At 44.8% G+C, this 72,089-nt stretch overlaps 1 protein-coding gene across 1 annotated transcript; it reads left to right on the plus strand.

Moving 5' to 3' along the window:
• Positions 1-11,765: 11,765 nt before the first annotated feature.
• LOC125458914 (CD40 ligand-like) lies at positions 11,766-26,450 on the plus strand. The gene is made up of 5 exons (XM_048544750.2): positions 11,766-11,999; positions 12,696-12,830; positions 14,057-14,117; positions 17,997-18,089; positions 24,140-26,450. The coding sequence occupies exons 1-5, from the start codon at positions 11,769-11,771 to the stop codon at positions 24,550-24,552; spliced, it is 933 nt and encodes a 310-aa protein (XP_048400707.1). The 5' UTR covers positions 11,766-11,768; the 3' UTR covers positions 24,553-26,450.
• Positions 26,451-72,089: the final 45,639 nt, after the last annotated feature.

A 72,089-nucleotide genomic window follows, 5' to 3' on the forward strand; every position in this document is an offset into this window, starting at 1 on the left:
AGATCCTTGAAAGTTGCCACCCAGGTTGACAGGGCTGTTAAGAAGGCATGCAGTGTTTTAGCTTTTATTAATAGAGGGATCAAGATCTGGAACCAAGAGGTTATGGTGAAGCTGTACAAAACTCTGGTGCGGCCGCACTTGGAGTATTGCGTACAGTTCTGGTCACCACATTATAAGAAGGATGTGGAAGCTTTGGAAAGGGTGCAGAGGAGATTTACTAGGATGTTGCCTGGTATGGAGGAAAGGTCTTACGAGGAAAGGCTGAGGGACTTGAGGCTGTTTTCATGAGAGAGAAGAAGGTTGAGAGGTGACTTAATTGAGACATATAAGATAATCAGAGGGTTAGATAGGGTGGATAGGGAGAGCCTTTTTCCTAGGATGGTGACGGCGAGCACGAGGGGGCATAGCTTTAAATTGAGGGGTGAAAGATATCGGACAGATGTCAGAGGTGGTTTCTTTACTCAGAGAGTAAGGGAATGGAACGCTTTGCCTGCAACGGTAGTAGATTCGCCAACTTTAGGTACATTTAAGTCGTCATTGGATATGCATATGGACGTACATGGAATAGTGTAGGTTAGATGGACTTGAGATCGGTACGACAGGTCAGCACAAAATCGAGGGCCGAAGGGCCTGTACTGTGCTGTAATGTTCTATGTAAAACAAAAGCAGCCTCTAGTCCCTCAGCCTTTCCGCGTAAGACCTTCCCTCCATACCAGGCAACATCCTAGTAAATCTCCTCTGCACCCTTTCCAAAGCTTCCACATCTTTCTTATAATGCGGTGACCAGAACTGTACACAATACTCCAAGTGCGGCCGCACCAGAGTTTTGTACAGCTTCACCATAACCTCTTGGTTCCGGAACTCGATCCCTCTATTAATAAAAGCTAAAACACTGTATGCCTTCTTAACAGCCCTGTCAACCTGGGTGGCAACTTTCAGGGATCTATGCACATGGACGCCGTGATCGCTCTCCTCATCCATACTATCAAGGATCTTACCATTAGCCCAGTACTCTGTATTCCTGTTACTCTTTTCAAAGTGCATCACCCCTAAGCCTCTGACACTCCAGGGAAATAGCCCCTGTTTTATTCAGCCCCTCCCTATAGCTCAAGCTCTCCAACCTGGGCAATATCCTTGTAAATATTTTCTGAACCCTTTCAAGTTTAACAATATCCTTCCGGTAGCAGGGAGACCAGAATTGCACACAGTATTCCAAAAGAGGCTGAGCCAATGTCCTGGACAGCTGCAACATGACCCTCCCAACTCTGTGCTTAATGCGCTGATTAATGAAGGCTAGCATACCAAACGCCTTCTTCATTGCCCCATCTATCTCTGATTCCTCTTTCAAGGAACTGTGAACCTGCACTGATTGGTCCTTTTGTTCAGCAACACTCCCCAGGACCTTACCATTAGAGTATAAGTGCAGCCCTGATTTGCCTTTCCAAAATGCAGCATTTATCTAAATTCAACTCCATCTGCCACTCTTTGGCCCATCTGATCAAGATCCCGTTGTACTTTGATATAAACTTTTTCACTGTCCACTACACCTCCAAGTTCGGTGCCATCTGCAAACTTGCTAACTGTACCTCATACATTCACATCCAAATCATTTCTATAAATGGTGAAGACCAGTGAGGAGAATTAACTCTGGAATTACCCTTCTCTTTAAAAATTCCCTTACAACCTCATTCATTGATCCAGATGAGGTCATCCCTTCTATACCTTGGTGTCAATGATGTGTTTGTTTCTGTTCTTGTGGTGCTCCTTGTGAGGGATTTTGACGTTAGGCATGTGAGATTTCTCCATTACTGTGTGCTGGGAGGTAATTAACTACAATTGAAAGAAGCAGGAGTATGTCAAATTGCAAATTTTCAAACATTTGTTTGCAAAAGTAACCAAAACATCAAAATTCCTGGACAGCAGTTTGTGGGATCTCACTGTGTTTGTCACGGCTGGGCTGAATAATGGAGAATGTTCTTCAACAGTGACTTTGAGCTAATTCTCAGAGACAAGATCAGACAGTATGCAAATATAAATCTTTACAAAGTTCACACCTTTAGGGGATAAGCCTGTACTTTCATTGGGCCATAAATAGCAGCAAAACCCCAAATGTAAATCTCAACTTTGTATTCACTCTTCAACCAATTACCTCTTTTTGTTCATTCATTTTTCTTTAGCTCTTTCACAGGAAGTATGTGCTGCTGCTAAGGCCCAAAATCATTTGATCCAAAAATCATTTGTGAACTTGGTGGGTCTTTAGGGGCAATTAGTAATAGGAGAGCTGTTATTGCATTGATATAGCCACAGCACAGTGGGGGACAACTCATCTCCCTGGAGCATTAACAAACCCACGCCTGGGGGTTACCATTCTCTCCAGACAGTGGGTACTGGCATTCTGAAAGAACTAGCCATTTCATTTCGCTCCTTCAGCTATTTCCCCTTTGTAAATATTTCTCCAATTCTTCTTTCGAATATTCCTGTTAAATCAGCTCCTGCCCCCACCCTGCCCACCCCCCTATTTTCTTTCAGACAGTGTATTCCACGCTATGTCAAACAATTCACCTCAATTCCAGCAGAAACAAATTACTGCAGCTGCTGGAATCTGTGCTGGAGAACACAATGGGTCAGGCAGCATCCATTGAGAGAGGGCAAGCTAACGTTTCAAGTCTAGAAGAGTCAACCGGACTCAAAACATTAGTTTGCTTTTTCTCGATAGAATCTGAAAGGAACTGTGGATGCTGTAAATCAGAGCCAAAAACAAAGTTGTTAGAAAAGCTCAGCAGGTCTGGCAGCATCTGTGAAGAGAAATCAGAGTTAACGCTTCGGGACCGGTGACCCTTCCTCAGGATTTCCACATCAGTTCTAAGGAAGGGTCACTGGGCCTGAAACGTTAACTCTGTTAGTTTTCTTCACAAATGCTGCCAGACCTGCCGAGCTTTTCCAGCAACTTCTGTTTTGGCTTGTGTTCTCTCCACGGATGCTGCCTGACCTGTTGTGATCTCCAGCACTTTTTGTTTTCACCTGAATTCCTCTCACTGCATACACCCCCTACCCCGCTCCCCACCTCTCACCCCCACCGCCCCCCAACCTCCCCCGACCCTCCTGCCTTGCTGGCTTTTTACCTAGTGAACTCAGCTGCTGTAATTATTCACACATTCTCATGGCTTTGTTTAGGTCCTTAGTTGATCTTGTTTCTCTCATCCTGCCTGATATCACAATGTACCTGGAGGTTAACCCTGTGCTCTCTGCCTCTTCATCCTGAGCTCCTTCCTGTAAACCACTTGATCTGGGATATTTTGTGTCATGTGGAGAATGATCCTGCTGCACAAGCGCTTCAGAAGTAGCATGTACTTTGAGCCGAAAGGTGAGGTGTAAATGTGAGTCCCTTTTTCCTCATTCCTCTTGTCTATGCCTGGCTGAGGAGCTGCACAAAGCCTGGATTACTGAGTGTTCCCTGTGTTTGCCTTGAACAACAGCTCTCTGCCTTGTGCTGACTGAGGCTGAGCATGACCCCACTGCACAGCATCTTGTAACCACAACAGCCACATGAAAATCTGGTGCATCTACATGCTGACATACAGCTAACATTTATATTGTCTCCCTCCTGAGGTTGTCAGGCTTTCACAGAACCTTACAGATATTTGATTTATTCAATCATTACCTTGGTCTTGGGTTAGCAGAATTAAACAGAAAATATAACTAGAAATAAATTAAACGTTAAAAGTCAATTGGCCAATATTGACGTTACAAGTGGGACATATCCCAGCACAGAGCGAGAAAATCATTGCACATCGCTTTTTGGTTGCAGTATGTTTATCTGGAGAACACTGAGGTAAGGATAGGGACATGAAACTTGCTGTAGCCTTGCATCAAGTAATGGGCACCTAATGCTGCTATTAATAACAAAGATATTTACTGTCTTTACTAATATTAAATAACAGCTTGCATCTATAGAGCACCCTTAAAAATAAACAAGTGTATTTATGCAGCACTTTTAACCTTGTTACATGTTCCAAGGTCTCAAAGCAACATTACCAAACACAACTGGAAAATGCACTACAGAAAGTAATATTGGGACTAAAACCTTTCACTATCTCAATTCCTCCCTGAGCTCCGAATGTCACTGGCAATGCCAAAATGTGCTCTTCCTGAGCACTCTCCCTTCAGCAACAACATGGCCTTTGTCATAGACAGAGCAAGGAAGCAGGGTAGAAATCTACCCACTCTGGAACAGGGGTAGAACGCTCATGGTGCTGGCATGAATCTGATCCACACAGAACCAGCTTCTCTGGGAATTCAAGATATTTGGAAAACAGACGCTGCTCCACAGAGCAATGGCCAGGCACAGTGGGGTTCCAAACTGTTTCCACGACATGGCTGACCAGAAACATTTCTGTTTGTACCATGTGCTTTTTGGCACATGTTCGCATGAGTTACAAATGGATGTATAGAGCATATTAGGATAGTCCCTGTCTGTCACACTGGGAGCCCGAGGTTCAATTCACTGTGATTCATATCCCAGAACCCCCAGATCCCTCTGTATCCCAGTCAGCTACAATTTCTTTCCAAGGAAACAGTGGATTCCATTCTGCTTGCCAGTGTGAACAATTCACATTCTCCCATACTATACTCCATTTCACAATTATTTTGTCCACTCACTTAACCTGCCTATTTCACTTTACAGATTCTCTATCTCTTACCTTCCTCTCTGTCTTGGTGTCATCAGCAAATTTAGCTAGAGTACATTCAGTCCCCTTCTTCAAGCCATTGAGGTTGGTGATAAACAGCTGGGATCCCAGCACTGATCAATGTGGCACTCCGTTCCATCACTTCCATCTCTGCCCCCTTAAATAACTCGAGTGTCCATATTCTGTGCTTGCTGTTAGCTACCCTTCATCCATGTTGGTATGTTACCCTCTACACTGTGTGCAACATACTTCAATGCGGAACATTCTCAAATGTCTTCTTCAAAATCCAAGTGCATCATATCGACCAAATATTACTTTGTCAAAAAACTCCAACAAACCAATTAAACATGATTTGCCTTTTTACAAAGCTACATGCCCATTGTGATCTTCAAAGTGTCCTGCTATGACTCAGAGGCATCGAGTCATTAGCCCCACTTTGGTCTAATCAGTCCGAGTCAACATTAATCCCAAACTAAACTAGTCCCACCTGCCCGTGCTTGGCCCATATCCCTCCCCATCGTTCTTATTCATGCACTTATCCAAATGTCTTTTAAATGTTGCAACTGTGCACACATCTACCACTTCCTCAGGAAGTTTGTTCCACACACAAACTCTATTAAACAATTTACCCCTCATCCCTTTTTTTTAATCTTACTCCTCTCACTTTAAAATTATGCCCCCTGGTCTTGCCCTTCACTTTATCTGTGCCCCTCATGATTTTATAAAGCTCTACAGGGTCACCCCTCAGCCTGCTACGCTCCAGTGAAAACAGTGCCAGTCTTTTCTTACAGCTGAATCCCTCCATTCCTGGCAACATCCTGGTAAATGTTTTCTGAACCCTCACCAGCTCAATAATATACTTCTTACAATAGGGTGACCAGAACTGGTCACAGCATTCCAGCAGAGACCTCACCAATGCCATGTACAACCTTAACATAATGTTTCAACTCCTATACTGAAAGGACTGAGCAATGAAGGCAAGTGTGCTAAAAGCCTTTTTAACCACCCTGTCATCGTGTGACACAACTTTCAAAGGATTATTTACCTGAACCCCTAGGTCTCTCTGTTCTACACTACCCGAGGCCCTACTTTTAATTGTATTAGTCCTGCCCTTGTTTGTTTTGCCAAAGTGCAATACCTTGCATTTATCCAAATTAAACTCTATCTGCCACTCTTCAGCCCAGTGACCCAATTGCTCAAGATCTCTTTGTGATGTTAGATAATGAAACTTCTTTAATAATGGATCCCACCTGCTTCACTGTCACAGCTTCACACTTTATTATAACTGGCCTGAAGTTTCTTGTTCTCTGCCTCCCTCCTTTCTGGGGTTTAGAAGGTTATACCCAATGCATCCACTATCTGTGTCATCACTTCTTTTCAGAGTTTTGAATGTAGACCATCTGGCCCTGAGGAATTCTCAGCTTTAGTTCTGAATTGTCTTCTCTTTACCTTAGTGATGGTGTTTATTTTATGTCCATCCCTCCCTATCACCACTTCATTCTCAATTGTCTGTGACATTTTCAAAGTGTTCTTGAGAGGATTGCGCTGCCAATTCCCTAAGCTCACTCTCACAATGTGCATCATTAACTGCGGTTAACTTGTTTCAATTCATTTCAGGGGTCTCACTGGCTGGGTCCAGCATTTATTGCCCATCCCTAGCTGCCCCTTGAGAAGGTGGTGGTGAGCTGACTTCTTGAACCGCTGCAGTCCATGTGCTGTGGGTTGACCCACAATGCCCTTAGGGAGGGAATTCCAGGATTTTGACCCAGTGACAGTGAAGGAACGGTGATATATTTCCAAGTCAGGATGGTGAGTGGCTTGGAGGTGATCTTGCACGGGGTGGGGTTCCTATGTATCTGCTGCCCTTGTCCTTCTAGATGGAAGTGCCTGAGGATCTTTGGTGAATTTCTGCAGTGCATCTTGTAGACAGTACACACTGCTGCGACTGAGGGTCGGTGTTGGAGACAGTGATTATTTATGGACGTGATGCCAATTAAGCGATTGCTTTGTCCTAGATGGTGTCAAACTGCTTGAGTGTTGTTAGAGCTACCGCTAGCTAAGCATTGAATTTCAAGTGGCAATGGTTAAATTCTCTCTTGTTCAAGATTGCCGGGCATTTGTGAGGCGTGAATGTCACTTGGCACTTGTCAGCCCAAACCTGGATATTGTCCAGATCTTGCTGCATTTGCACATGGACTGTTTCAGTATCTGAGGAGCCGCGAATGGTGCTGAACATTGTGCAATCATTGGTGAGCATCTCTACCTCTGACGTTATGATCATGTCTAATTCAGATACATGTAGGTACTTGGACAACATGTTTTCACTTTATGAGCTAGCTTTCACTCAAACTCTGCTTTCTACCTTTTTAGATGATTTTTGCTGATTCATAAAGTCTTTCCAATCTTGACTTATCACTAATCTTTGCAGATTTGTGTAGTGTTTCTTTCAATCTGAGATAATCTTGAGCTTCTTTATTGAGCCACAGATGATGTATCAGATCTGGAAGAGACTCACTAAGATACATTTTTGCTTGAAGTTTTTAACTACCTCCTTAAGAGACTGCCACTACATTTCTACTGACCCACCTTTTAATGTCATTCACCATATCTGCCTTTGTATATTCATAGCTACCTTTATTTAATTTCAAATCACTAGTCATGGACCCACACTTCTTCCTTTCGAACTGATCATAAAAGTCTATGATGTTGTGGTTGTTATCATCTAAAGGTTCCTTCAGCATGAGTTTCTTCTTATTTATTCATGTGATGTTGCTGACCACATCAGTATTTCACAAAAACTCTGCGGCAGTATTCGCAAAGGAAAAGGGCATAGAGGATGAAAAGTCTCAGGATGGTTTGATATTCCAGGGCTTGTTTATATAAAAAAAGGAGCAGGTGTTAGGCATTTTGAAAAACATTAAGATAGACAGTCCTGAGGACCTGAGGGAGGTGGGGAAGGAAAATGTTGGGGCCTCACAGGAAATCTTTGTATCCTCTTTAAACACAGGAGAGGTCCCAGAGGGCTGGAGATTTTTTTTCTATTCATTCATGGGATGACGGCATTCCTGGCTAAACCAGCATTTAGTTGCCCATCCCTAAATCCCAAAAGGACAGTTTGGAGTCAACCACATTGCTGAGAGTCCGGAGTCAAATGTAGGCCAGACCAGATAAGGATAGCAGTTTCCTACCTTAAAGGCATTAGTGAACCCAGAATTGTTTTTCCAACAAATGACAATGGATTCACAGTCATGATTTGATTCTTAATCTCAGATTTTTATTGAATTCAAATTCCACCATCTGCCATGGCAGGATTCAGACCTGGGTCCCAAACACAAGGGGTACTGGATTACTCATTCAGTGGCATTACCAATGTTGATTAATCTTGCCTCATTTTCCATTACCAGGATTAAGGGCAGCTTGCTGCTTGGTTAGCTGTAAAATGTACTGAATACACTCTCTGACTATGTATTCACACTATCACGAGGGAATGAAAGATTACCGGGAACGTACACGAATGTAGAGTTGATGTTAAAATCAGATCAGCCATAATCTTACTGAATGGGGGAGTAGGTCTGAAAGGCTGAGTGGCCTGCTCCTGTTCCTTGTTCAGATGTTCGAACCTCCTGCAATCAGTCTCTCCCAATCTCCATTGAGATTGAAGTCAGCCACAATTATTGTGGCACATTCCTAACATGGCCCATTTACTTTTTCCTGTATACTTTGTCATACAGTGTCATGATTCTTAGGGAACCCTATAATCAGAGCCCACAGGTTACCACTTCAATGAGGTTTCTCTACCCAAACTGATTCCATATCAACAAGTTAAAGGCCACCTCTCGAACTGAACTAATTGCGTCTCAATTAGCAGACAGATCCCCACCATGGTCTCTGTGTGTTTTATCATTTTGACCCTCAAATATTCTTCAATATTCAGACAGAACTCTAATAACACCTCAAAGCCTATCACTGTCTGTGAAATTCCTTGCAAATATGTGAAAGGTGCTATCGAAATGCAGGTTATCTTTATTTTGACAGAGGCATTGTGCCTTCTAAAAATGAATGAGATGGGGTCCACATGAAAATAGCAAATCAAATGAAGCCAGGGGTTTGAAATCTTTTATTGTTAGCAATCTTTGCTCTTTGTTCATACTGTTAAGTATCATATTCCTCTCCTGGTTGCAACTCATAGTTTAAGGGCTCCCCACATCCTGTAGTAATTTCAGATGCCTTGCTTTGTTTGTGCTCTGCACATTTCTGTGGTAAACCCACAGCTGGGTGTATTAAGGCAGGACATTCACAGAAGGGAATTAATTTTTTTACAATGTCATTGCTGTACATTGACAGTGAATTGCTGTCATCTTAGTCAAAGGAAGTGTCATATTGGAATGTACGCACAGATCAGAATATCGCTAAGTGTTAACGGCCAGGCATCAGGTGAAACTCAGGGGGCACAAGGGAATTCACAGAAGTAACATTTATGAAGCATTTCTAAATTAGCAATTCCTCACAAATTACCTCTCAAGACCGTAGCTGACCAAATTTGTCATTTTGTTAAGAAGACGTCGCATTAGTACGAACAACCAAAGGTTGGTCAGTGATGGGATTTAGGGGGCACCAAGAGGTTTAAAGAGAGAATTCCACTACTTGGGCTCCAGAGCAGTTGTGATGCCAATGACGCCGAGAGTAAAATCTGGGCTGCTCAAGGGAAGGCGAGGACCCTTCTGAGTTCAGACAATGGTAGAGGACCTGGGTGATAGCTCGCAGAATAGACAGTAAGATCCTGGAAGGATTTGATGGGGGAATTAAAAATGTTAAAAGTAAGTCAAATCTCAGCTAAATATTCATTTTGTTTAAGTATCAGTATGCAATGCTGCATTTAGATACAAGGCAAAAGGGAGTACATCTTGAACAATAGGACCCAAGGAACAACCAAGGATCAGAGGGCCATTGGTATGTGTGTCCACAGGTCCCTAGAAGCAGCTACAGCTACAGATTAGGTGATCAAGAAGACATATTCTCATAAAAAGGTATAAAGTTCTAACAGGATTGACCAAGATGAACACAGGAAGGATGTTTCCAATGACCAGGGGAGTCCAGAACCAGGAGGCCAAGGTCTAAGGATTATGGGGTGGGCACCCAGAGAGTGGGGAGGAATTCTCTGCCACAGAATGTGGTTCAGAACATTCTGTGTTTTGTAGAGGGAGTTAGGTCGTTTTTAGTGTTAAAGGGATCAAAGGACATGGAGAGAAAGCAGGTACGGAGTTGGATGATCATGTTGAATGGTGGGACAGGCTCAAGGGCCAGAATGGCCTACCTTCTAGTTTCTGCGTTTCTAAAAATGGTCTGCACTCATACCCCGTCCTCCCTTCCACCACCCACTCCACCTCCCCTCCCCGTCCCCCTCCCTATCTCCCTCCCACCCCTTCCAACCCCACCACAACTCTCCCACACCCCCTCCCCTCCCCGTCCCCTTCCCACCCCCTCCACCCCCACCACAACTCTCCCACACCTCCTCCACCTCCGCTCCCCATCCCCTTCCCCAACCCCCTCCCACCCCCTCCACCCCCACTCAGAGCTTCCCAAAGGATGATGGATAAATACCTGTGGGAAAAATTTACAGGATTATAGGAATTAGATTGTTCTAAAAGGCATAGCTACAATTCAATGATATTACTCTACAATTCCCAGATCTACGATCCCCAGATTCCCTGATCACTGACCAAATGATCCTGTGTTATAAGTGGTGCTTGTTCAGCCTGGCATGTCAGTGCCAGCCTTTGGGATAAAGATTCACTGAGTGCCATTCCTCTGTCTTCTCACCATGGGCTTGGGGAAGCCTTCCTTTTCAGATAATGATTCAATTCCTTTTTGAGAGCATTGATTGAATGTGCCTCCAGCATACTCTCAGACAGCATGTTCCAGACCCTAATCCTAACTCTGGCTCCTAATCCCAATTCCAGATCCCATCCACTCCCTGTGAAACCCTTTCTTCCCATTCTCCTTGTCATTTTCCTTTGCCGATCAACCTAAAGCTGTATCCACTGGTTCTCAAAGTTTCCACAAAAAGGGAACACCTTCTCTGCCCAGACCCCTCATAATTTTGATCAAGTTTCCTCTCAATCTTCTCACAGGAGACCAGTCTCAGCGCACTCCAATCGATTCAGGCTATTTGTGTTTCCTGCACCCTATTTGATGCTGTCACACCTTTCCTAAAGTGCAGCTCCTACCCTCCAAAAACCAAGTTAAATGTTGCAGTGGAAGCTGAGCCAGGGTTTTGGTTTGGAAGCTAGTGGAGATCTCCTGTAGCAGAGACATTCTCTGCGGTGCCTGGGGGCGAACCTACCGTGACATTGACGAATTGTATTCAGTACTGGCCTTGTTGGAAGTGTAATTTCTCCATCAGTGTTTTAGAAGAAGCTGCGCAATGTTATTGGGCACATTGACACCGTTTGCTAAGGAGATATGAATTCAACTCTACAAGAGTGCACTGACAGTCAGCAAAGATTACTTTAGTAAGTGAGAATGTGGGTGTTCCAGCTGCAAGTTCTCTGGTTCAGAAAAGCTGTGTAAAGCAAACATGAAAATGGAATGAAGAAGCTGCGGGAGAAAGGTGATGCTGACACCGCTTTTAGGTTTTGAAATGTTGGACCTCTCACTGCAACTTCTCAGCTGTTCTGACATCACAAAGATTGAAAAGTAAAAACCTTGCTTGGAAATAAGTTAGGAAACAAATCATCCTGTAAATGGGAAAAAAGTAACTTTACAAACCAAAAAAGTTAGAAATAGACAAATAACTAATACAGGAAATACCAATTGATGAAGAGATTAACTTCGAGTATTGGTTTCAAACAACAGAACTGGATTAAAGAGGCGACTAAGACAAGATCCTGTTTCATGTGATCTAGTGAGAGGGGAAACTGAAGGTGAACATTGAAGAGGGCTTTGCTACCACTAGCTACTCTATAAACCTGACCACGCCGAAACATATTTTCCAGGCAGGAAGTGTGGGGTTGGAGAACGGTGCCGTGTGCGGTATAACTTGGTGAGTTTCCTGAAAGGTGTGAGATGACAAGAGATTGAATGCTGCGCGGAGGTCACTCCAGTCTGAGAGAGGGCACTGTTTTCACTGTCTCTGCAGCCGTTGAGAACATGAACGAAGCATCACGCAAGTCTCCGGAGGAGCAGAGAGCTGGCCAGCAGCAAGCCTCTATAGCAGTGCGAGCCTTCATCTACCTTCTGGCTGCGTTCCTGCTCGCTCATATGGTCTCAAGCGCTTTACTCTACGTCTACTTCTCAATCAAACTGCAGAAGGTGAGAGAAAACGGGCCAGAGCTTCTGCCCAGCTGTTAGATCTACTGCTGAGCTCTCTCGGGTCAACCCCACCGTCTGTCTTTAATATTGTGTCCCTGTCTGCAGTTGGATATTGTAAAATATTTTCTAAATTCAGGGAAATTACACCTAAACCCCCAATGGCGCTCTATGTAAAACCACTTTGGGAGTTTATCTTTAAACAAAAATCCAGGAAAATGCTGCTTACTGTCCGGGATAATGACTCTCAAAAGTAAAACGGTGATCATTTAAAACTTGCAAGCACCAGGAAAATTGAGCTTTTTTTTGAATAGTTCATGCTGGATTAACCCGAGACAAAACGTGCCCTCCTTGTGGAGGTTCATTGGACACATAGAACATAGAACATAACAGAACAGGCCCTTCGGCCCTTGATGTTATGCCGACCTGTCATACCGATCTCAAGCCCATCTAACCTACACTATTCCATGTACGTCCATATGTTTATCCAATGACGACTTAAATGTACCTAAAGTTGGCGAATCACACAGCAGACTAAAGGTGGTATCTGAGGGTATATTAGAGGAGACACTTAGGAAGGTAAGGGGTTGGGGGCGATGGGTTACACTGAGGGGCGGTCACTCTCGTTCTGTCCTTTCAACATTCCCCGCATCAATGGGCTGGTTTGTATGTTGTTCCTTTTTTCTCATTTCCCAAAAGGTTCAGGACATAATGAACACGGAACCAGAATCTATGTTCCTGCAGATTCTAAAAAAGTGTGAAAGTAAGGATCAGATCGAGAAGAACAAACATTTCTGTGAAGGAGAAAGATATCGGTTCCAGCACTTCTTAAAGGTAATGACATGACATTTCATCCAACATAGACCAACTTTCTAGTAACAGAAAATGACCTGTTTCTTGTACAAATGGTTCCATTAGTGTGATCACTATGTCAATCTTTAGATGTGTCTAAATTCGATGATTTAAAGTGGGTCAAACTGCACAAAAACAGAACTATTTGTTTCTGCTTTTGAAGATTGACAGCAAGATTAGGATCACCATTTTAAACATTGAATCGAATTCAGGGGCTTAGTTCTTCAGTGAGTCCACCAGGGAATTATGGAATTCTGCTAGTTCTGAAGATGTAGAATTAACAGCGAGCAGAATTCAGACCAGTCAATGTGTTAATAAGAACACCAGGGGCAACATTTCATTTCTGTCCAAGCTGTGTGCGTACAGAGGCTGGTCATAGAGTGTAAAAGAATGGCCTTTAAGATTGTGGAGCCAGGGACCTGTGGGCAGCAGGGTCTGGGAGAATGTCATTTGGAGATGGGGAGGGTGATGAGCTGTAGGAGATTTTAAATTATAGTCTCTTACCTTGTTATAATGTTGGAAGCATTTGATAAAACCTTGTTCCAGGAAAGAAATGGTTCATTGAGAGACTTGGTGAATTGTTTAGTATTGTGTGTGACTGCTGGTGCAGAGCTGAGGGAGTCACAGGGTGGGGGTGGTGCAGAAAGGTTGAAGATCATTCCTCCTTCAACTAACTTCACCAAAGCCACAAAGAGCTGGTACCGTGTCTAGCTCTTCCTGGAGCACTGCCTAACCTCTGTAAGCACACACTGTGCCCCTCCCCAGCTGTAAGTTTAGGATGTGCCTGAGGTACAGCAAGGTGCCATACAAAGTCATGGCTTCCCCATTTGGACTGGGACGTGTTTGATTCAACAACAAGCAGGGAACTTTAGGACAACAGAATATTAAAAGCACTGTTTGCTTTATCTAGGGGTGGATTGTAAAAAGGAATCTTGACTCTGAAGTTGGTGTAGTTATTTTTCAGCATCAAAGAAGGATCACACAGACTGAGAGTGCAATGGGATAAATAACCTCATTTCTGCCCTTTCTCAAATAAAAGCCAAATCCTGCCACTGCTGCAAATCTGAAAGAAGTACAGAGAGTGCTGGAGCTAGCCTGGCAGTGTGTGTGGATCTGAGAGATGCTGCAGGACCTGCTGAGCTTCTCCAGCATTCTCTGTCCCTGACTCCATGCTTCCTCATACTCACAGTGTTTTTCTCTTATTTCAGTACCTAGTGAACAACACTGAAGAACATCACCATGAAGGCCCAAGACAAGAAATGCAGATAGGTAACTCCCAGCTCATCCCACTCTCTTATTCCTGATAATCTAACATAAGCTTCACAAAGGAGTCTACAGAACGTAGATAAGGCCTTAATGACCATTTCTCCATCAATAAGATGGGTTGATGGCTTCAATTCTGGGCATGTCCGCTAGCTAATGGATATTAGGATGAATTTGGTGCTAAGCTGCCTCACTGTGGCCTAGTCTAATGATGTTGGCACTTTGTTAAAGCAATCAAAAAGACAACTGTAAACTGATGAAATTTCAGGTCAGCTACAAAGTAGAAATTTATGAGACATCATCTTTTTAATAACAGTGTAACTTATCAAACTAAACCTAAGGAGTGGTGTGTGTGTGTGTGTGTGTGTGTGTGTGTGTGTGTGTGTGTGTGTGTGTGTGTGTGTGTGTGTGAGTGAGACAGTGTGTGTGTGTGTGTGTGTGTGTGTTTGTGTGTGTGTGTGAAAGACAGAGAGTGTGTGTGTGTGTGTGGGTGTGAGTGTGCGTGAGTTAGCGAGTATTAGAGAGTGTATGTGTGTGTGTGGGGTGAGGTGTGTGTGTGGGTGTGAGTATTAGTGTGGGACAGTGAGTGTGTGTGTGAGTGTGTGTGGGTGTGTGTGTGAGTGTGTGTGTGTGTGTGTGCGAGTTAGTGAGTGTGAGAGAGAGTGTGTGTGTGGGGGGGGTGGGGTGTGTGTGGGTGTAAGTATTAGTGTGGGACAGAGAGTGTGGGTGTGTGTGTGTGTGGGTGGGTGGGTCGGTGTGTGGAAGTGGGAGGTATATATTAAACAGATCCCACCACTGTCCAAGCCTGTAGCCAGTGATCCAGCCTGGAATGGGTTGCCCGAGTGTGGTCTGTTGGTAATGTTGGTGCCTCGGAGCATCACTGTTTGACTGACTTCATAGAATGTTGTAGAGGGAGGTGGAAACTCTCCTCTTTCCAAGGCAGCCTTGGGTTTAATATGACTGACTAACTTATTCAGAGATAACAAGGTATAGAGCTGGATTAACACAGCAGGCCAAGCAGCATCTTAGGAGCAGGAAAGCTGACGTTTCGGGCCTAGACCCTTCTTCAGAAAAGATGTAAACCCTTTCTGAGGAAGGGTCTAGGCCCGAAACGTCAGCTTTCCTGCTCCTAAGATGTTGCTTGCCCTGCTGTGTTCATCCAGCTCTACACCTTGTTATCTCGGATTCTCCAGCATTGGCAGTTCCTACTATCCCTGAAACTGATTCCAGTGGGTATCAGTGTGAAGTCACATACAAGTCTGAACAGCTAAATGCAGCAAATATCCTTTAATTCATTCCAACACTTTGATGAAGGATTTGTATTTTACGACAGCCCTAGTTTGCAATTGCCTTATTTTAACTGAATTGAAAATCTCCAACAGCCAATGAGAGGAGCTGTACAGTATCATGATAAGAGCCAAGTCACAACTGTGCTCTCAGAAACATTAGAAACATTTTCAAAAACCTCACCAACTGATTTCAGGGGAGATTTGTTTCCTAAATTAATCACCAGTGAAATGTAAAAGCAGAGAGTGGCTGCTTCAGCTGGAGTTTAGAAACCAGCTTTGATCTCAGGGATAAATTAAACTCTCAGCCTCAGTTACAGTCAGAAGCCAAGTCGCTGCATGTTGCAGGTTATGGCTGTCAGCGTGCCACTTCACCCAGCAAGAAACAGGTTCAGAAACTATAAAGCCACTGTGAGAAAGCCATAAGGGTAATGTGTGATAGTCAGGGGCCTTTCAGATTCAGGGCAAAGACCAAATGTCTTTACTTCACTGATAGAGTCTACATCAAGTGTGTATTAACTTTTGATTTGTTCATGGGATATGGGCAGCACTGGAAAGGCAGTATTTAGTGCCTTTTCCCGGTTGCACTGTAGCGCAACAGTAACTTCCAAAAGGAAATTGGATAAATGTTAGTGAAAAGGAATTCTTTCCAGGGGCTAACAGGGAAGGTAAGGGTTGTGGAGCTAATCATACTCTAAACAGCCAGCACACTCACAATGGAATGAATGGCCTCTTTCCGTTATATATGATTCTGTGCCTTTGGTAAATTGAAATTAGACATTGGTCTGCTTTTCTATTTCCACTATTGCTTTTGACCGAACACTTTCATTCCTAAATGTTTGTTGCAGTTTTGTGTACGTTAGCTGCCTGTTTCAGAGCATTAGCTTTTCCAAAGCCACCTTTCTGAATGCCACCTTTCAGTCACGTTAAGAAAAGTAATGGTTGAGTGATCAGTCATTTCTCAACCCCTGCAATTTCACATATTACATAGTACTTCCCTAAAATGGCGATATATCACATTTAGAGCTGGCGATATAGCACATACAGAGCAGAAACTCATTGTAATGTTGGTAGATGCTAAGATCTGATCTCTTACCCTCTAGAACATTGATGCTTTTTGTTTGTGCACAAAATGTAGCTCAACATGTTGCTTCCTTCCAACTTCCTCTTTCATGTATATTGTGCAGCAGGAGTCTGCTGTTAATGGTGAGCGCTGGAGATAATATTTTGTCCACATTGATGACTGTAGCCTTTGCTCAATTTGTTAGCACAAACACATCTGAGCTGGAAGTGTGGGATCAGATCCTACTCTCTAGATTTAAGCAGAAGATCCGGATTGATACTCCAGTGAGGGGATATGTACTCTTCCTCCTTCTCAGCTAGAACCCCCTTAACAGGAGCAAGGGAGGTAATGCTGGTGTCCTGGACTATAGTAATCCCTAATGAACATTGCTAATACTCTAATCTGGTCACTTGCTGGTGGGAACTTGCTGTGTGTAAACTAGCTGCTATGCTTCCAGCATTATAGCAACGTCTACACTTCAAAAAACACTTACTTCATCCTTATTCCCTCATGGGATGTGGGTGTCGCTGGCTGGGCCAGTATTTGCTGCCCGTCTGTAGTTGCCCCCTTGAGAAGGAGCTGGTGAACTTCCTTCTTGAACCGTTGCAGTCCACATGCTGTAGGTTAACCCATGATGCCCTGAGGGAGGAAATTCCAGGATTTGGACCCAACAACACTGAATGAACGGCGATATATTTCCAAGTCAGGATGGAGAGTGGTTCGGAGGGGAACTTGCAGGGGGTGGTGTTCTCATGTATCTGCTGCCCTTGTCCTTCTAGACAGAAGTGATCATGGGTTTGAAAAATGCTGTCAGAGACTGTGTAAAAAGTCTTTGGCACATCATATACCACAGATATACAAACATTTTTCTATTTATGCACAAGAACAACAATGGCTTGTTGAAATGGCACAGACCAAAACAGAAACTATTCCGTGCTACACAATCAGTAATCAAAGAATTCTTTTGTTCTTTTAATACTGATGGTGTGTGTGTGTGTGTGTGTGTGTGTGTGTGTGTGTGTGTGTGTGTGTGTGTGTGTGTCTGCATCTGTGTGTCTGTGTGTGTGTGTGTGTGTGTGTGTGTGTGTGTCTGTGTGTTTATATGAGTGGATGGGGTGGTTGTACATTGAGGGCGAGGTGGGGGGGTGGGTGGTCAGAGAGAGCATGGTGGTGGGGGAGGAGGTGGGGTGGGTGTGAGAGAGGGGATGGGGAGTGGGGAGGAGGTGGGGTGGGTGTGAGAGAGGGGAGGGGGAGTGGGGAGGAGGTGGGGTGGGTGTGAGAGAGGGGAGGGGGAGTGGGGAGGAGGTGGGGTTGGTGTGAGAGAGGGGATGGGGAGTGGGGAGGAGGTGGGGTGGGTGTGAGAGAGGGGATGGGGAGTGGGGAGGAGGTGGGGTGGGTGTGAGAGAGGGGAGGGGGAGTGGGGAGGACGTGGGGTGGGTGTGAGAGAGGGGATGGGGAGGGGTTTTTGGAGCTGAAAGCCTGACTGTGTGTGGTTCTAATTAAGTTTCCTTCACTGTTGCTGATCTTGATTTTTAGGGAATCACCCTGCTCCAACAATAGGCAGCATCATCAAACTTCAAAGGACAGCAGCTCACCTCATCGCCACCAACCACCCCCACAACAGACCAGGTAAGAGATTGGCTTCACTCAAATTACTGTCCGACCGCTGCAACTGTGTGTGTGTGTGTGTGTGTGTCTGTGTGTTTATACGAGTGGATGGGGTGGTGGTACATTGAGGACGAGGTGGGGGCGTGGGTGATCAGACAGAGTATGTTGGTGGGGGAGGAGGTGGGGTGGGTGTGATAGAGGGGATGGGGCTGTAACAAATTCACAGTTACACTGGAAGTACTGAGCTAGGCATGTATCTATGAGAAGGCTGTTGGGAACTCCATGTCTGTGTAAGATCATTGCTCTTGTACTTGTGGCTGGCCCCTGGATCTTCTTTCTGCAGTTAGAGGTGAAGTGAGACAGTGTTAAAGCTGGTGTGTGTCACTCCCTACTTGGGCCTCAACATTCTGTTGATGTGTAGTTCATGCATTGATGGGTAGCTTTAATATTGGGAACCAATTGTGTTGACTGGAGACAGGGCAAGATGATTTGCACAAGGCTCAGTGCTATGGCCATGGCTTTATTAGCAAAGCAGAAATGATCTTGGAATATTGGGTAAAATAGGGACCTGGGTGATAGAAAGAGTTTTTGACAAAGTATGGAGGATCTTCAGTATCAGAAGTAGAGGTTTTGAAATAGCAGGGAAGTAACATTGAATCTTACAAAATTCTGGTTAGGCCACAAGTCAAGTATTGCAGTCAGTTCGGGTCAGTGAACTCTGGGAAGGTTAGGAATGGCCTCAAATGCAGAACTATTTGAAGAAGGGTGGAATGTAGTGACAAGGTGAGGAGGCAGGGTATTGGAAAAATTGGAGTTGTCCTCTTTGGAGCTAAGGAGATTTGATAGGGAAGGAGAGAGTGATAGGTTTGGAGAAGGTAGATAAGGAAACCTGTTCCCATCACTGATGGAGGAAGGACAATGGGGGAAGAGTTTCCAGTGCAATGTTTCTTGTCCTGGTCTGTGACTACCTCCCCAGGGCTTGATGGCCAAGGAGGGTGTGATCAGCGAGCTTTGAGAAGATTTGTAGTTCAACCTGGATAAATGCGAGGTGATGCATTTTGGAAGGTCGAATTTGAAAGCTGAGTACAGGATTAAGGATAGGATTCTTGGCAGCGTGGAGGAACAGAGGGATCTTGGTGTGCAGATACATAGATCCCTTAAAATGGCCACCCAAGTGGACAGGGTTGTTAAGAAAGCATATGGTGTTTTGGCTTTCATTAACAGGGGGATTGAGTTTAAGAGTCGTGAGATCTTGTTGCAGCTCTATAAAACTTTGGTTAGACCGCACTTGGAATACTGCGTCCAGCTCTGGGCGCCCTATTATAGGAAAGATGTGGATGCTTTGGAGAGGGTTCAGAGGAGGTTTACCAGGATGCTGCCTGGACTGGAGGGCTTATCTTATGAAGAGAGGTTGACTGAGCTCGGTCTCTTTTCATTGGAGAAAAGGAGGAGGAGAGGGGACCTAATTGAGGTATACAAGATAATGAGAGGCATAGATAGAGTTGATAGCCAGAGACTATTTCCCAGGGCAGAAATGGCTAGCACGAGGGGTCATAGTTTTAAGCTGGTTGGTGGAAAGTATAGAGGGGATGTCAGAGGCAGGTTCTTTACGCAGAGAGTTGTGAGAGCATGGAATGCGTTGCCAGCAGCAGTTGTGGAAGCAAGGTCATTGGGGTCATTTAAGAGACTGCTGGACATGTATATGGTCACAGAAATTTGAGGGTGCATACATGAGGATCAATGGTCGGCACAACATTGTGGGCTGAAGGGCCTGTTCTGTGCTGTACTGTTCTATGTTCTATGTTCTATGTTCTATGTTCAGGTTGAGGTTCTGGATGTGAGTTTGCTCGCTGAGCTGGAAGGTTCATTTTCAGACGTTTCATCACCATTCTAGGTAACATCAGTGGCCTCCAATGAAGCGCTGGTGTTATGTCCCGTTTTCTATTTATCTGGTTAGGTTTCCTTGGGTTGGTGATGTCATTTTCTGCGTTGGTGATGTCATTTCCTGTTCTTTTTCTCAGGGGATGGTAGATTGGCTCCATATCAATGTGTTTGTTGATGGAGTTCCGGTTGGAATGCCATGCTTCCAGGAATTCTCGTGCGTGCCTCTGTTTGGCTTGTCCGAGGATGGATGTGTTGTCCCAATCAAAGTGGTGTCCTTCCTCATCTGTATGTAAGGATACGAGTGATAGTGGGTCATGTCGTTTTGTGGCTAGTTGATGTTCATGTATCCTGGTGGCTAGCTTTCTGCCAGTTTGTCCAATGTAGTGTTTGTCACAGTTCTTGCAAGGTATTTTGTAGAGGACGTTCATTTTATTTGTTGTCTGTATAGGGTCTTTTAAGTTCATTAGCTGCTGTTTTAGTGTGTTGGTGGGTTTGTGGGCTACCCTGATGCCAAGAGGTCCGAGTAGTCTGGCAGTCATTTCGGAAATGTCTTTGATGTAGGGGAAAGTGGTTATGGTTTCTGAGCCCGTTTTGTCTGTTTGTTTGGGTTTGTTGCTGAGAAATCAGCGGACTGTGTTCATAGGGTACCCATTCTTTTTGAATACGCTGTATAGGTGATTTTCCTCTGCTCTGCGTAGTTCCTCTGAGCTGCAGTGTGTAGTGGCTCGCAGAGGAACTACGCAGAGCAGAGGAAAATCACCTGTACAGCGTATTCAAAAAGAATGGGTACCCTATGAACACAGTCCGCCCATTTCTCAGCAACAAACCCAAACAAACAGTCAAAACACACCCAGAGACCATAACCACTCTCCCCTACATCAAAGACATTTCCAAAATGACTGCCAGACTACTCAGACCTCTTGGCATCAGAGTAGCCCACAAACCCACCAACACACTAAAACAGCAGCAAATGAACTTAAAAGACAACAAATAAAATGAATGTCATCTACAAAATACCTTGCAAGAACTGTGACAAACACTACATTTGACAAACAGGCAGAAAGCTAGCCACCAGGATACATGAACATCAACTAGCCACAAAACAACATGACCCACTATCACTAGTATCCTTACCTACAGATAAGGAAGGACACCACTTTGATTGGGACAACACATCCATCCTAGGACAAGCCAAACAGAGACTTGCACGAGAATTCCTAGAAGCATGGCATTCCAACCGGAACTCCATCAACAAACACATTGATTTGGAGCCCATCTACCATCCTCTGAGAAAAAGAACAGGAAATGACATCACCAACGCAGGAAATGACATCACCAACCCAAGGAAACCTAACCAGATAAATAGAAAACGGGACATAACACCAGCGCTTCGTTGGAGGCCACTGATGTTACCTAGAATGGTGACGAAACGTCTGAAAACTAACCTTCCAGCTCAGTGAGCAAACTCACATCCAGGGTGTGATCAGAACACAGTGAAATGATTTGATCACCAACCTGCAAACATTTTCAGCACGTACCAATAGCAGGTAGTGATATTGCGAGAGATTCCCAATCAGCTGCATGATGAGAGAAGATTGTAAGGCCTATCTCAGAGTCTATAGTCCCCAACTATAAGGTACATGGTGTCAGTAACTCAGATGCCCTGGGTGATTTGTATGCATCACTCTGAAGAGGAAGGGGACAGACGTAAGATCTGGACAAGAGGAGAATTGCGAGAGAGAACGTTTTTACACCATGAGTAATATTGGCCACAAGGGGCTAGTAGTCGACCCAATCCATAACACCACCGCCTGCAAGTTCCCCTCCAAGCCCTACTCACCATCCAGACTTGGAAATATATCATAATTTCTTTAGTGTCGTTGGGTCAAAACCCTGAAATTCCCTCCATAAGGACATTGTGGGTCCACAGCACATGGACTGCAGCAGTTCAAAAGGCAGCTCACCCCCACCTTCTCAATGGGGGCAACTAGGGACGGGCAATAAATGCTGAGCCCTGTCAGAGATGCCCACATCCTTTGAAAATATTGAACAAGCATGGTTAGGAGAGGGAGTGGAGGTTGTTGCGAAATGACCCCAGGATGTGTAATGTCTCCCAGGTCCATCCCCCAGCCCCTACATAGTCAAATACCCATCCCACATCAATTCCTAAAGCATGGTCAGATCCCAATGCATAGTGGGTAGGTCATTTAAAAATTAATTTATAAAAAATTAAGAATAAAGTCCATACATGGGACACAATTTGCCCAAACTATAGAAAATGCGCAGGTTACAGCGTTATTGACCTGCCAGTTGTCAGTGTTATTTCTCTGTTGGGATAATGAGAGTAAGATCATTCTCTGGTTATTACACAATGTGTTTGAACCTGGGGTAGAAGCTGAGCAGAGATTTCTGTACAGGTGTGACCTTTTACATTAACCAGCTCAGCCCCCTTAAGGTTTCTGAGTCAGAACATCAACCTCATAATGACCAACAGTTTGGTTCCCAGGCCCGTGCCTATTTACAGCTTGACACTGAGCTAACCGCATTGTTTCTGCCCAGTATGACCGCGCACCATAGAGCCACAGAGATTGACAGCACAGAAAGTGGGCCTTCAGTACATCCCATCTACAGCAGTCATAACAGCTCACTATTTTCATCCCATTTTCCAGCACCTGGCCCATAACTAAAAGAATCTGTCCCCCCATAGAGTCTGGGAGGACTGCTTGAGGCCGGGGGCAGAGTTCAGTTCCATTGACTTTCTGCTCTTTTGATTCTAATCCGATGAGATCCCAATTGAAGTGAGAAACTAGTGTCCATCTCTCTACATTCCTCTAACTTCACCTTTTCCATTTGCCCGATGTCTGCCCTCACCCTCCCATTGGCTCACCTCAGCCCCTCGCCGCCATCCCTCCTCCATGTGGACCTGGTTAAAAAGGACAGAACTGATGGAATTACACTGCCTGTCAGTAATAGTGTCAATATGAGAAGAGGAGAATTGCGAGAGAGAACCAATATGACTGTTCATTTCAGACTGGAAAAGTTAGCTCTGCTTATTCTCTCCACAGACACTGCCACATCTGCTGAGATTTTTCCAGCACTTTGTCTTTATGTCAGGTTTCCGTCATTTTTGGTGTTTCACTTTTATTTGAAATTTGACAGTCATGCACCTGAATCCCTATAGTACAATGACGTTGCCAAGGTACACTCATGAGGGCAGCTCTCATCTCTCTGAGACACGAGAAAGTCTGTCACCAACACTTGGGTACTGTACCACCACATGGAATGTCAAAAATTTTGGGTCATTAGTTCAGAGCTTCAGAAAGGTGGGTGTTTCATTCCAGCCCCACTCTTGGACTTGAGCTCATATTATAGGCAGATACGGTGGTGTTGCATTGATGAAGCAGTGATGTCATATGATGTCACAGTGTTGCAGTGATGTCACAGCGATGTCACCATCCTGTTGCAGTGATATCACAGTAATGTTGCAGTGTTGCTGTAGTGATGTGTTAGTCCGAGATAAGGTGTTACACTTTGTTTGAAGCATTGAGCCTCCTCAAATGAACATAAAACATCCCAACACACTTTCAGAGCAGTAAATGAGTTTCCCTCATTTTCCAGCAATCATATTTCCTGGAATAAACACTATCTGATGTCTTAACTGATCATTACATCTGTTGTGGAATCTTGTTTTGCAATTACTTGCTCGTGTGATGCCACTTCAATAAAAATTCGCTGGCTAAGAAGTATTCTGTGATGCCTTGAGAAAAAATATGGGCATCATAGCAAATCCTTTCCAAATGAGATAGGTTCACAAGAATTCAAATAATGAGTTTTGATCACTATTGAGATGTCCTTTATGTGATTGGACACCATGCTAAAGAACTGGTTTAGAATTAAATAAAATTGTTCTGGCGACACTACACGGTCAATAGCTTGTTTTAGTTCACTTTTGGATCAGTCAACAGTGAACACTCAGGGGCTTGGGAAAGAGGCAGTCTGATTGGAACCAAGACAATTCTAAAATAATGCAAAGCTTTTAGATTCTAATGTTTGGGTTCCCATTATTGTGTTCCAACAACTAGCCTACATCAGTTAGACTTTGTTGCATGTTTTTTTTATGTTGAAATTGTGCAGTCCATTCAAGTATGATCCTTTCACTAATAAATTACTTCCTGTTCTTTTATTAGAGACCAACTTTCCCAATGACAAAGGCAAGCCAATAAAGCAATGGATGGCTGAAGGTTTCCCAGCTTTTACACACAATATAAACTATACCAGTGGTAAGCTTGTTATCACTGAGCCTGGCTTTTACTACGTTTACTGTCAGGTTAGTTTCCGACTGTCCAGCAACACGACTCTCCACTCATCCAACGCCCCATTTCTTCAGTACATCTATCTGCAAAGAATGAAGGAGCAAACCACGCTACTCATGAAGGCATCGAAAACACCAGTCGATAAAAAGCAAGCTGCTAGTTTCAACTCAATCAATCAAGGGGGTGTGTTTCAGCTGAAAACAGGAGATAAACTGTTTGTGACTGTGACAGATCCAGAGTTGCTCAGTTATGACAGTGCCACTTACTTTGGTATCTTTCAGCTTTAATTCCTTCTGTTAAAACGTGACGTTAAGTCTACGGTCAGGTAGAAAGGCTCAGGTGTTTTGCCACTGGCTCATTGTTTAGAACTGCAGAATATTTCACCGGGAATCGCCAATCCTATAATTAGCAACGAAGTACATTCCAGTAACAACAGCATTCCAATTTTTCAACATTCCCTAATCACTCCTTTTACTAGCAGTGATCCAAATTGCCAATGCCCCATCATATTCCTCTTAGGAGCATACAAAAAGTGCAGCATTCGAAAAACAGTGCAAGATCAAGAATAACGAAGCTCAGCCTCCTACTCAACTGCTCCAGTGAATTATCCCTTTCAGTAAAATGGTGCAAGAAACTGACATTAAAGTGACTGTTCCTTGCACCAATTGCCAAGTGATAATTTAGGCCTGATTGTTATCAGTTGACGCTAACCTACAGTCTGCCTTAGCAAAGCTCTGCAATAAGTGACCATTGGTCTGTGTACCTCAGGCTGTCATATCTGGTGTGGCGAACTGTGCACCCAGTTTCCGAGTCACCGGGAATTCTCTCGTAAATAATCATTACTGCTGTCTAAATCCCCACGGTAGTGGGGTGGGGACGGAATGTCAGATGTTGCTAATGAGCAGCTTGCTGGGTGGGGGGGGTGTATTTTGTTCCACTTATTAATTTGTGATTAAACTCGCACCCTTTAGCAAGGACTGCCTTCTGGCTGTAGATGCTTGTCAAGTACATCCTGTGTCTCGATGCAGCAGCCTACAGCTTGTAAACAGAAAACCACAGCCCCAGTGCACTGAGGCAACGTTAGTTACAAGTGAGCTTTGTCTGAATATGCCCTCGTGTTCTTGTACGAAACAGTGAGCAGGTTAAAAAGAGAAATGAATGTTAGTGAGCTAAAACTGAAGGAAAGCTGAGGAGGTCTTCATTGTAGTTGAAAAGTTCATTCCAAGTGTGGGAGTATCGTCATTCTAGTAAAACCGTACCACATTTGTAATTGTTCAAAAATGCATTTGATATCTTATTCTTATTGCACACATAAAGCATCAGATTTGAAAGGGCACATGAAACGCCTCAGTAACTTAGCAGATAAACAGTTTTAAATAGGCTTATTGTATTCCATTGTCCCTGTGAAGTGGTTTAGCATTCGAAGTGATGTATCTTTGATAAAGTGGAACTGAACCATAGACACTCAGGAAGTGAAGCTTTAAATCTTCTAAATAATGTGTTACCACTTCAGCATTTCTTGCTAAACAAAATTTTGTTATTGCAGACTAATTTTCCTCCCAGGTTTGCTACTGACTTTATTCTACATCAACAAAATTTGACCAAACTTGTGCCATAATAACAAGTTCCGACTGCAGTTTCAGGAGTTTTTGTTCAGCTATCTATCACAAACCAAACTCTGCAAGTTCTATGTCAGTGATCTTATACTCCTATCAAGGAGCACACTCATAGGATGCATTGGTCGGGTAATGCACTTGGAAATAGCTCGAGACCGTGCAGGGTTTTATTTTTGCACAAGCACTAATTATTCCCGTTCCCCCTTGTCCTGTGAAAAGTGTGTCACACGGTAATAGCTGGAAGTGTTACTGTGAGCTCCATTCTGTCATGAATGTTCACAAGAATGGCATTCAGTCTCCATGTGCATTTCAGTGAAAATGCTTTTTTTTGTATTTTATTTATATTCTGGAACAGGATAATTAAATTGCACTTGTCAAGTTTTTAATTACAAAAGCAGGTGAACACCTATTTCTGTCTGTGTCTGTGAGGCTAGTTGTGTTTTTTTTGAGTGTAACTAGCATTTTGTGCAGAACACAAATCTCAAGCTACTACACTCCAAAAAATAATCACTTTAGAAATGGTACGTTTTACCTGATGTTAATAATATTAAGCTATTTATTTGATTCAATTGTCCACAGTTTCTGATTGTTTTACTGTATTTCTTATTTTTGTGAATATTTATATAAGAAGTTTTTGAATAAATCAATTCAATAATTTAGATATTTTCATCTGAACTTGGAAACAAATAAAAGAGTTCTTTTTTCCTTATAGACAGATGTTGTAATGATTTTTCTAGTTTTCATGGATCAGAATTATAAAACTTAGTAGCAGTTTGTATTATATTTGTTGAGCTGGTTGGTAGATTGTTCACATCTTAATCAGGAAACTGCTGTAGGCGATTATCACAAACACACAGCAGAGAACGAGGCTATTCAGCCCAGCAAATCTGCATTGACTCTTTGGTAAAACTAATCTAAGTGACCTGACTCACTCCTTTTTCCTTTCCATAGCATTGGAAAGGTTTTGTTCTTGGTGTAGATTTCCAACTCCTTTTTTGTAAGTTTCTGTTGAAAATGCTTCCGTTACCCGTGTGTGTTACAGCTCACAGCACTCAGTGTGTCATGTGTTTTATCATCTCATTTTTTTGCGTTTTACTAAGTGCCTTGTAATATTGTACCTCTTTTTAACGATCCTGTCACTGAGAACAATTCCTCCCCTTTCTACTCAATCAAAAACCTCCATCGTTTTGAATTTCTCTTAATTTTTCTTGTACTTGCTCTGTTGAACAAAGAATAATCCCGAATGAAATGTTAACCAACATGTGACTCCAGCCCTGAAAATACAGAATGGGAGATTGTTTCCATCAATATGATACCCTATATCTGAGCTCCAGGGAACCCCAATGTTTGTTTATACTTGAAAACAATATTCCAATGCTGCTAATTATTAAGATTCTGATTGTCTTTTGTTGTCAGTCAGAAAGTTCTGAGTGGTTTGGCAGGTTTAATTGACAAATTTTGGGCCCCACACCTCAGGAAGGACATACTAGCCCTGGAGCGTGTCCAGCGGAGATTCACATGGATGATCCCTGGAATGGTAGGTTTAGCGTATGATGAACGGCTAAGGATCCTGATGTTGTACTCATTAGAGTTTAGAAGGTTGAGGGGAGATCTAATAGAAACTTACAAGATAATGTATGGTTAGAAGGGGTGAACACTGGGAAGTTGTTTCCGTTAGGCGGGGAGACTAGGACCCGTGGGCATAGCCTTAGAATCAGAGGGAGTAAATTTAAAATGGAAATGAGGGGACGATTCTTCAGCCAGAGAGTAATGGGCTTGTGGAATTCATTGCCATGGAGTGCAGTGGAGGCCGGGACGTTGGATGCCTTCAAGGCAGAGATCGACAAATTCTTGATCTCAAAAGGAATCAAGGGCTATGAGGAGAGTGCAGGGAAGTGGTGTTGAAATGCCCATCAGCCATGATTTAAATGGCGGAGTGGACTTGATGGGCCGAATGGCCTTACTTCCACTCCGATGTCTTATGGTCTTATGGTCTTAAAGTAGGTAAATCTCCAGACTGGATGAAATATATCCCAGGTTAATAAGTGAGGCGGGGAGGATATAGCAGGGGCATTGGCCGCAGGAGAGGTACCATCGGGCAGGTAACATTGTACTGTTGTTCGAGAAGGGAGCAAGAGATAAACCAGGAAACTACAGGCCAGCCAGTCTAACCTGTAAGGTAGGGAAATGGTTGGAAACAATTCTGAGCGACAGAATTACTCTGCATTTGGAGAGGCAGGGATTAATCATGAACTGTTAGAATGGTGTTGTTAAAGGGAGGCTGTGTCTGACCAACTTGATTTGAATTTTTTGAAGAGGTGACCAGGTGTATAGGTGACGGCAGTGTGTTTGATGTCACCTACTTCAGCACAGCTTTTGATAAGGTCCCTCATGGGAGACTGATAGTGAAGGTAAGAGCCTGTGGGGTCAAAGGAAATTTGACAGATTGGATCCAGAATTGGCTGAGGGACAGGGACCAGCGAGTGATGGTTGATGGTGTTTTTCTGACTTGAAGTCTCTGTCCAGTGGGGTCGTACCGGAGTCACTGTTGAGACCCTTGCTGTTTGTGGTTAATATAAATGATTTAAACTTGAATTGGGCTGATCACTGGAAAATAAAATTCAATCCAGTTAAGTGTGAGGTGATGCACTTGGGCCGGACAAACAAGGCGAGGGAGCACATGAACAGTAGGACCGTGGGAAGCACTGAGGATCAGGGGGACCTTGGTACCCTTGTACACCGGTCCCTTAAAGTGGACAAAGCAGGAAAGGCATATGGGATAGTTGCCTTAACGAGCCAAGGCCTTTGGTTTAAGAGCAGAGAGGTGATGCTGGAAGTGTATAAAATGTTGGTTAGGCCACCGCTGAGTATTGTGGACAGATCTGGAATTGTCATTGCAGGTGGGTAGTGAGAGCACTGGAGAAGGTGCAGAGGAGATTTACCAGGAAGTTGCCTGGGCTGGAGAGTTATGAAGTGAGATTGGACAGCCTGGGGTTGGAGCACAGGAGACTGTAAAGGGACATAATTGAGATGTATAAAATTATGAGGATCACAGACAGGAAGGAACCTGTCCCTTTAGTGGAGGGAGCAATGACCAGGGTGCATAGATCTAAGGTAATAGATAGGAGGTTTAGAGAGGAACGTTTTATACCAGAGGGCAGTGAAAATCTGGAACTGACTGCCTGGAAGGGTGGGAGAAGCAGAAAACCTCATCATATTAAAGAAGGATTTAGATTTGTTGTTCGATGCCATGGCATGCAAGGTTATGGGCCATGTACTAGATAATGTGATCAGAATAGTTATGCAGTGCTTTTTGACTTGATGGGTTGAAGGGCCTTTTTTCTGATGACAATCTCCTTGATTCTATGTCCAAGAAATCCTCATCCATCAGTGCTAGTGTGTCCAAATCCTGGTACTCCATCCCTGATTGGGTGTGGGGTTGGGGGTGTTATAGGTCTTTGAGACAGTTAACACCCTGAAAGGCATTCACTGACTGTGGAGTGATATTTTGTGGAATGTTGTGGGTTTAATCTCTCAGTAAGTCCCTGGATTTTGCACTTTGTCTTTGTTGAAAAATGATACCTGAGCCAGATTGCAATCTGTTCCAGGATCATTGCAGATCTCACACCATCGAGTATTCTGACCATCCCTTGGGGGTCTTTGTATGTGTGTGTGAGAGAGAAAGAGAGAGAGAGATGAGGGCGGGGGGTTGGGGGACAGTTGTGTAAATGGATGGAGAAATGCGAGGGGTCACAGGGGGTGATAGCAGTTTCGAAGTAGATATCCCATAAGCAGGATGAGGAAAAGGACGCTGGGCGATGGGGCAAGGGGGTGATACTATCAATGGGGGAACGAGACAAGGGAATTTCCAAATCAGAAACGGTTCACAAAATGTTAAGAAAGAAAAAAATTCCAACTGTAGCGAGGGATTAGAGGTTCCCATTCTAAAATGGAAACAGTATTGTGAGGAAGGTATGAAATCTTGTCAGTCACATTCAGTTCCCCCATGGCCAGAATCTCCCATACAGAGCTCAATGATTCACGTTCCTCCACTCAACATGTTCTTATCAATGACATTTCAATCAGAATTTTCTCATGGTCCCTACAACGGAAAATGCACAGAGCTGACACATTGTAGGGCACGACCATTAGAGAATGCAGTCTCATCTTCACTTTCCTGTTGCAAAATACAAGTAACAGGAAAAATGTACATCACAAGAAACCAAAGGGACCACTGAGCTAGAGAAGAAATATGACTGTTGAGTGCCTAATGAGGCCACACCTCTGCCTACATATCATCACTAACTCTGTAATAGAGCGAGTTCCAACATTCAAGTTTAACAAGAACGGGAGTTTTGCTATTTCTAAAAGAATTTTGCATTTACATCGAGTATTTCATGATTCCAGGATATTCCACAGTGCTTTATCATAAATGATGTATTTCTGCCTTAATCAGCATTCCCAAAATATTACTCCTAACTGGTCAAGAGCCTTGGGTTGGCTTATTGCTTTGAAAGTGTTATGTAGATGCAAAATGTTTTGTTGTCAAGCTGTTGAACAAATTATTTGTCTCATTGCTACTTGTGAGAGGCATTGTTTTGCACAAATGGCCTCCATCATTCCCTACTTTCCCACAGTAACTGCTCTTCAAAAAAGGCTCAATGGCTGTAAAACACTTTGAGACACCCTGAAAAGGGTGCTACATGAATGCAGGGTAACCTTTCAGTGATGAATGCAGGCAAACTCTACTCTGTAGCTGGGCAACAGGCTGATGTTTCAATTTAGGGCTGAGTGGCTGAGCCTACGAAGGCACTAAGGGAGGATTTGAAAACTGGAGGAATTAATTGCATAGTTAGCAATTTCTGTTGGTGAGGTTTAACATCTGTAGCCACTGAAGATAAACTTGAGCTATAAAAATATTACACACAACGAGCTGTGTTGGTGACTCAGTCAGGTAAGCATACTACACTCAGGCAAAAAAAAGTTCATGAAAGCGATAAAATTTACCAAATAGTGCAGGTCTTTAAAAATTATGAAAGCGCTTTTTGATCTTTTAGATGTAGGCTCTTCTCTTGCAAAACCAAACAATCCACAATTAATCCCCAATAAATCCTATCACGAATTCAGGAGAAATTTCCAAATCATTCAGAAAAATTGGGGTCTCGCACTCCCACAGGGAGTTGGGGGGGTGGTGGATGAGGGTCTCACTCCCACAGGGAGTTGGGGGGGTGGTGGATGAGGGACTCACTCCCACAGGGAGTTGGGGGGGTGGTGGATGGGGGACTCACTCCCACAGGGAGTTGGGGGGGTGGTGGATGAGGGACTCACTCCCACAGAGAGTGGGGGGTGGTGGTGGATGGGGGACTCACTCCCACAGAGAGTGGGGGGTGGTGGTGGATGAGGGACTCACTCCCACAGGGAGTTGGGGGGGTGGTGGATGAGGGACTCACTCCCACAGGGAGTGGGGGGTGGTGGTGGATGAGGGACTCACTCCCACAGGGAGTGGGGGGTGGTGGTGGATGGGGGACTCACTCCCACAGGGAGTTGGGGGGGTGGTGGATGGGGGACTCACTCCCACAGAGAGTGGGGGGTGGTGGATGGGGGACTCACTCCCACAGAGAGTGGGGGGTGGTGGATGGGGGACTCACTCCCACAGAGAGTGGGGGGTGGTGGTGGATGGGGGACTCACTCCCACAGAGAGTGGGGGGTGGTGGTGGATGAGGGACTCACTCCCACAGAGAGTGGGGGGTGGTGGTGGATGGGGGACTCACTCCCACAGGGAGTGGGGGGGTTGGATGGAGGACTCACTCCCACAGGGAGTGGGGGGCGGTGGTGGATGGGGGACTCACTCCCACAGGGAGTGGGGGGGTTGGATGGAGGACTCACTCCCACAGGGAGTGGGGGGCGGTGGATTGGGGACTCACTCCCATGGGAATTTGGGGGGTGGATGGGGGACTCACTCCCACAGGGAGTTGGGGGGTGGATGGAGGACTCACTCCCACAGGGAGTCGGGGAGTGGATGGGGAACTCATTCCCACTGGGATGGGGGGGGAGGGTGAATTGAAATGACCAAGGTGAACAGTGTTGGTAAAGAAAGAGATGCTGATGGTATTGTATGAATTACATTGGAGAGTTTTGGGTAACAAGGTGTGAAGCTGGATGAACACAGCAGGCCAAGCATCATCTCAGGAGCACAGATGTTTGAGTGCTGCAAAACCTGTGTTGTGTAAGTTCTGTATGGCTCATCTTGGATAGACAGCAAACTCCCGAGAGAGCAGGAGCACGACACCGTGGACACTGTCAATCTGCAATAAAACCCGAAAATGCTACCAACACTCAGCTTATCAGACAAGTTCAGCAGGAATCGGAACTACCGCATTAACGCGTAGTTTCTTGGTAACTGGGAAAATCTGGAATTGTAACAGGTTTCAAAACCTCCTGGGAGGAGGTGGGAAAGAAATGAAAGGTGTGGTCTGTAACTACTTAGATTTGAACAGGTGGAAATGGCAGAGAGATTTTAATTTCAAAAATATATTTTATGCATAAAATTATCTTTACATACGCATAGTCACTAAAGCAGTTTGACTCTGTCCAGGAACATGGGGGGAAGCAAACAAACAGTGGAGTTTGACTCTATCCAGCAAACAGAACACCAGGCATCTCCTACTTGTACTAGACTGCATTTGCACACACATGAGGGATTGGGAGGGCCCTGTAACAGGACACCCCCCCCATTTACCGTTAGCAGAGTGACCTTTGGACCATGGTCTTTCCCCACTGTGCCCTGGCAGCAGCTGCCCCCCAGCTTTAGTGTGTTCCTCAGCACGTAGTCCTGGACTTTGGAATGTGCCAGTCTGCAACACCCATTCAGGGTTAGCTCCTTGCTCTGGAAGACCAATACATTTTGGGCAGACCAAAGAGCATCTTTCATTAAGTAATCAACCCTATTCACTTTGAACATTCCTTGTGGGAATGAGTTCTGTATTCACCCCACTCTCTGAGTTTATTTTAATTATTTATTTATGGGGCATGGGTGTGACTGGCTAGACCAGCATTTATTGCCCATCCCTAATTACCCAGGGGGCAGTTAAGAGTCAACCACATTGTTGTGGGCCAGACCAGGTAAAGATGGCAGTTTCCTTCACTAAAGGGCTTTAGTGAACCAGATGGGGTTTTTCTGACAACCTAAGAATTGAACTGGGTCCCCAGTATATTACTGAGTCTCTGCATAACTAATCCACTGATAATAGCTTAACGCCACTACCTCTCTCTGGTGAAGGTGATAAAAGTGAGGCCTGGTTATGTATGCAAGTCCTTGATTACCTTTAATCCAAGGCTGTGTGGCTGACTGTGAGCATTTAGAACAGGCCGTAATAGAGACGGAACTGTATGGAGGCTTGCTTCCTGAGGTCACAGCAAAAGATGTGTAGGTTCAACCACCCACCCAACTCTAACGAGATTGTAAAGGTGGCCCGTGTTATTTATAGTTGAGCTTGTCGTGAAAATGTAGGCTTGCCTACTGTGATGGTGTGAAGTGGGGAAAGGGATGAAGTGACTCACATGTTGTAGGAATTATGGAACTAATTTTATACTTTGTTTTCTTGAACCACAAGATGTACCTTTTAAGGAAAATGATGTGAGGAGAGATTTAATTTGTCTATGATTGCAATTTTAGCAACTGTTTGGAAAATGAAACAAACTTAAAATGGAAAGTTGTCACATAAGCGAGAAGTTTGTTTTCATAGCAACAGAAATCGAGATGTAGGTGAATGTCATTCAGCTCTCAATCAGTGTCACGGGATAACTGTATGGAAGTGGCCTGAAAAGTTCTGTACACAGTGGTTAGCTCAGCCAGACATAGTGGGTGTCACCCCTTCCCATCAAACAGGGCCAGTCATTTTGCTGAATCTAACTTTGGAAGACTATAACCAATGCCTGTCCCACCCGTGCAATCACATTTTGTTTTATGATGCTAAGATGCAATCCATTAGATTCGGGGGACTTTTCCCAGAAGGAATATTCAGGACTGGATCAGAAAAAACAAAGCGTTTTAACAGGTACAAAGGAAGCAAACCAGCAGATGCCCTTGAGGATTATAGAAAGTGCAGGGGAGAGGGGACTTGAGGAAATAATTAGAAAAGCAAAGAGGGGGCATGAAAAAGCACTGGTGAGTAAAATTAGGCAAAATCCCAAATTATTGTACAAGGGGAAGAGGGTAACCTGGGAAAGAGTACGGTCCATTAGGGACTACGGTGCTGACCTGTGCATGGAGCTGGAGGGCAATGGTAGGTTGTTAAATGGTTACTTCACACCTGGACAACAAAGTGTGGGGCTGGATGAACACAGCAGGCCAAGCAGCATCTCAGGAGCACAGAAGCTGACGTTTTGGGCCTAGACCCTTCATCAGAGAGGCTTCACTTTGGAGAAGGAGGATGTGGGTACAGAGTGCAGGAAGAAGGAGCGTGAGGTTCTTGAACAGAGATAGTAGCAACTGCAGATGCTGGAGAATCTGAGGAAACAAGGTGTAGAGCTGGATGATAGGCTCGGGGACCGCTTTGCAGAACACCTCCACTCAGTTCGCAATAAACAACTGCACCTCCCAGTCACGAACCATTTCCACTCCCCCTCCCATTCCTCAGACAACATGTCCATCATGGGCCTCCTGCAGTGCCTCAATGATGCCACCCGAAGGTTGCAGGAACAGCAACTCATATTCCGCTTGGGAACCCTGCAGCCATATGGTATCAATGTGGACTTCACAAGCTTCAAAATCTCCCTCCCCCCACTGCATCCCAAAACCAGCCCAGCTCGTCCCCTCCCCCTACTGCATCCCAAAACCGTCCGCCTTCCTAACCTGTTCTTCCTCCCACCTATCCCCTCCTCCCACCTCAAGCCACACCCCCATTTCCTACCTACTAACCTCATCCCAACCCCTTGACCTGCCTGTCCTCCCTGGACTGACCTACCTCTTCCTTACCTCCCCACCTATACTCACCTCTACTGGCTCCATCTTTCCCTCTTTAACTTGTCTGCCTCCTCTCCACCTGTCTTCTCCTCTATCCATCTTTTATCCACCTCCCCCTCTCTCCCTGTTTATTTTAGAACCCCTTCCCCTCCCCTCCCTTTCTGAAGAAGGGTCCAGACCCAAAACGTCAACTTTCCTGCTCCTCTGATGCTGCTTGGCCTGCTGTGTTCCTCCAGCTCTACTCCTTCTTATCTGAGATTCTTGAACAGCCTGACATTGGGAGTGAGGACGTATTGGAGATTTTGGCAGGTTTAAAGTGGACAAAGATCATCGACATGGCCACTACCATCACACGTGGGAACACCATCCACCACGTACACGGCAGATAGTCATGTGACCCGGCCAACGTTGTCTATCTCATATGCTGCAGGCAAGCATGCCCCGGGGCATGTTATATTGGGGAGACTGTGCAGGCGCTATGGTAACAGATGAATGGACGCCACACAATGATCACCAGGAGGTTAAAATTGTATCAGTGACAATGGGAACTGCAGATGCTGGAGAATCCAAGATAACAAAGTGTGTGGCTGGATGATACCCCTCTCTGATGAAGGGTCTAGGCCCGAAACATCAGCTTTTGTGCTCCTGAGATGCTGCTGGGCCTGCTGTGTTCATCCAGCCTCACATTTTATTATCCTGGATTCTCCAGCATCTGCAGTTCCCATTATCTCTGATACTATTTTAACCTCACTGCGAAGCCTCTTCCAGGATGCCTAACCTGAAGAAGTTACCCTCCTCCCTCCAGACCAACCTCAGGGAATCTCTCTCCCACTGCAACTCTCTTGCAATCCTCTCCACCTATCTTCTTTTCTCTCCATCTTCGGTCCGCCTCCCCCTCTCTCCCTATTTATTCCAGTTCCCTCTCCCCCTCCCCCTCTCTGATGAAGGGTCTAGGCCCGAAACGTCAGCTTTTGTGCTCCTGAGATGCTGCTTGGCCTGCTGTGTTCATCCAGCTTCACACTTTGTTATCTTGGATCACCAGGGAGGGATGCTCCCTCCCAGTGGGGGAACACTTCAGTGGTTATTGAAATTCAGCCTTGGAGCTTCGGGTAAACACTCTCCAAGATATACAACAATGCAGAGTCACCGAGCAGAGGCTGATAGCCAGGTTTGGGTCCCATGAGAACGGCCTCTACCATGATCTTGGGTTCATGCCTCACTATATGTGACTCCATCCCACTGCTCTGTATCTGTAAAATCTTCCTTACTGTCCTGTTTTGTCAGCATCACCTTGATAACTTGTTGTGATCTCTCAACCTCAAATACTTATACAGTTTTGGATTGCTTGTTATTTTGGTCAGACCCCCAGCATGCAGCTCTTATATCCATCATGTTATTCCAGCCATTTAGTTTATCTCCAGCGCTATCTAATTTTAAATTTTTTATCATTATCTCTCTGCCTCATTTAATCGGATTAAAGTGCATCCCTTCACTTGTTATTGAGCTGTTGACGCTTTACTCAAACTGTCTAACACTCGGTCTCCTGCAAAGTCTTATTATTTGACACAGCACTCATGCCATTTGTGTATTTCTTTTTCTCTCTCTGACGATGAATTCAGTGCCTGTGTGCTTTTCTTCACTTCACCTGACAAAGGGGCTACACTCCGAAAGTTTGTGTTTTCAAATAAACCTGTCAGACCATGACCTGATATCGTGTGACTTCTGACCTTGTTCACCCCAGTCCAACACCTGCACCTCCACATCATCTTCAGACTAGGCAGTTTACAACTTCTGAGCTTAATGTTGTGTTCAACACCTTCAGATTGGGAACACATTCCTTCCCTTTCTTTTAATTTTATTTGTTACATTCTCTATCACCATGTCCACTATCGCCTCTCCCCAACACCATTGGGACTGCCTGTTCTTTATAGTCTGGTAGTTAGACACACCATTGATCTGCCATTCGCACATTCTGATCACTTAATCTGAGCTATCAACATATTTCCTCTCCCAGAACTCCGAACCCCTCTTCCTTCCCCTTCCCAACTGTAGCATAAATGCAGCCCCCTCCGCACTTCACTTCAGCTCTGATGAGGCCTCATCTGGACTCAAAACGTTAGCTTGCTCTCTCTGCATAGACGCTGCCTGACCCGCTGTGATCTCCAGCACTTTTTGTTTTCAATATGATTCCAGCTTCTGTAGTAATTTATTCCTAAATCTTTGCTGAGTAAGTCCTCTTCAAAGCTTTACTGCCTGATGAATTAACCTCATTTCCCAGTTCCGGCCAGTTCTGTCTTTACCATATTATAATTACTTTTAGTCAGGCTTAAAACACTGGTCTTGGACACAGACTTCTTCCCATCAAACAGAATATGATGTTATGATCACTGTCATTGAAAGGCTCATTGAACATGTGATCTTCATTTCATCCCATTATATTGTATACTATCAGGTCTGCTCCCTGGTTCATTCGAGAATGTTCTGCTCTGACCAGTTGTTCTAAATACATTGCAGGAAACTCACTTCATGGTGCATAAGATGATCTTTCTGAAAGAATTAACATTGGGGACAGCATGAGGTTCCACACAATTTATTAATGTTGGGCGGAGAGTTGAGGAATCAAGTCCTAGATCCTAGTGGGGCCTCATGTACCATCCCTGGCTCCTGACAGACATATTCATTACCTCCAAAGTAACTTATAGCACATATTGCTATAATTACAATAAATTGCATTTGATTTATACATGTACCGAGATACAATGAAAAGTATTGTTTTGTTGTTCAGACATTGTATTAAGTCAAATGCCTCTTGTTAAGTTTCATTCATTGTTTAACATTTTCCATGGTGAAATGAACATATCCTTTGAGCCAGTGAGAAAGCAGGTTGTGTGACAACATTCTGCTATATTCATTCATTGGCTCCACAAACAACATTTTCCATGTTACACTTGCTAATCCATACAGTCCTGTCTAAATGGAACAAAAGTCATTTCTGGTTATTGCAGTAACTTGTGTATAACTAGTGACTACTCTCACAGGCAACCTCACACCACCTATTTCTAAACTTTATCTGAACTAGCGAGTTTTGAGAAGATTTTTATCTGAACTGTTTCGCCATCTCACTCTTTCAAGCTAAGTCTGTCTCTTACTACTGTCTTAATGACCTCTTTAATTAGTACAGATACTCCAGCAACATTTCCTAGCTTCCTCTATGTCCATAATCTCAAAGATCTTTCAATATCCCAGTCCCAGCGGGTGGTCACCTTTCAGTCACACCCTGGTGGTATGTTTTCTATTCATTTGTGGGATGTGGGTGTCGCTGCCTGGGCCCAGCATTTCTTGCCCATTCCTGGTTGTCCCTTGAGAAGATGGGGGTGAGCTGCCTTTTTGAACCGCTGCAGTCCACCTGCTGTGTGTTGACCCGCAATGCCCTTAGGGAGGGAATTCCAGGATTTTGAATCAGCGACAGTGAAGGAATAGCGATATATTTCCAAGCCAGGACGGTGAGTGGCTCAGAGGGGAACTTGCAGGGGGTGCTGTTCCTATGTGTCTGGTGCCCTTGTTCTTCTAGACAGAAGCGGTCGTGGGTTTGGAAGGTGCTGCCTGAGGATCTTTGGTGAATTTATGCAGTGCATCTTGTAGATAGCAGACATTATTGTTACTGAGTGTCGGTGTTGGAGGGAGTGAATGTTTGTGAATGTGGTGCCAATCAAGCGGCTGCTTTGTCCTGGATGGTGTTAAGCTTCTTGAGTGTTGTTGGAGCTGCACCCATCCAGGCAAGTGGGGAGTATTCCATCACACTCCTGACTTGTGCCTTGTAGATGGACAGGCTTTGGGGGGTCAGGAGGTGAGTTACTCGCCACAATATTCCCAGCCTCTGACCAGCTCTTGTAGCCCGTGTTAATGTGGTAAGTCCAGTTGAGTTTCTGGTCAATGGTAACCCTCAGGGTGTTGATAGTGGAGGATTCAGTGATGGTAACACCATTGAATATCAAGGGGCAGTAGTTGGATTGTTTCTTACTGGAGATAATCAGAGCCTGGCATTTGTGTTGTGCAAATTTTATTTATCACTTGGGATGCATCCCAAAACCAGCCCAGTTCGTCCCCTCCCTCCACTGCACCACACAACCAGCCCAGCTCTTCCCCCCCACCCACTGCATCCCAAAACCAGTCCAACCTGTCTCTGCCTCCCTAACCGGTTCTTCCTCTCACCCATCCCTTCCTCCCACCCCAAGCCGCACCCCCCGCTACCTACTAACCTCATCCCACCTCCTTGACCTGTCCGTCTTCCCTGGACTGAACTATCCCCTCCCTACCTCCCCACCTATACTCTCTCCACCTATCTTCTTTACTCTCCATCTTCGGTCCGCCTCCCCCTCTCTCCCTATTTATTCCAGTTCCCTCTCCCCATCCCCCTCTCTGATGAAGGGTCTAGGCCCGAAACGTCAGCTTTTTTGCTCCTGAGATGCTGCTTGGCCTGCTGTGTTCATCCAGCCTCACATTTTATTGCCCAGATCTTGTTGCATTTGGGCACAGACTGCTTCAGTACCTGAGGAGTAGTGAATGGTGCTGAACACTGTGCAATCATCAGTGAACATCCCCACTTCTGACCTTATGATGGAGGGAAGGTCATTGATGAAGCAGCTGAAGATGGTTGGGCCTGACACACTACGCTGAGGAACTCCTGCAGAGATGTCCTGGAGCTGAGATGATTAGCCTCCCATAACTACAACCATCGTCCTATGTGTCAGGTGTGACTCCAAACACCGGAGCGTTTGCCCCCGATACCCATTGATTCCAGTTTTGCTAAGGTTTCTTGATGCCACACTCGGTCGAATGCAGCCTTGATATCAAGGGCTGTCACTCTCACCTCCCCTCTGGAATTTAGCTCTTTTCTCCATGTTTGAACCAAGGCTGTAATGAGATCAGGAGCTGAGTGGCCCTGGCAGAACCCAAACTGGGCGTCACTGAGCAGGTTATTGCTGAGCAGGTGCTGCTTGATAGCACTGTTACTGACACCTTCCATCACTTCACTGATTGAGAGGAGACTGGGGGGAGGTAATTGGTCGGGTTGGATTTGTCCTGCTTTTTATGTACAGGACTTACTTGGGCAATCTTCCATGTTGTCGGTAGATCCCAGTGTTGTAACCGTACTGGAACAGCTTGGCCGGGGGAGTGACAGGTTCCAAAGATTTGTACTTGATCTACTGCTGGAATGTGATAGAGGGAAAGAGAGAGAGCCAGACAGACAGAGACAGAGAGACTGAGAGAGAAAGAACATACAGTGAGGGTTTAACCCGTGGTGTCTTGTGCCCAGATTCCCTGCTGGTTCTAAGCTCTCGGCTCTGGTATCCTTCAAGCAAATACCTTTTACCCCTTCTCCAGAGTCTCCAAATCCTGACATTTCACATAGTTCCAGGCTGATTCAGAGAGGGAGAGACTATTATTTTTGTAGTGGGAGGAGGGAGGAAGGGTATAACCATAAAACTCAAGCCAGGCCCCGTCTCACACAAAGAGGAGCAGGAATCTGGAACTCAGACCACTTTCAATCTCATTTTCCCACCCACACCTGGCCTCCAACATAGCTGCTGATGATAGGGATCAGTTGAAATTTTCCAAACTGAGTTTGTCGGATTCTTATTGCCTAAGGGGATTAAAGGTTAAATGTCAACATATCAAGATGAAGCTGAGAAAGAAATCAGCAACTTTGAAATTGAAGTGATATGGTAGGGTCAGGTGGGCCAAATATCCCCCCCTGTTCCAGTGTTCCTAACAATGTTCATTTAGATATCAGCCAGTCACATTCAGGGATATTTTAAAAGCCATCATTTACAACGTCCAGTGAAATAGTTTTGGTTGGGCGAGCATCTGTTGCAGTATAAAAATGTTTGTAAGGAAAACATACATTTTAAACTGAAATGGGAGCATCAATGTTATTCAGCCAAACCAACCACACTGGCTGCATAAGTTACATAACCTCATTCTTGCTGGAAAATTAATTTTCACACACAACAAAACCACAGGATCAAACCACAATCACATTGTCAGCAGAACTGCACGGTTTAACATCAAAGGATTCCTGGGTTCAACCATCTCTCCACCACAAGCCCCATGCAATAGGCTGTAACTCTGTCAGTGTCTGATTCACAGAATCCTGTCACACATCCCTTTCACCTCAACCTCAAAATCACCCAACAGTTTATTCATTTGTACCTGGATCTGGACAAATATTTGAGGGGATTTTTGGTGGACTTAGAAAAAATCTGTTAAAAAGTCTGGCCAGTCATAAAGAAAGGAGCAGAGTTATGTAAATACTGATCTTTTAAGATCAGTCATTAAATCTCAAAGGAGGATTTTGCTTATGAGGTCTAGGATTTCCAAATTACAGCTCATATCGAGGGGAATGGACATATTTGATATTTTAAATCTGTTCCCAAGTTAATAATAGAACCAATAGCCCATGTTTGGTGACGTTGGGTGAAAGCAGACAAGCCCACTGTTGGATTAAGGCTCTCTTGTGTCTTTGCAACATGGTCCACATTATACAGAGTGAGGTCATGTCACTCTAACTAACATCCAATCACAAGAGATCACCTTAGTTCTCAAATCAGTTTGAGTGGAGACAAGAAGTACCAAAAGTAAGAAGCCACTTGTAGGGAATAACAAGATGTAGAACTGGATGAACACAGCAGGCCAAGCAGCATGGGATCCGCAGGAAAGCTGACGTTTAGGGTCATTAATAGAAGTAGTTTATAGGCTTATGGATAGATAGGCGAGGAGATGGCCAAACAGTATTATCGCTGGACTGTTAACCCAGAGACGCAGGGAACATTCTGGGGGACAGGGTTCAAATCCCACCACGGCAGATGGTAGAATTTGAATCCAATAAACATCTGGAATTAAGAGTCTAATGATGACCATGAATTATTGTCGATTGTTGGAAAAACCCATCTGGTTCACTAATGTCCTTTAGGGAAGGAAACTGCCATCCTTACCTTGTCTGGCCTACATGTGACTCCAGACCCACAGCAATGTGGTTGACTCTTAACTGCCCTCTGGCCAATTAGGGATGGGTAATAAATGCTGCCTGGTCAGCGATGACCACAACCTGTGAATGAATAAAACGGCAATGTAGGATGATCAAATAACAGGGCCTTGTGAGAACTGTATTGCAATTACAAAGGTGATTTTAATCTACGTCTAGATTGGACAAAGCTGACTGGCGAAGGTATCCTGAAGGGTCGGTTCGGAGAGAACAGTAATTTCTGAGAGTACCTATACCTGGTAATAGTCAATGAAGCAGGATTATTGTGAAGGAGCCCCTAGATCATAGCAGTGATCATACCATGATTGAATTTGACAGTGGGTCTAAGACTAGAGTTTTAAGCAGAAGTAAACCCAATAACAAGGGTAAAAAGAGAGTTGACTAAAGTGAACTAGGAAAGTAATTTAATGGATAGTTCAGTAGAAATTTAAGGAAACACTTTATAATGTTCACTAAAGATACACTGCAGTTAGAAAGAAGGACTGAGAGATGAATGCACCATTTGTAGTTAACTATAGAAGTGAAAAATGTATTCAAATTATTGCTTTGTCGTACAGAGCATAAACCTTGCTAAAAGGAGACATGTGGTTGAAGCTTTTCATCTTGAATTCATCAAAACTAAACCACAAGAAAACCAAATTTAGAAAGGGAACAACAATTTATACAGTTCGAGAAGAGGGTTTTGATTAACTTGACTGTAGTTGTCATGGAGCTGCTTCCTGTCATGTCAGTAAAATTATTACATTCAAACCAGACAAGTTGATCTAATTGGGCAAGGCCTTACCACACACATCAGAATGGATTGGCTGTATCAACAGCCCTAGCTTTATTGAAAAGTTTAAATATTCTTTAAATCTCCAAAGAGATCTAATGAGTTTTTTTAGTATCAATTTGGAAGGAAAAAAAACAGACAATTCTGCAAAGTTCAGTGGGAGATCCGAAAATTGGATAGAAATTAAACACTGGCAAAGAATGACTAAGAAATTTCATAACAAGAGAGAAACTGGGGAATGAGAGAGTGATGGGTAGAAATACAAAAACAGATAGTAAGAGCTTACACAAATATTGAAGAAAAGAGTAACTATTTTATATATATATATATATATATATATATATATATACATATACACACACATATTCTGCAGAGAGACTCCAAGGAATTATTAATGTGAAATAAAATGGAAACCGCAGAGATGTAGAACAGATTTTTATCATCATTGCAGTAAGAGACAAAATAACATCCCAGAAATACTGAAAGGGAGAGTGAAATTAAAACACTTATATTCACCAGGGAAAATTATTCGAACGATTTTTATTCAATCACAGGATGTGGGCCAGCATTTAGTGCCCATCGCAGTAGGCAGTTAAGGGTCAACAACATTGCTATTGGTATGGAGTCACATAGAAACATAGAAGATAGAAGCAGGAGGAGGCCATTTGGCCCTTCGAGACTGTTCTGCCATTCATCACGATCACGGCTGATCATTCAACTCAATAGCCTAATCCTGCTTTCTCCCCATAACCTTTGGTCCCATTCACACCAAGTGCTATATCAAGTCACCTGTTAAATACATTCAATGTTTTGGCATCAACTGCTTCCTGTGGTAATGAATTCCACAGGCTCACCACTCTTTGGGTGATAAGACATCTCCTCATCTCCGTCCTAAATGGTTTACCCCGAGTCCTTGTATGTGACCCCTGGTTCTGGACACACCCAACATCAGGAACATCCTCCCTGTATCTCCACTGTCCAGTTCTGTTAGAATTTTGTAGGTCTCTGTGTGATTCCCCCCTTATTGGTCTGGACTCTAGTGAAAACAATCACAACCTAGTCAAAATCTCTCCTCATACATCAGGCCCACCATCCCCAGATATAGATATGTAGGCCAGAATTCCTTCTCTAAAGGGCGTTAGTGACCCAGATGGTTTTAATGACAACAATAGTTTCATGCTTATCATTAAACCCCTAATTCCAGATTTTTATTGAATTCAAATTCCACCATCTGTCGTCCCCAGAACATTGCCTGGGCCTCTGATTAATTGTCTAGCAATAATGCAATGGGACCATCAATCCTTCTAAGGCTAAGCTGAAAGCTGTTAAACCTCCAGGTTCAGATGGACTTTATCACAGGGCTTATAAGAAGTGTCTGCCAAGATGGTAGATGAATTGGTTTTAAACTTCCCAAATTCCTTAGTTTCTGGAACAGCCCTGTTGGATTGGAAAACAGCAAATGTAACTCTTTAAATCAAGAAGCAAGGGAGACAGAAAGCAGAAAATGAAAACGAAAAGAACTGAAATTCAACAGTTTTCCATGGCAGAGAATTCCACAGGCTTCCCAGTCTTTGGATGAAGACATTTCTCCTCATCTCAGTCCTAAATGGCCTACCCCACATCCTTAGATTGTGACCCCTGATCCTGGACTTCCCCAGTCATTGGGAATATCCTTCCTGTGTTTACCTTGTCTAGTCCTGTTCGCATTTTATACATTTCTATGAGCCCACCTCTTGTTCTTCTAAACTCCAGTGAACACAGTCCTAGCTGACCCAGTCTCTCTTCATAGATCAGTCCTGCCATCCCAGGAATCAGCCTGGTAAACCATTGTAGCACTCCCTCTCTAGCCAGAACATCCTTCTTCAGATAAGGAGACCAGAACTACACACAATACTCAGGTCAGAGCAAATCACTGCAGCAGGTCAGGCAGCATCCATGGAAAGAGAGAGCAAGCTCACAATTCATCAGAGCTGAAGTGAAGTGTGGAGGGGACGGCATTAATGCTGTTGCTTGGCGGGGATTGGTGGAGTGCTGCAGGAGAAAGGGTGTTGATAGATCCGAGTAAGTGATTGGAATGTGAGAATGGCAGAACAATGGTGTGTCTAACTGCCAGACTGGGAAGAACAGGCAGTGCCACTGGAGTGGGAGTGAGGGGGGAGGACATGGTGACAGCGAAAGTAACAAGTAAAGCTAAGGGGAAGGAATGTGTACACTGTTGGAAGTTGTTGAACTCCATATTAAGTCCAGAAGGCTGTAAAGACGGTGAAATGGTAGTGTTCCTCCAGTTTGGGAACGCTGCAGTGTGCCAAGGACAGACAAATGGGAATGTGAGCAGGATGCTGTGTTAAAATAACAGGCTATGGGATGGTCAGTCATGCTTGCACATGAAGGGTCTAGGCCCAAAATGTCAGCTATTGCACTCCTAAGATGCTGCATGGCCTGCTGTCCTCATCCAGCTCCACACTTTGTTGTCTCGGATTCTCCAGCATCTGCAGTTCCCATTGTCTCTGACACACAGCCCACAATTGGTCTCTCCAATGTAAAGTAGGCCCCACTGGGTGTAGCAAATAAAATACACAGATTTGGAGGAGGTGCAGGTGAAATGCTGCTTCCCCTGAAAAGGCTGTTTAGGCCCTTGGACGGTGAGCAGGGAGGAGGTAAAGGGGCAGGTCTTACACCTTCTGTGGTTACATGGGGAGGTGGCATTGAAAGTGGGGTTAGTGTTGGTGGTCATGGAATGGACTAGGCTGTCCCAGAGGGAACAATCGCTGTGAAATGCAGACAGGGGGAGTGAGGCTGGTGGGATGAAAATTGAGGAAAGGGGAAAGCCGATCATGCTGCTGTGACTGATGGGGAGGGGCAAGGGTGGAAGCACGGGCGAGGGGCCAGATGTTGTTGAGGGCCCTGTCTCCCACAGTAGGTGGGAAACCACGGTTATAGAAGAAGGAAAACAACACTGTTCTGGAAAGAGGCATCAGCCAAATAGATGAAATGTAGGTGAAGGAACTGGGAGAATGGGATGGCGGTCTTGCAGGCCTAAGGTGTGATGAGCTGTAGTGAGGGTAGCTATGGGACTCAGTGGCTTAGGAATGGATGGCTATGGATGCTGTATTCCATGAAATGGAGACAGAGAGGTCAAGGAAAGGAGGGAAGTGTTGGAAATGAATGATGTGAATGTTATAGAAGGGTATAAATTGGAGGCAAAATGAACAAAATTTTCAAGGTCCAGGTGGAACCATGAAGCAGCACTGAAACAGTCATTGATGTTGTGGGAGGGGGGCTGGTAGGACTGGAACAAGGGTCGTTCTATATACCCCATAAAGAAGCAGACATAGCTAGGACCACTCCTTTGACTTGACAGAAGTGAGATGAATTAAAGGTGGTATTGTTCAGTGAGAGAATAAGTTCAGCCAGATGGTTGTGTGCGGATGGAGAGTGTTCAGGTCTCTGGTCAAGAAAGAAGCTGAGAGCCCACACAATACCCTAGTGGGGAATGGAGTATAGAGGGATTGGACATGCATGGTGAACAGGAGGCCATTAGGGCCAGGGAATAGGAAATTGTCAATATGGCAGAGGGCATCAGAGGGTGTGGTCTGCCCGGGGCCCTGTACAACTGCAGCAAGACATCCCTGCCCCTGTAATGGAAACCTCTCTCAATGAAGGCCAACATTCCATTTCCCTTCTTTACCACCTGCTGCACCTGCATGTTTACCTTCAGGATTGGTACACAAGGACACCCAGCTCCCGCTGCATACTCCCCCTTTCCCAATCTAGCCCCATTCGGATAATAATTAGTCTTCCTGTTTTGCAACCAAAGTGGATAACTTCATATTTATCCACATTATGCTGCTCCTGCTGTGCATGTGCTCACTCACTCAGCCTGTCCAAATCTCACTGCACCATCTCTACCTCCTCCTCACAGCTAGCCCTCACACTCAGCTTTGGCTCATCTGTAAACTTGGAGATATTACATTTAGTTCCATTGTCTAAATCATTAACATATGTAGTGAATCGCTGGGAACTGAGCCCTGATCCCTGAGGTACCCCAATAGTCACTCCCCGTGACTTGAAAAAAGATCCATTTATTCCCACTCTTTCTTTCCTGTCGTTTCTCTATCCATGTCGAAACACTACTCCCAAGCCCATGTGCTTTAGTTTTCTACATCAATCTCTAATGTCGGATCTTATAAGTGAACCAAGATGGAATGTAAAAGGGCAATCATGTTCCAATTTATTAGAATGCTTCAGTAACATGGAAAAAGGGGAACTGGAGCCGTAGTGTACTTGGATTTCCGAAATGTATTAATGAAGCGCCATATCAAAAGTTACTTCACAAAGTTAGAGCCCATGGTGTAGCATACAGCATGAATGGAAGATTTGTTGTTGTTTTAATCTTTCAAGGGAGGTGAAATGTTATTCAATAAAGTCTCTATGGGACTGACCACTAAAGCTGGAGTCCATGAAATTGAAGACAGATTATTGAATTCATTTGGAAAGTGGCGGAGAGCCTGGAAACAGGATAGAGCTGTATCCACCATCCAGGGAATGGGAGAACCTGCTGGAAAAAAGGTCAATGAGTTCTGCCCCTTTTTCATCCAACTGTGGCTCTCCTGGATCTTCCCACATCATGGGGCACCGGGGGCTACATTCTCCATGGTGGGGTGTTGGGGTGGGATGGGGGCGGGTCAGCTCTGTATCCAGTGGGAGCTTGAAGCTGCGCCTGAGCTTCCAGAGGCTGGGTGTCCCTCTTCCACTGTTAGAGCAGCCTGAGGTGCAGTATCCACAAAGACTACAATAGCTCCCCCTTCCACCACCCCACCCAGCCCTCATCCCTGGGCCCAATGAGCCTGCGTGGACAGTATCAGAAACTAAGCATCTCCTCTGGCAGGGATCACTCAAGAGGCATAGTCACACTCAAACAACAGTGAAACAGCCTCCTCCACACACTGGGACATGCAGCCCCCTGACAGTGAGGTCAGTGAAGGGCCTATACATCCTCAATACACCTCACAGACTGGTGCAGGCACGTGCTGTTAATGCCTTTCAGAGAACACACACACTCCGACACAGTTACAGTGACAACAGCCATGGCGGGGTGGGGGGGGTGGGGGGGTGGTATTGGTATTTTCACTGGACTGTTAATCCAGCAGCACAGGGAATGTTCGGGGGACCCAGGTTCAAATCCTGCCACGGCAGATGATCAAATTTGAAATCTAGAATTGAAAATCTGGTGATGGCCTTGCATAGATTGTCAGGAGAAACCCATCTGGTTCACTAACTTACCTGGTCTGGCTTACATGTGACTCCAGACCCCTAGCAATGTGGTTGACTCCTGGGCAATTAGGGATGGGCGATAGATGCCAACCTAGCCAATAACATCTTCATGCTGTGTGTGATTAAAAGATAAAGAACCTTTCTGCCTCCGTCCTCCCCAAAGCCCACAAAACCCACAGGACATCAGAACAGCATCACCACATCATCATGCGGTGGGTTCAGGGCCCAAGGTGTGAACACTTCCTCCACCTAATGCAAGCTCAGGGACCACAGAAGGTGACTGCAAATTGCTTGAACAGTTTACACTCACCTGGCATTGGCAGCATTATCAGGATCCCTCACTCATGCTCAATCCCAGTCCAAACCTGGTGACTTTGGGAGTGTTTGTGGGCAGTGAAGCTGTCTGCTTGATTACATTGCTCTTTGTAGGGCTTCACATCTCTCAGGAGTGGAACACTGCCCCAGTCACAGAGAAACACTGACTGTGCCCACTCCCCCTGTGGAGCAGCCATTCCCATTTCCAGTTGGATTTTAGGATTTGAATGTGGATACCATTTGTGTTTGTCAAGGTGACCAGCCCCATCCTTGCAAACCCATTCTAAAACTTTCATGTTCCTTTCTTCCTCACCCTCGCTGTCCATGCTGTGAGCTTCGATCTTCCCCTTGATCACACCCTCACTGTCCATGCTGTACATTTCGATCTTCCGCTTGATCACACCCTCACTGTCCATGCTGTAAGCTTCGATCTTCCCCTTGATCACACCCTCACTGCTTCCCCTCAGCCCCAGGTATGGTGTAGCTAAACCAAACTGCTGGTGCATAGACCCAGTGGGAAACTGATACAGTGCACTGCCCTACAGCAAGATGTGCACCTCCTTCACTGATCACTGCTGATTACCAGGACAATCTGCCTGCCTTTGTACCTAAGCTACACAACAAAACAATGCAGCAGCACTGTGAGGCTGTTAGCTCTCAATGATGAGGCAATGCACAAAAAGCCAAGCTGTAGGTATAGTGCACACCCAAAGTGAATGAGCACTAAGGCTGCAAGTGAATAGCCATAAGGTCCACCCTGCTCCACTGCACGAGTGGGGTACCTATCTTTGGGCACAGAGTGTCCTAGCTGCAGCATTGCAAAACATGGTACTGGAATGCTCTAATGTCCAGCATTGAGGAGCTGGTCTGTAATTCCAGGACAGTCAGAGATATGCCATGATGAAGTGGTGAGGCTGACACGTTCCCATGGAGTCTGCTGTGTTAGGGAATGATAATCCAGGTGGAGGAACAAACCATGAGCTAGAGATGCATGGTACCTGCTCAGATGTTCATCTCAGAAATTGTTAGTGCCCACTTTCTCTCAGCTTCACAACAGAATCACAGGCTGCACAGCTATGAGGTGAGAAATAGCAATTGTTAAGCTATGCAAATAGCCCCTTGTCACTTACTAACAAGATTCTTCTCTCACTGCTAAAACATTATCTGGAAAACCAGATTTATCTCTTGACATTGACAATCTAATTTTTCCGATCTCCCTGTTTTCCCAACTGACTGTCCATCGTCCACTGGGACTGGGAGATTCTGTGCAGAGAGTGAGAACAATGCAGAAATTGTCAACATGGATCTTGGGATGTCCCACACGGATCTGTGTTGGGGCTTCACATTCACAAATTTGCTTTTTATGTTCTTCACTCATGGGGCATGCTCTTTGAATGTTGTTGGAGCTGCACTCATCCAAGCAAGTGGGGGGTATTCCATCAGCTAATAACATTGTCAGGAGTGAAGACTGAAACTTCACAGTTTTTGACTAAACGCAAGTCACATCAAGGGGTCCTCACAGCGAAGCTAACTGAGCTCTTTCCTTGCAGTTTGAACTCCCAAAACAAAGGTCATGTCCTGTTCCTGTCTCATTTTACCATGTACCTGCCCCAGAGCAACTCACAACTGCAACAGAAAATCCTGAGGTTAAAATAACTCTCAGGTGCAAAGCTTACAAAAAAGTAAAGCAACTTCTTTGAATGCTTAGAATAAAGGGGCTCAGAGAGTTGAGAGTTTTGTAAACTCCTTGCACAGGGAGTTGTGGGGATAGGGTCCTCGTGTATATTTAAGGCTGAAATCAGTAGATTCTTGATCAGTCGGGGAATCAAGGGTGATGGGGAAAGGACAGGAAAGTGGGTATGAGGAATGTCAGATCAGACATGATAAGAATCTCACTGCTCCCTGGTGTGAGTTCCACCTTTTGATCAAGTTAGGAAAGTCGCAGCGAAATGAACCTGACATGGAGATGACCGTCCTTGCCTGGTTCTACCACTTGGCTCAGCACTGGTCACAGAGCTTACAGAGAAATATTGGTAGATTCAAGTCAAAGTGTAAAATGCAAGTTAATCAATTTCTATCTGAGTAAATGTGAGGTCATGCACTTTGAACTTAAAGATCAGAAGGAGGGAACTTCCTGAATGATGGAAAATTAGAAACACTCAGGGTCCAAATGGACTTGGAGGATCCAGGTAAAATTCCAAGATCATTAACATCATGGACAAGAGCTGAAAAGAATCAAAATACAATGGAGTGTAACATTTCTAATCAGACCCTGGAACACAAGGGAGCAGAAGTCATGGTTCAGATATAGAGAGGCCGCACTGCAGTCACTGGCTGGGTGGGGGCGTAGTGTTGGGCACCAGATGGAGAGCAGTGTGGACCTAACAGTAAATTATAAAGAAATAGAACAAACTGGGATCATATTCCCTGCAATTTAGGAGAACTCAGTCTCACAGAACTTTTGCTGTGCAGGAAGAGGCCATTCAGTCCATTGTGCCTGCCCTGATTCTATTCCCTGGTGCCAATCTCCTGCCTTTTCTCCATATCGCTGCATACCATTGCCAGTCAAATACCAACCCAATGACTCAAAAGAACCTGCTACCACCACAAGAAGAAGCTGCTTTACCCTTTCGAGGATATGCCAAATTTATGTGTCCTGTGCCAATCTCACACAAACCAATTGATCTGCAGATAATAAAATGTGAGGCTGGACGAACACAGCAGGCCAAGCAGCATCTCAGGAGCACAAAAGCTGACGTTTCGGGCCTAGACCCTTCATCAGAGAGGGGGATGGGGGGAGGGAACTGGAATAAATAGGGAGAGAGGGGGAGGCGGACCGAAGATGGAGAGTAAAGAAGATAGGTGGAGAGAGTGTAGGTGGGGAGGTAGGGAGGGGATAGGTCAGTCCAGGGAAGACGGACAGGTCAAGGAGGTGGGATGAGGTTAGTAGGTAGCGGGGGGTGCGGCTTGGGGTGGGAGGAAGGGATGGGTGAGAGGAAGAACCGGTTAGGGAGGCAGAGACAGGTTGGACTGGTTTTGGGATGCAGTGGGTGGGGGGGAAGAGCTGGGCTGGTTGTGTGGTGCAGTGGGGGGAGGGGACGAACTGGGCTGGTTGAGGGATGCAGTAGGGGAAGGGGAGATTTTGAAACTGGTGAAGTCCACATTGATACCATATGGCTGCAGGGTTCCCAGGCGGAATATGAGTTGCTGTTCCTGCAACCTTCGGGTGGCATCATTGTGGCAGTGCAGGAGGCCCATGATGGACATGTCATCAAGAGAATGGGAGGGGGAGTGGAAATGGTTTGCGACTGGGAGGTGCAGTTGTTTTTTGCGAACTGAGCGGAGGTGTTCTGCAAAGCGGTCCCCAAGCCTCCGCTTGGTTTCCCCAATGTAGAGGAAGCCGCACCGGGTACAGTGGATGCAGTATACCACATTGGCAGATGTGCAGGTGAACCTCTGCTTAATGTGGAATGTCATCTTGGGGCCTGGGATGGGGGTGAGGGAGGAGGTGTGGGGACAAGTGTAGCATTTCCTGCGGTTGCAGGGGAAGGTGCTGGGTGTGGTGGGGTTGGAGGGCAGTGTGGAGTGAACAAGGGAGTCAGGGAGAGAGTGGTCTCTCCAGAAAGCAGACAGGGGAGGGGATGGAAAAATGTCTTGGGTGGTGGGGTCGGATTGTAAATGGCGGAAGTGTCGGAGGATAATGCGTTGTATCCAGAGGTTGGTAGGGTGGTGTGTGAGAACGAGGGGGATCCTCTTGGGGCGGTTGTGGCGGGGGCGGGATGTGAGGGATGTGTCGCGGGAAATGCGGGAGACGCGGTCAAGGGCGTTCTCGATCACCGTGGGGGGAAAGTTGCGGTCCTTAAAGAACTTGGACATCTGGGATGTGCGGGAGTGGAATGTCTTGTCGTGGGAGCAGATGCGGCGGAGGCGGAGGAATTGGGAATAGGGGATGGAATTTTTGCAGGAGGGTGGGTGGGAGGAGGTGTATTCTAGGTAGCTGTGGGAGTCGGTGGGCTTGAAATGGACATCAGTTACAAGCTGGTTGCCTGAGATGGAGACTGAGAGGTCCAGGAAGGTGAGGGATGTGCTGGAGATGGCCCAGGTGAACTGAAGGTTGGGGTGTGTGGGAGCAGATGCGGCGGAGGCGGAGGAATTGGGAATAGGGGATGGAATTTTTGCAGGAGGGTGGGTGGGAGGAGGTGTATTCTAGGTAGCAATTGATCTGCACTTGCTTTGTGAAATACATCATCTCACCATACCACAATCAATCTCTCTGCTGCCTACAGCTGAGCCTCTCATGCAAAGATCTCAAAAGCTTATCAGCTCTCAAACAACTGAAATACTCACAATTTCTTTTCTAGACGTTACAATTTGGAGTTCTTTTTCCTCCTGCAAATTCAAGATTTTTTTGTTTGTCCTATGGACTTTAAATGAAATTGTTAGTCTCCATCTAAGCATTTACATTTCAAAGACTTCTATTTGATTCCACAGATAGAGTCACAGAGCTATCCAGCAGAGAAACAGACCCTTCTGTCCTATCATTCCAAGCTAAAGCAATCTGCTTGCTTGCTCCTGGCCCATATACCTCCCAAACTTTCCTATTCACATACTAATAATATCTTTTAAACATTGTGACTGTGTCCCCCTCCACCTTTATTCCTCAATCATTCATGGGATGAGGCTACATTTATTGCCCATCCCTAATTGCCCAGAGGGTAGTTCAGAGTCAACCACATTGCTGTGGGTCTGGAGTCATGTGTAGGCCAGACCAGGTAAGGATGGCAGTTTCCTTCCCTAAAGGGCATTAGTGAACCAGATGGGTTTTTCCAACATTTGACAATGGATTCATGGTCATCGTTAGATTCTTAATATTTATTGAACTCAAATTCTACCGCCTGCCATGGCAGGATTCAAACCCGGGTCTCCAGAACATTATCTGGGTTTCTGGATTAGTAGTCCAGCGATGATTCCATTAGGCCATCACCTCCCACTGTTCGTCTGGAAGTTCATTCGACGTGCAAACCACTCTCTGTGTAAAAAAGTTGACCCTCATGTCTTTTGCAAATCTTTGTCCTCTCACCTTAAAAATCTCTTGAAATTCCCCATCCTAGGGAAACATCAACTACCATTAACACTGGCCTGCCTCTTATTATTTTATAACCTTCTATAAGGTTGCCTCTCAACCTCCTTCATTCCAGTCAAAAAAATCCCAGCCTATTCAGTATTTCTTTACAAATCAAACCTTTCATTCCCAGCAACATCCTGGTAAATCACTTCCGAACCTTTTCCAACTTATTAATATCCTTCCTATAATTGGGCGACCAGAACTGGACACTTTAATGCGGAGGTTTCCCAGGTAGGTACAGAAATGGGTAGAATGTAATATCTTATAAATTGATTCCTTGTTTACCAGCCTGAGGTTTCCTCTTGTTAACATAGAACATAGAACATTACAGCACAGTACAGGCCCTTCGGCCCTCGATGTTGTGCCGACCTGTTGTACCGATCTCAAGCCCATCTAACCTACACTATTCCATGTACGTCCATATGCTTATCCAATGACGACTTAAATGTACCTAAAGTTGGCGAATCTACTACCGTTGCAGGCAAAGCGTTCCATTCCCTTACTACTCTCTGAGCAAAGAAACTACCTCTGACATCTGTCCGATATCTTTCACCCCTCAATTTAAAGCTACGCCCCCTCGTGCTCGCCGTCACCATCCTAGGAAAAAGGCTCTCCCTATCCACCCTATCTAACCCTCTGATTATTTTATATGTCTCAATTAAGTCACCTCTCAATCTTCTTCTCTCTCATGAAAACAGCCTCAAGTCCCTCAGCCTTTCCTCGTAAGACCTTCCGTCCATACCAGGCAACATCCTAGTAAATCTCCTCTGCACCCTTTCCAAAGCTTCCACATCCTTCTTACAATGCAGTGACCAGAACTGTACGCAATACTCCAAGTGCAGCCGCACCAGAGTTTTGTACAGCTTCACCATAACCTCTTGGTTCCAAAACTCGATCCGTCTATTAATAAAAGCTAAAACACTGTATGCCTTCTTAACAGCCCTGGCAACCTGGGTGGCAACTTTCAAGGATCTGTGTACATGGACACTGAGATCTCTCTGCTCATCTACACTACTAAGAATCTTACCATTAGCCCTGTACTTTGCCTTCTGGTAACTCCTACCAAAGTGCACCGCTTCACACTTGTCTGCATTAAACTCCATTTGCCACCTCTCAGTCCAGCTCTGCAGCTTACCTATGTCTGTCTGCAACCTACAACATCCTTCGTCACTATCCACAACTCCACCGACCTTAGTGTCGTCTGCAAATTTACTAACACATCCTTCTACGCCCTCATCAAGGTCATTTATAAAAATGACAAACAGCAGTGGGCCCAACACCGACCCTTGCGGTACACCACTAATAACTGGTCTCCAGGATGAACATTTCCCATCAACTACCACCCTCTGTCTCCTTTCAGCAAGCCAATTTCTGATCCAAACTGCTATAACTCCCACAATTCCATTCCTCCGCATTTTGTACAATAACCTATTGTGGGGAACCTTATCGAACGCCTTGCTGAAATCCATATACGCCACATCAACCGGTTTACTCTCATCTACCTGTTTGGTCACCTTCTCAAAGAACTCAATAAGGTTTGTGAGGCGCAACCTTCCCTTCACAAAACCGTGCTGACTATCCCTAAGCAATTTATTCTTTTCTAGATGATTATAAATCCTATCACTTATAACCTTTTCCAACACTTTACCAACAACTGAGGTAAGGCTCACTGGTCTATAATTACCAGGGTTGTCTCTACTTCCCTTCTTGAACAGGGGAACCACATTTGCTATCCTCCAGTCATCTGGCACTATTCTTGTAGACAATGACGAGTTAAAGATCAATGCCAAAGGCTCGGCAATCTCCTCCCTGGCTTCCCAGAGGATCCTAGGATAAATCCCATCCAGCCCAGGGGACTTATCTATCTTCACCTTCTGAAGGATTTCTAATACCTCTTCTGTGTGAAACTCAATCCCACCTAGTCTAGTAGCCTGTATCTCAGTATTCTCCTCGACAACATTGTCGTTTTCTAGAGTGAATACTGTTGAAAAATATTCATTTAGCGCTTCCCCTATCTCATCTGACTCCACACACAACTTACCACTACTATCCTTGATTGGGCCTAATCTTACTTTCATCATTCTTTTATTCCTTAAATACCTATAGAAAGCCTTAGGGTTTACTCTGATCCTATCCGCCAACAAATTCTCATGTCTCCTCCTGGCTCTTCTGAGCTCTCTCTTTAGGTCTTTCCTGGCTACCTCGTAGCCCTCAAGTGCCCTAACTGAGCCTTCACATCTCATCCTAACATAAGCCTTCTTCTTCCTCTTGACCAGAGATTCCACCTCCTTCGTAAACCACGGCTCCCGTACTCTACAGCTTCCTCCCTGCCTGACAGGTACATACTTATCTAGGACACACAGGAGCTTTTCCTTGAATAAGCTCCACATTTCTAATGTGCCCATCCCCTGCAGTTTCCTTCCCCATCCTATGCTCCCTAAATCTTGCCTAATCTCATCGTCAATGCCTTTCCCCCAGCTATAACTCTTGCCCAGTGGTATACACCTATCCCTTTCCAACACTAAAGTAAACATAACAGAATTGTGATTGCTATCACCAAAGTGCTCACCGACTTCCAAATCTAACACCTGGCCAGGCTCATTACCCAGTACCAAATCTAATGTGGCTTCGCCCCTTGTTGGCCTATCTACATACTGTATCAGGAAGCCCTCCTGCACACTCTGGACAAAAACTGACCCATCTATAGTACTCGAACTATAGTGTTCCCAGTCAATATTTGGAAAGTTGAAGTCCCCCTTGACAACTACCCTGTCTCTCTCACTCCTATCAAGAATCATCTTTGCTCTCTTTCCTCTACATCTCTGGAACTATTCGGAGGCCTATAGAAAACTCCCAACAGGGTGACATCTCCTTTCCTGTTTCTAACCTCAGCCCATACTTACCTCAGTTGACGAGGCCCCAAACATCCTTTCTGCAACTGTCATTCTGTCTTTGACCAACAATGCCACACCTCCGCCCCTTTTACCATCTTCTCTGTTCTTACTGAAATATCTAAACCCCAGAACCTGCAACAACCATTCCTGTCCCTGCTCTATCCATGTCTCCGAAATGGCCACAACATCGAAGTCCCAGGTACCAACCCATGCTGCAAGTTCACCCACCTTATTCCGGACACTCCTGGCATTGAAGTAGACACACTTCAAACCAACTTCTTGCTTGCCGGTGCCATCTTGCTTCCCTGAAACTTTATTTCGGACCTCCCTACTCTCAACCTTTTCTATAGTCGAACTACAATTTTGGTTCCCATTCCCCTGCTGAATTAGTTTAAACCCACCCGAATAGCCTTCGCAAATTTCCCCCCCAGGATATCGGTACCCCTCTGGTTCAGGTGAAGACCATCTTGCTTGTAGAGGTCCCACCTACCCCAGAAAGAGCCCCAATTATCCAAGAATCCAAAACCCACCCTCCCTCCTGCACCATCCCTGTAGCCACGTGTTCAACTCCTCTCTCTCCCTATTCCTCGCCTCACTAGCAAGTGGCCTGGGCAACAACTCTGTTCGTCCTAGCTCTCAGCTTCCATCCTATCTCCCTGAATTTCTGCCTTAAATCCCCGTCTCTCTTCCTACCTATGTCGTTGGTGCCAATGTGGACCACGACTTGGGGCTGCTCCCCCTCCCCTTTAAGGATCCCAAAAACACGATCAGAGACATCAAATATCATCACAAAATTATTTCTGTTTATCTTTCGCTATCCTTCTAACATCTGAATCACATCTTGCATCAACTTTCATCATTTGTCTTCAATCTCTCACTTTAGCCTCTTCCATTGTATTCCTTCTGTGGACCATTGTACTTGGCCCTTTGGTCATCACTGCAGGTTAAGGGCTGATGGAGTCGTCGTTCCTGACATATGGTGTGGAACAGATAATGGAGGTGGAGAGAAATGATTTCTGCTTTTTGGGGAGTTCCATAGGAGGAAATACTGTTTAAATATTAAGTCCAGATGTTTCTGGAGTGAAAGTTTGGAACTCCACTCTGCTAGATCAATAGTTAACTTTAAATCTGTGATGATAGATTTGTAGATAATTTTAGGTCAAAAGGGATATGAGGTAGAAGCAAATAAACTTAATTAGGTCATTTGATCAGCTACAATATCTTGAGTTGAATTTTCATGATGTTATTAAAACATTGCTATTTGGCTTCTAAAATGGACAAGACCAGGCACAGATTCCATTTTGATCAGTGTTTCTAAATTGTGTGTTAGAAAGGGAAGATGTAGTTTTAGTTTCATTTTTGAGCTTAACAAGTTGTGCTGGAAATACTTTACATGTATTTCAATGATGGTTTTAAAAGTCCTTGACTTCTGCACCTTAGAAACTAAAGTAAGGACAGAAAACAGGGGTTAATAACAAGTAATCCTCGGATACAGGGAGACAGACACAAAATCAAGTTCTTTTAGAAAGACAGAACTGTTCAGAAAGTCAAGGAGTGCGCAGTTTGTTTTGTTTTCAGGGAGAAAAGTAAGTTATTCAGGGAGAAAAGACCTGTAAAAAGTGAAATGCAGCTTAACAGTATCCAAAACAGTCAGGTCAAAAATAAATAAATTCTGAATGGTTTAATGTCAGTAAGAGAAAAACTCCATAAACTGAAGGCCACAGAAAAGGCATACAAGGATGCATGTAAGAAATAAATAAATAAAATTAACGATGTTAAAAAGAGAAATTAACTAAATAAAGAACATTTAATTAATGGAGGTTTTTTCTAAAATAATCCAGTACAGCCATGCCCACTGAATGAAGAACATTAAAGTGCAAAGAGACTGGCCCTACACTGTGGTTTGAGAATGTTTAACATTGTTGTGGAGGGTAAAAGGGTTGATTTTTCCCTTTACTTTTAATAATAAAACGATTTCAATGGGTCTTGGTATAGTGCAAATGAGATTGTTATTTATTTTCTTCTGTGCATCATAAACTTTGATTTTTTTAAAAAAGTAACAGTGTATTGGTAGCCTCTTGAGGATACTTCAGTTACTAGAAGTTACTAGAATAGCTTTTTCTCATTCACAGGATGAGGGTATTGATAGCAATATTTATTGCCCGGGGGCAGTTAAAAGTCAACCACATGGCTGTGGGTCTGGAGTCACATGTAGGCCAGACCAGGTAAGGATGGCAGTTTCCTTCCCGAAAGGACATTAATGAACCAGGTGGGTTTTTCTGACAATCGACAATGGTCATCATTTACTGTTACTCCCTGATTTTTATTGAATTCAAATTCCCAGGTCCTAAGAACATTACTTGGGAAGCTAAATTAATATTCTCATGATAATGCCACTAGCATCCCCTGCCTGTTATACTAGTTATGCCCTTGTCCCTAAAATTTATCAATTAGGACAGTAGAAATAAACCAACTCCAACATTTATACAATTTGCAAGAGTAAAGGTGAAAATCAATTGTAGGAGTAAAAGAAAGATCACTGAAGTTGGAGGATGAGTAACATGAGGAAAGTCTTAATAATGGCATTAGCTCACAAACAGTTTTCCAACAGCCCTTAAATCCTACGTGGCCTTCAAGAATCACAGATGAGAGTAACAGCCATTCTGCCAGATACTGATGATATCTCACACTGAGAGTTACAAGCAGGGTAATGGTCATCTGGAATCCACAAAAGGACTGGAGGAATTTGATAGCCTGGGGACGAAAAATCTATTATTTTTATGGGACAAACAGAGAATGCCAAAATAATAAAAGGCTAAAATCAAAAGTGAGGCAAAGAAAATAATGAATAAATAACGGATAGAACTGCAGATGCTGTAAATCAGGAACACAAAGTTGCTGGAAAAGCCAAGATAACAAAGTGTGGGGCTGGATGAACACAGCAGGCCAAGCAGCATCTCAGGAGCACAAAAGCCGACGTTTCGGGCCTAGTCCCTTCATCAGAGAGGGGAATAGGGAGCGGGAACTGGAATAAATAGGAGAGGGGGGAGGCGGACTGAAGATGGATAGAGGAGAAGATATGGAAAAGAGGAGAGTATAGGTGGGGAGGTGGGGAGGGGATAGGTCAGTCCGGGGAGGACAAGAGAGTTGCAGTGGGAGAGAGATTCCCTGAGGTTGGTCCGGAGGGTAACTTCTTCAGGTTAGGCATCCTGGAAGAGGCTTCGCAGTGGGGTTAAAATTCTGATCAGAGATGATGGGAACTGCAGATGCCAGAGAATCCAAGATAATAAAATGTGGGGCTGGATGAACACAGCAGGCCCAGCAGCATCTCAGGAGCACAAAAGCTGACGTTTCGGGCCTAGACCCTTCATCAGAGAGGGGGATGGGGACAGCCCCACAGATGTGGCAGCATCTGTGTAGGAGAAAAAAGAGTTAACGTTTCGGGTCAGGTGACCCTTCCTCAGAACTTGTCAAGTTTCTTCTTTAGTTAATTTCTCTTTTCAACATCCTTAACTTTGTTTATTTCTTACATGAGTTCTTGTACTCCTTTTCCACAGCCTTCAGTTTATGGAGTTTTTCTCTTACTGATAATAAAACATTCAGGATTCCTTTGTGAAAGAAAATAGTGCACATGCATTGTAATGAGACCAGAGATACTGAAGGTAATTGCTGGAAGCTAGACAGGAGTTTAGTTGCAGGAGCAGGAATTCTCAGATAACGATGTATTGGTGAAGGAATGGACCACAAACATACAGCAGTGGGGTGTGCTTCCTTGGAACGTACACGGAAGAGAGAGAGAGTTCAGGTCAGTCAAATAATTCTGCGTCAGTTCTAGTAAAAGAGCATCAAACTCTGGAGGTTCGGAAAGTTTTAATTCACAGGGAGTGGTACTTTCTTCTAGTTCTAATAGAGAAGCCAAGCCAACATAGATACAGAGAAATATCACAGCATGTCAGTCATTACAATGTATCTTGCAGAAGAGCTCATGAAGGGAAAGGTATTGCTGGAGGTTCAGACAGAAATTACAAATTTGTCCCATTGTATAACTTACAATTTTAGGAAGTCTACATGGAATAATACAACTAAAACCCCACAGAAGAAATTTTCTTGGGGAATAACATGGCTGATTATAGACTATTGGCCTCACTGCATGTGTTAGAACAATATGTGGAAATAAGAGAATCTGAGAACCTATAGGAGGAACATTCTGGATTATTTCCTGGCTGCGTTGTAACTGTCTCGTATCAACACGTAGAAGCATAGAAGATAGGAGCAGGAGGAGGCCACTCAGCCCTTTGAGCCTGTTCTGCCATTCGTCACAATCATGGCCAATCGTCCAACTCAATAACCTAATCCTGCTTTCTCCCCATAACTTTTCTGACAAAAGGTCACTAGACCCAAAACGTTAACTCTGATTTCTCTTCACGGGTGCTACCAGACTTGCTGAGCTTTTCCAGCAATTTCTGGTGCTGTTCCATACTTCTTAGTGATATCTTTTTATTCTTTTAGCGGGAAGGTGTGATGAAGGGTCTTGATATCGTTATTATTTGAACATATACTTTCCAAAGTGCACAGAACCATGCAGAACTCTTATTTTGATCAGTATTTCGATTTTGTCTACAGAAAAGGGGAGACATCGTTTTAGTTATTTTACTGAGGTCTGACACTGGTGATGGGTTCTCTGGAAATTGCCCACTTACTTTGAAATGAGGCTTTTAAAAACCTTTGGGGAGAATAGTTCCTGCCTTGGAAACCAGAATTGAGGAGAGAAACAGGGGGCTGTCGCCTAGTAACAAAACACCCGATGAGACTGAAATCAGTTCTTATAGAAAGGCAGAAGCTTCCAGAAAGCAAAATGTGTGCTGGTTTCTTTCAGAGAGAGAGAAGCGGATCATTCAGATGTTACTTAAAGGGATCATAGTGAATAGACAGTGGCAACCATGGAGGGACTATAGCATTCCTGTCTGGCACAAAACTAAATTGGGAAATGCAGCCCAATCATGGGTAACAAGAAAACCTGAGATAGCACCAGATCCAAGGAAGGGCCGACAAATTCGCCATCAGCAACAAACCTGAGGATTGGGAGCAATTTAGATTTCATCTAAGTTCGATTAAGTGTTTGACAATCAGCTTGCTGAGGACATACAAACTGATTGTAAAAGTTTCTCTGGGTGCGTGGAAAAGGACTGAAATTTATTTTTGCAGTTTATAAGATCTTTCCAAATTGCCTTCCATATATAACACAGTGTGGAGCTGAAGGAACACAGCAGGCCAGGCAGCATCAGAGGAGCAGGAAAGATGGCCTTTCAGGTCAGGACCATTTCTGAAGGAGGGTCCCAACCCAAAACATCAGCTTTCCTGCTCCTCTGATGCTGCCTGGCCGGCTGTGTTCCTTCAGCTCCACACTGTGTTATCTCCGACTCCAGCATCAGCAGTTCCTACTATCTCTGTCTTCCATATATTACTTTATTTGTTCCCTTTTCTTTTCTGCAACAGAGTCGTGCTATTTTATTGAAAGGACAATACCAGCCTTTTGAGAACAATGCTCAATGGCTGACCACCAGAAAGGCCAAATCACAGATTTAAAAATTATAGTCTATGAAGGCAGTTTCCAACCTGGGATTGCATTGCTCTGTATTACTACAATCTGGGATTATAAGACTCATTGCATAGTGGAACAGACTCAGGCGGGGGTGGGAAGGGCTTAGGGGAAGCTGAATGGTCTACTCCTGAACCTGTCATCTCGAGCTGATTAAGTGTTCTTTCCTCTCCTTTTTTAAAAATATTGCTGTGCAATCAGCCAATGTATTTTCACCTGATTCAAAATGATTTGTCTGTTGGGGTAACCTGGGGAAATTAAATGAAATTTTAAAGAAATACAAAGGTTTTATTTCTTGCAACCATAACCACAAGAGGTACCTCAAGGAAAACAGTTACGAAAACAAACACTTCTCTAAGAAATGTGATGAGTGAAGAGCAGCTATCTCTGTAAACTGGGTCAGTGAAACAGTCTGGGATTCACCATGAAGGACAGCTGCTTATTCCATGACATCAATGTTTCTCAATAACTTCATGGAGGGATTTCTCATTTCATTTCACAGTTAAAGAGGGGTCCACCTCAAACAGGCAGTAAATGTTAAATCTCAATGTGTTCTATTGCAGAACAGACAATTCTCAGATTTTCCTCAGATTGAGTGAAAAATGTCAGGTTTCCTGGAAGTCCCCAGTTCATCTCCTTCCTTTTGTAAAGTCAGGTTTGTACAGGGTCGGGGGTGGGGGGGGCGGTGGGTGCAATGGACAGTCAGCTTCCCTCACACTGAAGGTTTTACAGCGTGGAAATACCCCTGTGCTTTTGAGGAGGCTATTCAATGTGAAGGCACTCATATGGGATACTGATCTTATTCAGCCCCTTGAATATTGTTAAGCCACCCAGTTTGGTTCAGAGGTTTATCCACCCTGGCTCCACAACCTTTCATTTCTTGGGCTAAACTGAACCTGTCAATCTCAGAGCTGTCTTTTTAAACTCCCCGAGTGAACCATTGCACAAATGTAGTGGGTTGGTCAGTGTCACTGAACAAAGAACAAAGAATACAGAAAATTACAGCCCAGGAACAGGCCCTTCGGCCCTCCAAGCCTGCACCGACATGCTGCCCATCACAACTAAAACCCCCTACACTTCCAGTGACTGTATCCCTCTATTCCCATCCTGTTCGTATATTTGTCAAAATGCCCTTTAAAAGTCACTATCATATTTGCTTTCACTACCTCCCCCAGCAGCAAGTTCCAGGCACATTCTCCCCGTGTCTGCATGGGTTTCCTCCTACAATCCAAAGATGTGCAGGCTAGGAGGGTTGGCTGTGCTAAATTGCCCGTAGTGCTCAGGGACGTGTAGGTCAAGGGGATAGATCTGGGTGGGATGTTCTATGGATTCGTTGGGCGGAAGGACCTATTTCCATACGGTAGGAATTCTACAATTCCATGATAAATCCTGTCTGGAGAATCCTCTCCTGATTGCTTATAACAGTAAAGACTGAGATTTAACTTAACAAAATTGCTGTCACAGGAGCAATAATCAAGCACAGTATGGCACAGAGCACACAGGACAATTATAGGTCCGGTGGCAAAAAAGCCAGAATCATGTTTGGTGAAAAGTCAGAAATCAGGAGTGTGAGGGAGGGAGAGGTGGAGAGGTGCGAGGTGGGAGAGAGGTGGAGTGTGAGGGAGGGAGAGGTGGAGAGGTGCGAGGAGGGAGAAATGGAGTCTGAGGGAAGTCAGAGGTGGAGAGGTGTAAGGAGAGAGAGGTGGAGTGTGAGGGAGGGAGAGGTGGAGTGCAAGGGAGGGAGAGGTGGAGAGGTGTAAGGAGAGAGAGGTGGAGTGTGAAGGAGGGAGAGAGATAGAGAGAATTTTGTCCATGAGGCATGGGTATCACTGGCTGGGCCCATCATGTATTGCCCTTCCTTAGTTGCCCCTTGAGAGAAGGTGGGGGTGAGCTGCCTTTTTGAACCACTGTAGACCATGTGCTGTGGGTAGAACCACAATACCATTTGGGAGGGAATTCCAGGATTTTGACCCAGTGACAGTGCAGAAACGGCGATATATTTCCAAGTCAGGATAGTGAGTGGCTTGGAGGTAATCTTGCAGGGGGTGCTGTTCCCATGTATCTGCTGCCCTTGTCCTTCTAGATGGAAGTGGTCATGGGTTTGGAAGGTGCTGCCTGAGGATCTTTGGTGAATTTCTGCAGTGCATCTTGTAGATAGTACACACTGTTGGAGCACATTCTCCTCTCAAATGAAAGTTTAATAAGTTTCTAATGGACTTGCAGACCCTCAGTAAATAGCCACCAGCAAAAAATAATCCTGGGGCTAAAAACTATGGTCCGTTTCACAGTTCATTTGAAAAACTTCCACTTATCACCCGGGTCCCAATGAAATTTTCTCTTTGTGTATCGCCTGGAGGATATTCTTGGAACATTCACATTCACCTCCTCAACACTGTGTGCTTTGGTTCCTCATCACTACATTTAACATCGGCTCTGACTTTCAGAAACTATTCATTTAATACTCACACTGATCAATGACTGTGTTTAGTACTCACAATGAGCTGTGACTGTATCTAATACTCACAGTGAGCAAATTCATAATTTAACAGTCACAATGAGCAAGGATAGTGCTTAATCCTCAATACAAGCAATGAATGTCTCTAAGATTCAGACTAAGTAATGATAGCGTTAAATACTCTGAATGAGCAAAGACAGTGTTTAATATTCACCGTAAGCACATGCAACATTTGATACTCTCAACCAATGACCATGTTTAATGCTCGCACTGAGTACTGACTCTGCTAATACTCACACTGAGTAATGACAGCATTTAATACCATCAGCAATGACAGCATTTCCAACTCCATAAACAATGACTGCCTAACACTCACAATAAGGAGTGAAGAAGTTTCACATACTCAATGAAGATAGACAGCATTCAAAGATCTCATTGATCTCATTGATCAATGACAGTTTAAGACTCACCATTAACAATTACAGTGTTTAATATTTACAATGAGCAGCAACAGTTTAATGCGCTCAATGATGTTCATTTAATACTCAAAGTGAGCATTAACAGCCATTAATACGCAGCATTACTGTGTTTAATACCTAAAATGTATCATGACATTACTGACACACTCTGAGCAGTGGCATCATTTATTACTCAAAATGAGCATGTTCCATATTCAAAATGAGTCATAATGGCACTTAATATCCAAGCTGAGCAATGGCAGTGGTTCAAACTCTCACTGAGTAACAATAGCATTTAGTACACACCCTGAGAAATGGTGGTGTTTAATCCTTTCAATGCGCAATGATACCACTAATACACTGAGAAATGATGGAGTGTAAAACTCTCAGTGAGCAATGACAATGTTTAATATTCCCTGTGGATAGTGTTTAATACTTTCAATGAGCAGCAACAGTGTTTAATGCTCATGGCCAATGACAGAACTTAATCCCGACAGTGAAGAAGCAAGCTATTGGTTCCATGCAGTCTGCATTAACCCTCTGAAGAACATCACACCAACACCCACCCCCATTCTTGTGACCACCATAGCCAACCCTCCCATTGCTGGACACTATGGGCAATTTAGCATGTCTACCTAACCTGCACCCATAGGGAGAATGTGCAAACTCCACACAGCTCAAAGGTGGAATTGAACCCAAGTCCCTGGCACTGGGAGGGAGCAGTGCTAACCACTGAATGACTGGGATCACCATGAGCAATGACCATATTAATAGTCTGAATCAGTAAGGATAGTGTCTAATACTCTCAATGAGCAACCTCAATTCATACTCATGACAAATGACAGCATTTAATCCTCAGTGCACTGTGTCTCACGCTTAAAATTGTCAATCAGCAATGACTGAATTAATACACACAGTGGCCAGTAACAATGTTCAGTACTCATAATGAACAATGACAGTGTCTGATACTCACAATGAGCAAAGGTAGTATTTAATGTTGACAGTGTTTATTACTCACAATCACAGTGGGTAGAATGCTTAACAAGCAATGACAGAACTCTGTAGGAAGCTAGGGAAGTGATTGCTGGGCTCCTTGCTGAGATATTTGCATCATCGGCAGTCACAGGTGAGGTGTTGGAAGACTGGAGAGTGGCTAATTTGGTGCTATTATTTAAGAAAGATGGTAAGAAAAAGCTGAGAAACTATAGACTAGCGAGCCTGCATTCAGTGGTGATTAGAGGAAATTCTAAGGGGCAGAATTTGCATCAATTTGGAAAGGCAACGACTGATTAAGGATAGTCAACATGGCTTTGTGCATGGGGAATCATGTCTCATTAACTTAAATGAGTTTTTTTGAGGAAGTGACAAAGAAAATTGATGAAGGCAGAGTGAACTCATCTATATGGGCTTCAGTAAGGCATTCGACAAGGTTCCACATGGTAGGCTGCTTAGCAAGTTTGCAGCACATGGATTACAGGGAGAAATGCAATTGCTTCGCCACTTGCGAAGATCTTTGCATCCTCGCTCTCCACTGGAGTTGTACCTGAGGACTGGAGAGAGGCAAATGTAATTCCTCTCTTCAAGAAAGGAAATAGGGAAATCCCCGGCAATTATAGACCGGTAAGTCTCACGTCTGTCGTCTGCAAGGTGCTAGAAAGGATTCTGAGGGATAAGATTTATGACCATCTGGAAGAGCATGGCTTGATCAAATACAGTCAACACAGCTTTGTGAGGGGTAGGTCATGCCTTACAAACCTTATCGAGTTTTTTGAGGATGTGACTAGAAAGGTTGATTAGGGTCGAGCTGTGGATGTGGTGTATATGGACTTCAGTAAGGCATTTGATAAGGTTCCCCATGGTAGGCTCATTCAGAAGGTCAGGAGGAATGGGATACAGGGGAACTTAGCTGCTTGGATACAGAATTGCCTGGCCAACAGAAGACAGCGAGTGGTAGTAGAAGGAAAATATTCTGCCTGGAAGTCAGTCGTGAGTGGAGTTCCACAGGGCTCTGTCCTTGGGCCTCTACTGTTTGTAATTTTTATTAATGACTTGGACGAGGGAATTGAAGGATGGGTCAGCAAGTTTGCAGACGACACAAAGGTCGGAGGTGTCGTTGACAGTGTAGAGGGCTTTTGTAGGCTGCAGCGGGACATTGACAGGATGCAGAGATGGGCTGAGAGGTGGCAGATGGAGTTCAACCTGGATAAATGCGAGGTGATGCATTTTGGAAGGTCGAATTTGAAAGCTGAGTACAGGATTAAGGATAGGATTCTTGGCAGCGTGGAGGAACAGAGGGATCTTGGTGTGCAGATACATAGATCCCTTAAAATGGCCACCCAAGTGGACAGGGTTGTTAAGAAAGCATATGGTGTTTTGGCTTTCATTAACAGGGGGATTGAGTTTAAGAGTCGTGAGATCTTGTTGCAGCTCTATAAAACTTTGGTTAGACCGCACTTGGAATACTGCGTCCAGTTCTGGGCGCCCTATTATAGGAAAGATGTGGATGCTTTGGAGAGGGTTCAGAGGAGGTTTACCAGGATGCTGCCTGGACTGGAGGGCTTATCTTATGAAGAGAGGTTGACTGAGCTCGGTCTCTTTTCATTGGAGAAAAGGAGGAGGAGAGGGGACCTAATTGAGGTATACAAGATAATGACAGGCATAGATAGAGTTGATAGCCAGAGACTATTTCCCAGGGCAGAAATGGCTAGCACGAGGGGTCATAGTTTTAAGCTGGTTGGTGGAAAGTATAGAGGGGATGTCAGAGGCAGGTTCTTTACACAGAGAGTTGTGAGAGCATGGAATGCGTTGCCAGCAGTAGTTGTGGAAGCAAGGTCATTGGGGTCATTTAAGAGACTGCTGGACATGTATATGGTCACAGAAATTTGAGGGTGCATACATGAGGATCAATGGTCAGCACAACATTGTGGGCTGAAGGGCCTGTTCTGTGCTGTACTGTTCTATGTTCTATGTTCTATGTTCTAACTAGCAATTTAGATACAAAATTGGCTCAAAATTAGGAGACAGAGGTGGGGTGGTGGTGGAGGGTTGCTTTTCAGACTGGAGGCCTGTGACTAGCGGTATGTCACAAGGATCAGTGCTGGGTCACCTGCATTCCGCATGGAGATGGCCTCAAGGCCCTCCGCTTCTTCCTGTCCCGCAGGCCCGACCAGGCCCCCTCCACCGACACTCTCATCCGCCTAGCGGAACTCGTCCTCACACTCAACAACTTCTCTTTTGACTCCTCCCACTTCCTACAGACTAAGGGGGTGGCCATGGGCACCCGCATGGGCCCCAGCTATGCCTGCCTCTTTGTAGGTTACGTGGAACAGTCCATCTTCCGCACCTACACAGGCCCCAAACCCCACCTCTTCCTCCGGTACATTGATGACTGTATCGGCGCCGCCTCTTGCTCCCCAGAGGAGCTCGAACAGTTCATCCACTTCACCAACACCTTCCACCCCAACCTTCAGTTCACCTGGGCCATCTCCAGCACATCCCTCACCTTCCTGGACCTCTCAGTCTCCATCTCAGGCAACCAGCTTGTAACTGATGTCCATTACAAGCCCACCGACTCCCACAGCTACCTAGAATACACCTCCTCCCACCCACCCTCCTGCAAAAATTCCATCCCCTATTCCCAATTCCTCCGCCTCCGCCGCATCTGCTCCCACGATAAGACATTCCACTCCCGCACATCCCAGATGTCCAAGTTCTTTAAGGACCACAACTTCCCCCCCACGGTGATTGAGAACGCCCTTGACCGCGTCTCCTGCATTTCCCGCGACACATCCCTCACACCCCGCCCCCGCCACAACCGCCCGAAGAGGATCCCCCTCGTTCTCACACACCACCCTACCAACCTCCGGATACAACGCATTATCCTCCGACACTTCCGCCATTTACAATCCGACCCCACCACCCAAGACATTTTTCCATCCCCTCCCCTGTCTGCTTTCCGGAGAGACCACTCTCTCCGTGACTCCCTTGTTCGCTCCACACTGCCCTCCAACCCCACCACACCCGGCACCTTCCCCTGCAACCGCAGGAAATGCTACACTTGTCCCCACACCTCCTCCCTCACCCCCATCCCAGGCCCCAAGATGACATTCCACATTAAGCAGAGGTTCACCTGCACATCTGCCAATGTGGTATACTGCATCCACTGTACCCGGTGCGGCTTTCTCTACATTGGGGAAACCAAGCGGAGGCTTGGGGACCGCTTTGCAGAACACCTCCGCTCAGTTCGCAACAAACAACTGCACCTCCCAGTCGCAAACCATTTCCACTCCCCCTCCCATTCTCTTGATGACATGTCCATCATGGGCCTCCTGCACTGCCACAATGATGCCACCCGAAGGTTGCAGGAACAGCAACTCATATTCCGCCTGGGAACCCTGCAGCCATATGGTATCAATGTGGACTTCACCAGTTTCAAAATCTCCCCTTCCCCCACTGCATCCCTCAACCAGCCCAGTTCATCCCCTCCCCCCACTGCACCACACAACCAGCCCAGCTCTTCCCCCCCACCCACTGCATCCCAAAACCAGTCCAACCTGTCTCTGCCTCCCTAACCGGTTCTTCCTCTCACCCATCCCTTCCTCCCACCCCAAGCCGCACCCCCAGCTACCTACTAACCTCATCCCACCTCCTTGACCTGTCCGTCTTCCCTGGACTGACCTATCCCCTCCCTACCTCCCCACCTACACCCTCTCCACCTATCTTCTTTACTCTCCATCTTCGGTCCGCCTCCCCCTCTCTCCCTATTTATTCCAGTTCCCTCCCCCCATCCCCCTCTCTGATGAAGGGTCTAGGCCCGAAACGTCAGCTTTTGTGCTCCTGAGATGCTGCTTGGCCTGCTGTGTTCATCCAGCCTCACATTTTATTATCTTGGAATCTCCAGCATCTGCAGTTCCCATTATCTCAGTGCTGGGTCCGCTGTTTTTCGTCATTTTTATAAATGATCTGGATATGAACATGGCAGGCATGGTTAGTAAATTTGCAGATAACACCAAAGTTTGAGGTGTAGTGGACAATAAAGAAGGTTACTTCACAGTACAATGGGATTTAATCAGATGGGCCAATGGACTGAAGAGTGGCAGATGGAATTTAATTTAGATGAAAACTAAAAGAACTGCAGATGCTGTAAATCAGGAACAAAAACAAAGTTGCTGGGAAAAGCTCAGCAGGTCTAGCAGCATCTGTGGAGGAGAAAACAGAGTTAACGTTTCGGGTCCGGTGAGCCTTTCTCAGAACAGTTTTGAGTAAATGTTAACTCTGTTTTCTCCTCCACAGATGCTGCCAGATCTGCTGAGCTTTTCCAGCAACTTTGTTTTTGTTCTTAATTTAGATACATGTGAGGAGCTGGATTTTGGATAGGCAAATCAGGGCAGGACTTATACACTTAATGGTAAGGTCCTGGGGAGTATTGCTGAACAAAGAGACCTTAGAGTGCAGGTTCATAGTCCCTTGCAAGTGAAATCACAGGTATACTAGGGGGTAAAGAAAGCGTTTGGTACTCTAGCCTTCATTAGTCAGTGCATTGAGTATCGGAGTGGGGGAGGCTTCATGTTGAGGTTGTACAGGGACTTTGGTTCTGCCACTTTTGGAATATTATAGGCTGGGATTATCTTCCATTGAGCGTCGGAGTCTGAGGGGTGACTTTACAGTGGTTTATAAAATCACGAGGGTCATGGAGAGGATAATTTCCCCAGAGCTGGGGAGTCCAAAACTAAAGGGCATATGTTTAAGTTGAGGGAGAAAAGGTTTAAAAGGGAGCTGAGGGGCAACTTTTTCACACAGAGGGTGGTGCGTGTATGGAATGAGCTGCCAGAAGACATAGCGGAGTCTGGTACAATTACAACATTTAAAAGGGGTCTGGGTGGGTACATGAATGGGAAGCATTTACAGGGATATGGGCCAAATGCTGGCAAAATGGGACTAGATTTATTGAGGATACTTGGACAGTATGTTAGAGTTGGACAGAAGAGTCTGTTTCCATACTGTATAATGCTATGACTCTATGAGGGCTTTTAGTACACACTGTGTGCAATGCAAATGTTTGATACGCACAATGACTGATAACAGTGCTTAATATTCACAATGTTAGTCAACAGTATTTAATGCCTACATGGAGCAAGGACTGGAGTGTAATACTCAGAATGACAAACCTTCATACTCTTAATGAGTGACCACAGTGCTTAATACTCACATTGAGTACTGACAGTGCTTAATACTCACATTGAGCAATGACAGTGCTTCATACTCACATTGAGTACTGACAGTGCTTAATACTCACATTGAGCAATGACAGTGCTTCATACTCACATTGAGTACTGACAGTGTTTAATACTCACATTGAGCACCACATTCTCAAGGGACACTGGGAGAATTGTGGGATCCATGAGTGGAATTGCTATTTCCTCTGTCTTTCTCCTAGTTTCAGCTTTGATGGTGAATACTAGGTCAATGCTCGAGCACCCAGACGAGATTAAATTGAAACCTTTCCATTGCGTTGAACCATTCTGTATCTGAAAACCTTGTTATGATCTAAACTAATTGTACAGCGTTGCTGCAGTTTACCAACATTGGGCTGGTCTGTGTGCTCACAGCACTTATACACAGGGGATGTTTGTGACCGGTATTGATAATAGCAGGACAGTGACGAATGCTTGATTGTTATAAACAGAAAACTAAGACTGGAAAAGCAGCTACTTACATGGCATCAAGTGAAACTACAGGTTACCCAGAAATGATGATCAGAGTTCATGAATTCTCATTACCTGGCCTGATCTTCAAGTTTAGATTTCTGTGAAATGATTGGCCATGCTGAGAATTTCATCCTATTATTTGAGTCAATATGGGTCCTGAACAATGACCACATCAAACAACCATATCACATGTCCCAGGGACATCTTCACAGCTCAGACTACAGGAACCTGTTTCATTCAAACAGCAAAATGTTTAGCAAATTCCACTCTTGTTATTTGGTATTTCCATGCAGTTAGGTCAGATATTCAACTAATTTCCCCAAATTCTGCATTTCCGGTGTTTTTTCACGAGAAGTGTTAACATGAAACCACCTTTCACACATTGAGTGACTACAGTTATACAGAACTCCCACCTAGCTTCAGAAATGATCTAATGAAATCTGAATGTGGCTAATCACTTATGAGAAGCATTTTATAAATTAACCGTGCGTACTGAGACTGAAACAAGGTAATGCACTGACTGTCGCATTATCCGTGAATCAATGAAGTCAGTAAAAGGACCCTCCCATTTAAAGGACATATGTGTTCCTACACTTTGC

This window comes from Stegostoma tigrinum, chromosome 15, assembly GCF_030684315.1.
Source record: "Stegostoma tigrinum isolate sSteTig4 chromosome 15, sSteTig4.hap1, whole genome shotgun sequence".
NCBI classification, from domain to species: domain Eukaryota; kingdom Metazoa; phylum Chordata; class Chondrichthyes; order Orectolobiformes; family Stegostomatidae; genus Stegostoma; species Stegostoma tigrinum.

Excerpts from the sequence above, each read along its gene's own strand:
- LOC125458914 (XM_048544750.2), top strand. The coding sequence starts at position 11,769 with ATGCTGCGCGGAGGTCACTCCAGTCTGAGAGAGGGCACTGTTTTCACT. Across the intron at positions 12,000-12,695 it reads TCTCAATCAAACTGCAGAAG|GTTCAGGACATAATGAACAC; the intron begins GTGAGAGAAAAC and ends ATTTCCCAAAAG. Across the intron at positions 18,090-24,139 it reads CCACCCCCACAACAGACCAG|AGACCAACTTTCCCAATGAC; the intron begins GTAAGAGATTGG and ends TTCTTTTATTAG.